We start from the raw sequence: 72089 nt of genomic DNA on the forward strand, positions 1-72089 counted from the left end.
ACAACTTATAAAGGAGTTTATAAGTAAAATAAATTAGAAGTTTGACTTCTAAATTGGAGAATGAATGGAATAAGTAACTTTTAATTTGTGAATGTGTTCCAAGATTAAAAGTTGACTTAAAATAATTAGTTTATGAAAATGATGATTTTCTAAACTATTATTTTGAACTTAGTTAATTAATTCAAGTGTTGAATTAATTTAACACTAGTTGACATTTTAATGTACAAATAATTAAACACTATTGAGTCTTGTAGAGCTCAAATAAAAAAGTGTTATATAATTATTGTTACTAGTGTACTTGAATGAGTTCAAGTTGAATTTAATTAATTGATTAAACTTAAATGGGTTTAGGTTTAATATTTAATTAAAATAAGTTCAAAACATTTAAATATATATATTTATATATGTATATATATATTTTGGGCGTGTATATATATATATATATATATATATATGATATATATATATATGTTTGTGTGTGATGGAATTTGAAGAGTTGGATGATAGTTTACAATTTTCCATGCATGACTTGAACTTTTCCATGCATGGCTTAATTATGCCTAATTAATCCTTCTCCATTATAATTACATACACACATTCACATATTCCACTAATGAAATCCTAGAAGTGGCCGAAACCCTCTCCAAGAATTCTCCAATTTTTCTTTCAATTTTTAAGGAAGAAAGAAAAGGATATCTCAATGCAAAATTTTCTAAATATTCTAGTGCATATTTAGAGCGGATCTAGATCATATATTCGTGGACCTAATTCGGAGGCTCGAAGTGTTGAATCCATTTTGAGCAAGGAGTGCTCTTGGAAGCTTGTAGATTGAGTCTACCCCTTTCAAGAGCCTAGTTGTTTATCAACTTGGTTGGAGCCATAAATCAATCTTTGAGATTGATAGGTAAAATTCTAAACACCCTATGGTTGTTTGAGTTTTTGAATACTACACAAGTGCTCGGATTTCTTTTGTTAAAAAATTTTATATTTCCGCTGCGTTTCCAGGCACGAGTTAACCGATCCCCTTCAGTGGTATCAGAGCCTAGGTTACTCTTTTGTGTAGTATTTGTTGGATATTATGTTGAGGTCAATTTCTAACCGCATGAGAAAATCAAGATTTATCAATTTTGGGCTGTTTTTATAAATATTTGTTTTTATGGTTTCGGGCAGCCCATAGGCTCCCCGAAGGTGTCCTAGGGGCAGCCGTGGGCTGCCCCATATTTTTAATAAAAAAAAAAAAAAATATTTGGCCGGAATCCAGCGACGGACTTTCGGTGACGACTATGACGACTTGAGTTTTTCAAAAGGTGTTTTGGAATATCATGTGTCATAGGCCCTAAATTGTTAAATATATTATAGTTGATTTTTATGAAAAATTAAAATTTATAATATGTGATTTTTCTCATAAAATAAATAGTTAAAGTGTGACTTTGATTATTTATAGTAAATTGTGATTTACAAGAAATTCATTTATAAATAAATTAATTTGAAAGTAAACAAAGGTGTTTGTTTATTTTGTTAATTTATTTTATAATTGTGGTGGTTAGTGATTGGACCAAGATATATAATATTTGATCAATTGATTATTGAGATAATTAATTGATGGTGTATGATATGTGATATTGTGCATGAAGGATGATTAAAAGCCCAAGACCAATTTGTTAGGTGTATGCTAGGATATTTTGTGTTGAATGGTTGTAATAATTATCAAATTATAAAGTGGGCTTGGTTTATGACCCGTTCCCACCCCATGAGATGTATCCCTATTTGCCATGGATATTTTCATGTAAAATATTTGATAGCGGAAGTTCAAGATTGGAAGATGGTGGGCCATGATGAATTATGAAGATCCAAGACATGTAAATATTGGAAGCTTATGTAATTGTTGCATTTGCATCCCATGCATTCCCTAGGAATTGGACCTAGGCCCGTGTTTGGCTCACACGGGCCAAATAGTTTTTGGGGCGATTGATCATCCTTATTAATTAGTATGTGCGTTATTATTTTATAATAACAAAGTTGCATGAATCCGACAAACATACGATCAAACATGGCGATCTTTAAAATTAATGATGAGACCTTTTTTCAAAATTAAAAACCCTCATTTTGAATTAGATTCAAAATTTATATCAAGCCTGAAAAGGGGAATTATAAATGTGTTTATAATTTCCATGTCTTCCATCGACAATGGATGCATGACGAACGCTACCCGTATTCAATACTCGGCTCATATTATTGGGGGGTTTTGGATGCCGGAAAGCTGTGACATCCATTGACATGGTGATGTGAACTACGTGGAACTCCCATGACTTCGGCTCATATTATTGGGAGAACTCATGGCGACCGTCCATTAAGGTTCGATATCGATGGGTAAGGCTTGACACGTAAAGATGAACGACGTCATTTTATTGGGTCCTAATCAAGCGTGAGACAAAATTTTACGTAAGGGTTGCATGGAGATGCAATTGGAAACTACCTTTTAGAAATTATGATTGGCTGATATTATTCGGGATCGTAATTGGCTAATTGGACCTTATGTGCCTACTGAGGAAAGGAGTTTCCCATTTTTTACTAGAGGGTAGTAAAAATGTCAAAAACAGTGGGAGTAAATATTTATAAAGTTAAAGTCCACACTTTATATCTTATTGAATATTTTAAAATAGTCATTGACATTTATCTGTTATTATTTTTCAGTACAAGTTTTGACAATGTCATCAATTCGCAATCCGCTATCTACTATACTCGACAAACATTTACTGACCGGTCCAAATTACCTCGATTGGCTAAGAAATTTGAAAATCGTCTTGAACTCGGAGAGGATTGCATACACACTTGATGAGTCGCCCCCTGATATGGCTCCGACTGATTGTAGCCCTGAGGAGCTACAGACTTACAAGGATTGGTGTGACCATGACTTGAAAGCCAAGTGTTATATGCAGGCTTCTATGAATGATGAGCTTCAGCGACGTTTTGAGAGTGCAAAGCATGCTGCTGACATTCATTTGCATCTCAAAGAAATATTTTGTGAACAAACACGCCCATTTCGACATGCGATTGTCAAGGAGCTAATCACTTTGCGCATGCGAGATGGGGCTTCGGTCCATGAGCATGGTCTGAAGTTGATTGGGCTCGTGGAGAAACTCGTTAGCATGGATCTTGTGCTACCAACTGAGTTGACCACAGACGTGTTGCTCTTGTCACTGCCTAGCTCATTTGATCCTTTTGTGGTGAATTTCAACATGAACAGGTTAGATCCAACCCTTGAGGAGTTGGTTAACATGCTTGTTACGTTTGAATCCACAATCAAGAAAGAGAAGCCGGTTCTTTATGTGGGATCTTCATCTGGTTCAAAGAATAGACCACATGGGAAGGAAAAGAAGTGTTCCTTCCATGCTCCCAAAAAGAACGTGCCCTTGAAGAGGCAAGCTCCGAGTCCCGTTGTGGTAGCCACACCAGTTAAGGCTAACAAGACTAATGACGTCTGTCATCACTGTAAGAAACTTGGACATTGGAAACGTAATTGCAAGGAATATCTTGACCAGAATGGTTCTGGAAAAGGTATGTTCTACATTGAAGTAAACATTTCACTTAACTTTTCTTCTTGGGTATTGGATACCGGTTGTGGCTCACATCTCTGTAATGATTTGCAGGTGATGGCAAGAAGTAGAAGACTCAGAGATGGTGAGACCTTCTTGAGGATGGGCAATGGGGCAAGAGTTGCAGCCAAAGCTATTGGAGATGTTTACTTATTGTTGGACAATGATTTTAAATTATGTTTGAGAGATGTTTTGTTTGTACCAGATTTGGTGAAAAACATTGTTTCCATTTCTATGCTTGATAAAGATGGATATTCTTGTTTATTTGGCAAAGGTGTTTGCAATATTTACAAGAATGAATGTTTAATTGGTACAGGACAATTGGAAAATGATCTCTATAATTTAAAATTAAAAGATATTCCTATGTATAATGTCCAAGAGATATCAACAACATCCAAAAGAAAACAAGATACTCTAAATCCAGCACACTTATGGCATGCTCGATTAGGTCATATATCTTTTAAAAGGATGAACAAGCTAGTGGGAGAAGGCATGTTTGATATGTCTGATATTAATTCTCTTACTACTTGTGAACCCTGTCTAAAAGGAAAGATGACCAAAATTCCCTTTAAGGGCCATGTGGAGCGAGCCAAGGGACTGTTGGATTTGATCCATACAGATGTGTGTGGTCCACTTAGCATCACCACTAAGCACGGACATTCTTACTTCATTACCTTTACCGATGACTTCTCTAGGTATGGGTATGTGTATTTGATGAAATACAAATCTGAAGCTTTTGAAAAGTTCAAAGAATTCAGAAATGAAGTAGAAAAACAATTGGGACGAAGCATCAAGGCACTTCGATCGGATCGAGGTGGTGAGTACTTGAGTACTGAATTCCAAGAGTATCTTAGGGAGAATGGGATTCTCTCACAGTGTACTCCTCCTGGTACACCTCAGTTGAATGGTGTTTCAGAATGTCGTAATCGAACTTTGATGGACATGGTTCGGTCTATGATGGGGTTCACGGAGTTGCCGCCATCCTTTTGGGGATATGCACTTGAGACAGCGGCACTGTTGTTGAACAATGTCCATTCAAAGGCAGTTGATAAGACACCATATGAGATATGGATGGGAAAATCTCCAAAGTATTCTTATCTAAGAATATGGGGATGCCCTGCTTATGTGAAGCAGATAGTGGGAGATAAATTGGATGCTCGATCCATTTTATGCTACTTCGTGGGATATCCAAGGAATTCGGTTAGATATTATTTCTATCATCCCAAAGAAACAAAGGTGTTTGTTTCTAGGAATGCAACCTTCTTGGAGAAGGAATTTCTATTGGATAGAAAATGGGAGATGATAGAACTCGAAGAAGTTCGAGAAACACCCACGATTGTGGAACCCACACCCGAACAGCCAAGAGAGGAGATACAAGCTCCTAGAAGATCCGAGAGGATCTCAAGGCCACCTATGAGGTATGGTCTGCTTCTTGAAGAGGGCCAAGATGATCCTGACCATGGATGTGATCCAAGGACCTTCAAGGAAGCATTGTCTGATGCCGATTCATCCAAGTGGCTTGAAGCTATGGAATCTGAGATGAATTTCATGTATTTGAACCAAGTGTGGAATCTTGTGGATCCACCTGAAGGAATTGTTCCTATAGGGTGTAAATGGATTTACAAGAGGAAGCTTGGGACGGATGGGAAGGTTCTGACCTTCAAGGCTCGATTGGTGGCAAAAGGTTATACTCAAAGGCAAGGAGTTGACTTTGAAGAAACTTTTTCTCCAGTCGCAATGTTCAAGTCCATAAGGATATTGCTTGCCATTGCCGCATGGTATGACTATGAAATATGGCAGATGGATGTGAAGACAGCTTTTCTTAATGGGGATATTAAGGAAAAAATTTACATGTCTCAACCTGAAGGGTTCACATCTATCGGAAGTGAGCATAAAGTATGCAAACTTCAGAGATCTATCTATGGTCTCAAACAGGCATCTAGGAGCTGGAACCTCAGATTTGATGGTACAATCAAAGAGTTTGGGTTTACTAAGAATCCTGAGGAACCATGTGTGTATAAGAAGGTCAGTGGGAGTACTGTGACATTCCTGGTACTTTATGTTGATGACATTCTACTCATTGGGAATGATGTAGGAATGTTGCAATCAACTAAAGTATGGTTATCGAGTAAGTTCTCGATGAAGGACTTGGGTGAAGCATCTTTTGTATTGGGAATACAAATCTATCGGGATAGATCGAAAAGATTGCTTGGTCTCACCCAGTCCACATACATTGATACCATCGTGAAGAGGTTCTCGATGGATGAGTCTAAGAGAGGACATCTACCAATGTGTCATGGCGTGTCTCTATCCAAATCCATGTCTCCCAAGAATGATGCAGAAATAGAGACGATGACACGCATTCCATATGCATCTGCAATTGGTAGTATCATGTATGCGATGATATCTACACGTCCTGACGTGGCTTTTGCACTTAGTGTTACAAGTAGATATCAATCGAACCCTGGTCTTCCACACTGGAAAGCTGTGAAAGACATTCTCAAGTATTTGAGAAAGACTAAGAATATGTTCTTGGTTTATGGGGGTGGAGAACTAAAATTGGAAGGCTATACCGACTCTAGCTTCCAAAGCGATGTTGATGATTCGAAGTCAACTTCCGGTTTTATATTCATGCTCAATGGTGCTGCTGTTTGTTGGAAGAGTTCCAAGCAAAATAGCACTGCGGATTCAACCACTGAGGCAGAATATATTGCTGCATCCGATGCTGCAAAGGAAGCTGTTTGGATTAGGAATTTCGTCCAAGAGTTGGGCGTTATTCCTAATGGAGTTGATCCAGTCCCGGTGTACTGTGACAACACTGGTGCCGTTGCTCAGGCAAAAGAACCAAGGTCTCATCAGAAATCCAAACATGTACTGAGAAAATACCACATCATCCGGGAAATTGTGGAACGAGGAGATGTCTTGTTAGACAGAGTCGCCTCCGCAGATAATGTTGCTGATCCACTAACTAAGCCTTTACCAGGACCATTGTTCAAAAAGCATCACAAATCAATGGGTTTGAAGAATATGGGTAGTTGGCTCTAGTGCAAGTGGGAGATTGTTAGAGTAGGTGCCCGTCGAGCCAATGTGTTGGCCGATGGTCCTTGAGAGAACTCTTGTATGACAATCTTTATTTTAATAATATTTGACATTATTTAATTTGGCACATCTTTATCTTTATACCCATGCAAGCTGCATAGATAAAGCCCTTCAATATACAAATAGTAGAAAGAATATGAGATGGTCATGTGATGACTATCATGAAACTCATATTTGGAATACTGTATATTCTAAACTGTTCCTAGTCGATTCAGCCGCCATAAAGAAGGATAAAGGCCGCTCGAGCTTGAGACTAGTATTTGCGATGTGAGTACCATGTTTCATTGGTAGGGGACATGGAGATGTCCAAGCATGCAAATAGGTGCTCCTTGTAGAGTGCACTGAACAACCCTCCCTAAAGGATTTTCCAAGTGGTTCTCACTTATCGAGTGGAGAAGTCCTAGTTTATGGTTGTACACCATTAGTCCTTATAACCCGGGACAACATGGAGACTCTATATGCTAGTGCTTCACTTTGACTTGTTTACCGACTCATCTGGGGTCATCAGGTGGCAATGTTGGGTGTTGTGACGAAACATATAGGAGTCAATGCATTGTAGTCGGGGATTCACCGCTTACCTACGGGTATGGATATCCTATGTTATATCATGCATACGTAGCTTGAAATCTCTGATCAGAGTAAGTGTAATTAAGAAAGGAGTTTCTTGAATTACATTTTTGATGCAACTACGGCATGACACATAGTTATTGATTCAATGACAACTCTCGATAAACCAATGGTTGTCGAATCGGTCGGGATATATGAGTTGAAGGGACCGTACTGTATGCTAACCATAATTGATTGGTTCTTGCAGGCACTATCATTTGATACCTAGGGAGTCATGTAAGCGATGCTTCTAGACGTTTACATGACTGGTTGGGTACTATCAGACTTGAGTTTTCTGACGTTCTTATTATCAATGTGTTGATCAATAAGAATGGAGCTATATATAGGGTATGCTCATATAAGGGACTTGTTGATCCCGAATCACATGGAGATGTGAACCCACTGCTAGTTGTATCAGTGAACCATTGAGGCTCACACAAGTACTAGCTTTCTAGATCCCATTGAGATTAAAATAAGTTCAATGTGTTGAACAACTTATAAAGGAGTTTATAAGTAAAATAAATTAGAAGTTTGACTTCTAAATTGGAGAATGAATGGAATAAGTAACTTTTAATTTGTGAATGTGTTCCAAGATTAAAAGTTGACTTAAAATAATTAGTTTATGAAAATGGTGATTTTCTAAACTATTATTTTGAACTTAGTTAATTAATTCAAGTATTGAATTAATTTAACACTAGTTGACATTTTAATGTACAAATAATTAAACACTATTGAGTCTTGTAGAGCTCAAATAAAAAAGTGTTATATAATTATTGTTACTAGTGTACTTGAATGAGTTCAAGTTGAATTTAATTAATTGATTAAACTTAAATGGGTTTAGGTTTAATATTTAATTAAAATAAGTTCAAAACATTTAAATATATATATTTATATATGTATATATATATTTTGGGCGTGTATATATATATATATATATATATATATGATATATATATATATATATGATATATATATATATATATGTTTGTGTGTGATGGAATTTGAAGAGTTGGATGATAGTTTACAATTTTCCATGCATGACTTGCACTTTTCCATGCATGGCTTAATTGTGCCTAATTAATCCTTCTCCATTATAATTACATACACACATTCACATATTCCACTAATGAAATCCTAGAAGTGGCCGAAACCCTCTCCAAGAATTCTCCAATTTTTCTTTCAATTTTTAAGGAAGAAAGAAAAGGATATCTCAATGCAAAATTTTCTAAATATTCTAGTACATATTTAGAGCGAATCTAGATCGTCTAGTCGTGGACCTAATTCGGAGGCTCGAAGTGTTGAATCCATTTTGAGCAAGGAGTGCTTTTGGAAGCTTGTAGATTGAGTCTACCCCTTTCAAGAGCCTAGTTGTTTATCAACTTGGTTGGAGCCATAAATCAATCTTTGAGATTGATAGGTAAAATTCTAAACACCCTATGGTTGTTTGAGTTTTTAAATACTACACAAGTGCTCGGATTTCTTTTGTTAAAAAATTTTATATTTCCGCTGCGTTTCCGAGCACGAGTTAACCGATTCCCTTCATCAGAGTGATTAGTGCAAGCAATATAATTTAAGCGTTAATATAGCGGATAATTTCAAATTACAACAAATCCAATCGGCAGAATACAACCGATGATAGAAACAGTGTATAATACTTATACAGCCAAATCGAAATTAGGGTATCAAAATCCCTAACAAACTACCTCTACACGATAGCAACCTCAACCCTGCTGGGAACCACCCGGACCGTCTAGCCTCAGACCTGACCCGCCACAAGATGTCCAAAAACACGAAACATAAAGGGCGTGAGCGACTACGCTCAATACGGAAGAAATGATATAAATACAAATATGAGCATGCACATGACTTTAAAACCAGGGTTAAATCACTTTCTCAGGGCGCTTGGAATACACATTACCGGGCTAAGAGAGCGACTCCGCGTGGTACTCGTATATTCCAAAGACATGAATCCATAAGGAGTAACTCATCACCGATGGAAACTGTCGTGACTCACATCATACCTGATGCAGTATCCGTAAAATATATGCATGTGCTAAAACAGTAAAAGCATAGTCAATACAGCACATACATCATGCATCACACATATATGCATAAATATCATGCCGGCTATCTCGGTCAGTACTTACGTACCTCTAACACTGCAGGTCAATTCCTAGCTCCGCTGACCTAGACTCCAAGCCTACTAGTCCAGCTACTGCTACTACAATGAAATTACCCATGCATCAATCATAAAGCTCTAAAAGCCTTAACTAAGCTAATGCATACTCCTAAATATTTTTAGGAAGCCAAAGTTATACCTGCGTACGTCGTTAGCCCTTTGCTGATGATAGCCTCAAAACTAGGCCACAGCTCCGCGGCGACGCCTAGATCACTAAGCCACTTCCGGATTCCCCGTAGGATGCCTAGATCTCCCTAGATCTGAGTTAGAAGGCTTAGGAATCGAGAGAGAAGAGAGGGAATTGGTGCGAGAAAATGAATTCTCGGACCCTCTATTTATAGGCGATGTTCAGAGCCTCCGAACCCGGTTCGGACCGTCCGAACTCGATCAGAACCTCCGATCCCTCCTTCGGAGAGTTCGATTGCTCAATATTACGTCAGCCATGATGTCACCTTGCTGACGTAAGTTATGACGTGTGCCCTGGTCCAGATCGGAGTGTCCGATCTTGCCGACGGAGCGTCCGATCTCGATCGGAGCCTCCGATCCTGGCTCGGAGCTTCCGATCCACTTCGGATCGTCCGAACTCCTCTTCGAACCGTCTGATCCTGCTGAACCAATTCAACTAATTTGAGTGCCCTGGATTCATTTCTGAAGTCCGTTGTCCTAACAGGAACTTACTTAATCATATTTTACTTAATCTAGACATGATCATGTGATTAAATACTCATTAATCACTTAATTAGAAATGCGGGTTACTACACAAATATTAACGGATTAATCTTTCGTAATTCTAATCAAATTTGAATGCATTAAATATTTGTGAAAATTCAGTTTACACCCAAACCGCACACTGAAACCGAATTTTATTTCTACTCGGTTTTACCATGTGTTGATTATCAAAGTGATCGAAATCAATACCTCCTCTGTCGATTTGGAATCGATTAACATGCAAGCAAACAGTTGATCAGACTATTCACAAGACAAATATAAATATGACAATCAATAAAATAAAATCAAGTCTGAAAAATCACAAACAAACATCCAAGTTTTCTACATGAATTTGTTCGGCCCAATCACGCCGTCTTGGTTGAAAACAAACTACTCAATAATTGAAACTAGAATTAAAACAAAAATAAGAAAGAAAGAAAAATTCTGATGACGATGGAGCAAATCTCCAATCTCCAAGCCTAGCCGCCTCTCGCCTCTTGTCTGCGTTCTCTGCATGTTGGAACGCCTCTATGCGGTCTTAAAACCCTCTTTCATATGTATTTGAAAGCTCATCAAATAAAGTCCGAAAAATCAGAAATTTAATATTTCGAAAATTCCTTTTTTTAAAAAATTTCGCACAGCAGCGCCTAGGAACCGAAACTAGCGCCTAGGCGCTGAAATTCTCATCCTAGGGCACGCTCGAGCAAAGAAAATCGTGCTCGAGCGCGTCCCTTTCTGCCCAGATTTTATTTTTCACAGAGGCGCCGGAAACTGGCGCCTGGGCGCCTGATTTTTCTTCCTAGCGGCAGTTTTCTTCAAAAAATCATATCTCGAGTTCTAGCCGTCCGATAATGTTGAAATTTGGACAGCAGCTTCAAAACATCTTAAAATGAATTCTGAACAGTGAAGATTGGATTTGAATCTATATAAAATTAAATTTGATTTTTCGACCAAAGGTGCTCCGTAATTCACTCTTCAACAATTCATTTGTCCGAAGTGTCAGAGGCCGCATTCGTGCCAGTGTCTGGTTGGGTCGAATGTTTGCTATCATTGCAAGGAGCCGGGGCATATGTCTGCTAGCTGTCCGAGGAAGAGGAAGAGGAACACCACTGGGAGGTTGTTTGTTATGCAGGCCGAGGAGGCAGACCCAGATACCTTCTTGTTCACTAGTATATCCTATATCTTGTCTTTAAAAATTTTTGATTTATCTGTTGGTTATCCAATGCATGTTATTGGGTTATCTATCTGCATGAATAGTGTAAGAATTATGTTTTCTTGGGATTAGAAGTAAGTCGTTATTAGTAAATTATCTTTGGGTAACTTAAGTTTTGGTATGTAATGATTTGGATTTTCTTCATGCAAGGAGAATTCTAGTCGGAGCAACTCCACGTTTGCGTTGCTAGATTCAGGAGCCACGCATTCGTTTATCTCCCTGGAGTTTATCAGATAGATAGGTATCACACCTGAGGTTTTTACCATAGGGTATGATGTCACCATGCCGTCTGGGCAGATTCTTACTACCACTAGCATCATCAGAGGTTTGGAGTTAGAGCTACAGGGACACTCCATCAGGGCTGATCTAGTAGTTTTGCCAATGACTGGGTTTGATTTGATTTTGGGTATGGACTGGCTGACAGTTAATGGAGCTTTGATTGATTTCCGTTGGAGGATAATATCAGTGAAACCTTCTGAGGGCAACTCGTTTATTTTCTTTGCATCTCAGAGCAACAGTTTCAAATATTATCTCCTTTGTTCGTGCGAGGAAATTATTGCGACGAGGTTGCCAGGGGTTTCTGGCCAGTGTTGTTACATCGTTAGAACCGGATAGTAGATCTTTATCAGATATAGATGTTGTTCGTGATTTTCAAGATGTCTTTTCGGATGACATTCCAGGAATTCCACCAGTGGGAGAGGTGGAATTCAGTATTGAGTTGATGCCCGATACTGTGCCTATCTCTAAGGCACCGTACCAACTTGCTCCTACCAAGATGAAAGAGTTGAAGGAGCAGATTCATGAATTATTGGAGAAAGGCTTTATTCGCCATAGCTTTTCTTCTTGGGGAGCGCCAGTATTATTCGTGAAGAAGAAGGATGGCAGCATGAGATTGTGTATTAACTACCGAGAGCTCAACAGGGTTACAGTGAAGAATAAGTATCCACTGCCGAGGATAGAGGATGTTAGAACCTAATGGGGGGGGGGGGGGAGAATTAGGTTCTATTGGCAGGGATATTTGAATTGAATTGTAGTTGATATATTTTATTCGGCACTTGGGAGAGGGAATTATATACTTAAGTGTTCTTGGCTATTAATTGATTGAAATTCATGAAGATTAATTAATTAGGATTGATTTTTGTTGAAACCAGGTAAAATCTATACTTCTAGACCATTTTTCTCTGATTGATTATTTCTGAAAGTTGTGTGTGTGCTATAAAATCATCTGTTTATTTTATTTTTCTCCAAGATTCTCAAAGTTTGATTTTCTAGATAAAGTTTAGACTATTTTAATTACAAGTATTAAATATTTTCAATTTACTCTCTATGGGATCGATTCTTGATTTTATCACTATATTAAAACTTGACACTCGTACACTTGCGAGGAATTTTCACAACAATAGTCAATGCACAACCGCATAGACCCATCTTTCTTCTTCACAAAGAGAACAGGAGCTCCCCAAGGAGATGCACTAGGACGAATGTACCCCTTGTCCAAAAGATCCTGTAACTGATTCTTCAACTCACGCATTTCTGACGGAGCAAGACGATACGGTGCTCGAGAAATAGGCGAAGTACCCGGCATCAACTCTATACCAAACTCGACTTTCCTAGCAGGAGGAAAACCCAGAATCTCATCAGAAAATACATCTGAGAATTCATTCACAACCGGAATACTCTCTATCCCAACGCTCTCAGCGGATATATCAACTGCATAGATGAACCACCTTCCCCGCCAGACTCTAGAGCTCGACAGTCTCTCAACGCTGATACCAATGGCATTCGGGGTCACGCTCCCTAACCATAGAAAAACCAGCTATCACTCCCATCCAGATGAAAGCGTACTAATCTCTGATAGCATTCCACTGAAGCTCGATGGGTAGTCAACATTTCAATCTACGACCTCTGCTAAACGGTAGCCTGAGAACCCGATCCTGAACCTGAACCTGAACCGCCTCCCCCAGCTAATGGACAATCCCTCCGGAGATGACCAACCTCTCCACATCGAAAACATGCTCCAGAAGCTCTACGACATTTGTCAGATGGATGGTTCTTCCCACAATGGTCGCATTTCTCCTTCTTCCCAAAACGAACAACACCACCAGAACCAGAGAAAGAAGAAGCAGATCCGGACTTCTTAAAAGACTAAGCACGGGGACCCAAAGAACTCGCAGGACTAGACTGAGAGAAAGACCTGTTATGCCGAATGTTATCCTCCGCCTGGTGACAACGGCTCACCAAACCCTCATAGGTCATATCATCACCAACCGCCACACGGTCATGAATCTACGGGTTAAGACCCTGAAGGAACAGATTTTACTTCATCTCAGAGCTGTCAGCAATCTCGGGGCAATAGGATAACAGATCAAAGAACTTCTGCTGATACTCGTCAATCGTCATAGATCCCTAGCGTAAACTCAATAACTCACCCGTCTTTGCCTGACGGAGTGCAGGAGGAAAGTACAGCTTCTGAAAAGCTGTGCGGAACTCGGCCCAAGTAGAAACTCCTCTCGCCGCAATGAACAGTGCAGAAGTGAATCTCCCCCACTTACGGGCTCGTCCATCCAGAAGATAACCAAGATTCTTCATCTTCTGTTCCTCAGTACAATGGAATGTCTGAAAACAAGTCTCCATGCGATCTAGCCAGTTCTCCGCATCCTCCGGAGTCTCGCCTCCAACCAAGGGTTTAGGACCCATCTGCAAGAACCGACGCACACTGAAACAGTTCTCTTCATGATGATGATGATGGTGTTCCCAACGATGCTCCCGATTGCCATCGCCCCAGTGTCCTCCTCCACTACCATGGCTAATCTGATCATCACGATCTGCCATCTACAAAATTAACCTTACGGTTACCTTATGCAGAATCTAAATCCCATGAATACTATGCATGCTCTCATACCATAAATGTAGTGACCCTTACCGAGATCGCCTACTAAACAAAACTTAGGCATGCAATTTACTTAATTAAACAGTAAGCAGAACTAAGCTGCGGAAACCATAAATTTAATACAATCCCAAGAAAAGGAATCTGCAAATACCCAAATAATTATACAACCAAATCGAATACTGTATCAACCCAATACAATAAAATAACACCCTAGGCGAAGCTCCAGCTGGCCATCCACTGCCTAGCTTCTCTTGGATCCACCCGCCTCATCCAATCGCAAACCTGTCCCATGGAATAGGGTGTCCAGATACACAAAGTACGAGACGTGAGCATAAAATGCTCAGCACGAGAGTATGAGTATACATGAATGCAAGTGTACCGCCTACTGACTAGAGGTCAAGAATCAGATAACAAAGACAGATCGGGCCCTGGTATGTAGCACGCTGTGCCGTAGCTTCAGAAGGTGGCTCACATACCGAAAACCAGTGGATACTCCGGACTCAAATCGATGGAAGTCCATCCACTAACAGGATAGGGTAAAACCCTACTAACAAACATCTCAAAAAAGATAGCTCAAGATGCAAATGCATGAAACATATAATCATGTCATATAAATCATGCAGTCACATAATACATGCATACTCAGTCAGGATATCTTGAACAGTACGTTCGTACCTCAAATAATAGGCAAGCTATACCAGCTCTAGGTCCACGCCTACAATCCGTACTACACTGCCAAATGATAATAATATTATTATAGTGCTCTAAAAGCCTTAACTAAGCTATTGAATACTCCTAAATATTTTTAGGAAGCAAAAGCTATACATGCGTCCGTCGTCAGCCCGTTGCTGTCGCTTGCCTCAGAACTAGGCCACAGCTCTGCTGTGACACCTGGATCGCTATGCCACTTTCGGATTCCCAATGGGATGCCTAGAATTCCCTAGATCTAAGCTAGAAGACTAAGGAATCAAGAGAAGAGAGGTGAAAGGTGCATCTGAAACTGTGGCTCGGCACCTCTATTTATAAACAACGAATGGAACGTCTGTTCCTCATCGTTGCGTTCGTTTGTCTGGCGAACGTTGCATCCGTTCCCCTTCTTTGCTTCCGATGTCCCATCAAGTGCGTAAGCAATGACGTATTCTGATTGCACGAACGTTGCGTCCGATCCCCGGATGTTGCGTCCGTTCCTCTTGACCCTCCGGACCATTTCTGATCATTTTTGGTCTATTCCCAGACTCCGTTAATCCATTAAGAGTTTCCTTAATCACGTTTAACTTAAAATAACATGATAAATTAGGGTGATTAACACTTAATCACCAATTTCGGGTACGGGCTACTACAACTATTCCCCTGCTTCTTGAACTATTTCCCTTTGGCTCTGAAGTGATCCTTTCTAATACCCCCACTGCTTCCTCCTTCATACCTCGGTGGTTGGTTTTGATACTGCGATGTTGATACTGAGACGGTTGGTTTCGAGACTGTCTTTGCTGCTTAGGTACCATCTGATTTCCTCTCTGTCTCCACAAACCTGCTTCAGCTCCCTTCGCGTGATTCATGGCATCCGCAAAGTTATCGGGCCTAGCAGTGTTTACCAAGGTGAAGATGTCGGGGTTCAAGCCGTTGATGAACTGATCGGCTTTTGCTTCTTCATAGTCGGCAATGTTCGGTGCAAATCTCAGCAAACTGTCAAACTTGGCTACATACTCCTCGATGTTCAAGTTTCCTTGTCTCAGATTGGAAAACTCGACTCCCTTGTCCTTTTGGTACGGAATGGGGAATAACCGCTTATAAAACTCAGTTTTGAAAAAAGACCAAGTAATAACTGTACCTCGATTCTCCATGGCTCTCTTCGTCGTGATCCACCAGTTCTTAGCAACACCACGAAGCTGATGAATGACTAACCTAGTTCGGCGGTCATCTAAATAATCAAGGGAATTGAACAACTGTTCAATTTCGTCCAACCAGCTCTCACAATCAACAGGATTCTCTGTACCTAGCAACAAAGGCGGATTAAACGACTGAAACCTCTTCAGCAAGGTTTCCATAGGCGTTGATGTGGCATCCATTTGATCAGTTTCTTTACTAGCTTGCTCATTCGTAGGAGTAATTGGTGGTGGGTTTCTTTTAATAACTCGACGAGGACCCATCTGATAATCAAAGGTTAGGACACGAGATATCTCAATTGCTACAAATCGGTGCCCTTTCAACCTCTCAGAGTATCAGATACTAGTCGATAACAAAAACAGTTATATCTCAAGTAGTCCATGATTTATCAATTAAATCACATAATCATGTAATTCAAATAATTCTCAAATAATAAAGCATGCTCGAATGGAATTATTTAAAGAATAAATAACTCAATCACATGCGAGGAGCCAATACATGCGGACTCGAACTACCCCGCTCACTCTAGTTCAACCTGTCTCTGATACCACTTAATGTGAGACCTCGGTTCTAAACATCTAATCTCGGATTAAATAATAATTAAGCATACAAGATCCAAGATTAAAAGTAATAATAATAATAATAAATTTAAAAGGTTCCTCGCTCGATCGGTAGAATTCAACCGATCGAGCGAGCCAAAATTTACAAAATTTATGCTCGAATAAAATCTAGCACCGCTCGATCGGTAAGATTCAAGCGATCGAGTGGGCACCCTTTTCTCAAAAATAGAGAACAGCCACAAAGACCACCGCTCGATCGGTCAAATCTTACCGATCGAGCGATTACAGCACATGGCAAAGAAAAACTGCAGAAAATCATGTCAACGCTCAAGTCCATTACATTCAATGCATAACAAGGTACATATTACATGCAACGACAACCTTCAATCCATAATATTTGAATAGTAGAAGCTACAAACAACAAAAAGTTTGAGTTCTAACATGATTCAAATCATAAAATAGATTGACATGCTGATTCGACTTCTAAACCGAGTCCCACTTCTATCTATCACTCTTGACGCTAACCAAGTCTTCGCTGACTTGATCCTGCCCCACCTGTTGCCAAGTACACATACAAAACAAAGCAACAGCCGGATAACTCCGGTGTGAAAGATATTCTCAGTAAAAGCAACATAACAAGTAAAATAACAACAACATGATTTCAAGACAACAACATATTCAATATCAATGTAAATGAAATGCATGTATTTAAAAACGGGATATCAACTCTGATAAACAAGGAATTGCTGCTATGCTTTTGGGATCCCGAGGATGAGATCATGTAAAAACTCACCGAATCTCCCAATCAAGGTGGTGCCACGTATCCCAATCCCCTAGACTTTGGTGTGTGTAGTGACCCGTATCCAGAATTGACGATTAATGAATAATTAAATCATGTAATCATGTTTAGATTAAGTAAAACATGATTAAGGAAATTCTAAATGGGTTAACGGAGTCCAGAAATGGATTTAGAACACTCAAAAATGGTCGGGAAGGTTCCGAGGGTTCGGATCGTTCGGAGGCTCCGAACCGGGTTAGGAGGCTCCGAACTGGATCGGAGGATCCGAACCAAAGATCGGAGGATCCGAACGGGTTTCGGAGGATCCGAACTCGGATCGGAGGCTCCGAAGATAATGCATCATGGGTGACATCATTGATGGGACTTTGGAGGATCCAAAGTCAGGATCGGAGGCTCCGAAGTCACGAACGGGGGATCCGAACCAGTTCGGAGGATCCGAAGTCGAGTTCGGACGGCCCGAACTTCGCCTATAAATAGAGGTCCAAAATTTCATTTTCAACTTGCACCTCTCCTTTTTCTCTCTCAATTCCTAGGCCTTCTAACTCAGATCTAGGGAGTTCTAGGCATCCTATTGGGAATCCAAAAGTGGCATAGCGATCCCGACGTCGAGGATGTGCCTAAGTTTTGAGGCAATTGTCATCAGCGGGCTGACGACGGACGCAGGTATAGCTATGGTCTCCTTAAATTATTTAGGAGTATGCAATAGCTTAATTAAGGCTTTTAGAGCTTAATTATTGATGCATGGGTATTTGCATTGTAGAGCTGATATAGGCTTGGAGCCTAGAGCGGGACTGCTAGGAACTGCCTGTAGAAAGGTACGTAAGTACTGACCGAGATAGCCGGCATGATATATTTGCATGTATGTTGCATGAGTATGTGCTATATGCTTTATCATGTTTTAGCATGTTTTACCGTCTTAGCACATACATGATTTTACGTGTGAATGCATCCGGAGAGATGTGAGTCATTGACAGTCTCCATAGGGAACTATGATCTCATTTTTGGACTCGAGTCAGGTATGACATTTTTCATATGGGGCTTGTATCTTGTTTTGGATTCGGGTCAGGATGGGGTTGGCTCAGCACTGATATGGAGTATACGAGTACCCCGTGGAGTCGCTCTCTAGCAAGTACTGTATATTCTCGGTGCCATGAGCAAGTGTTTTCACTTGAGTTTTAAATCATCTGTGTGCGCATATTTGTATTTATATCATTGCTTTCGTATTGAGCTTAGAGCTCACGTCTAGTCTTTTCTGTGTATCTGGACACCCCATTCGACGGGGCAGGTGTAGGTGCAGGATTGAGCACCAGGAGCTTGGAGTAGTCAGTGACCAGTGAAGACAGTAGGATTAGCTGTAGTTTTTGCCTTTAGGCTATTTATTCGATTTGGTTGTATAAATTGAATTGGTTTAACTGGTTGTATTCTGCCGGTCTATTTTTATTTAAGTCTTCCGCAGCGATTTATTTAATGCATGTCTAATTATGCTCTTAACTCTGATTAGGTAGCGGATCCAGGTAGGGTCGCTACACTTTTTGGTATCAGAGCATATGCATGCAAGAGACTTGGAATATAGTAAAGAGACTTTGGGTTATCCTTATAGGATTGATTAGACCTTGGAAGAAGTGATGATGCGGCAATTAGTTTGCCCAGAGACTATCATCATCCGCTGGATTTTTGAAGATTTGGCTTATGGGATACCAGCAAGTGCGGACAGGAGTGATGGATCATGTCCGAGTTTTCAAGACTTCTACTCAAGTGGATCCTAGTTTTGGATCGAGTACCGGATGCTAGAGGCAGTGGCAGAGGATTGGTGGGGACTTACTTGATGCTTGCATATGTACAGTCATTACCATGATGACACTACTCTGAAGATTCTCCAGTCGTAGTTGGAGAGATTTTCATGCAGAACATAGTTTTGTCGGGATGGTTGTATCGATGCGTTCGGTAGGCACACGGGAAACTTCATGTTCAAAAGCATGATTTGGTTACAAGAAAAAAGCTGACGGTAGAACGTGAGCAAAAGAGGTCGACCGACATGCACTGATGCAGAGCATAGCTGGTTAGCTATCACGTGCCATTTCTTCGGAGTTCTTCGTAGGAGGACATGTAGAGAGACTTGGTCGGGAGTATGCTTGTATCGATGCGTGTGTCGATTAGAAGCTTCGTGCTCATGAAACAAAAACTAGTATGATGATTTAAATACTGTATTGGTGTAGTTGTAAACAGTATTTTAGTTGTAATGAATCATCATACTTTGGTTGTATCATTTCAAGTTCGATTGTACATTTCATTGTATTTTGAATACTGTATGTATTACATGAGATTGTAATAAAGAGAATTGTACATAACTTGAAATAAATGATACATGTTTTATTTATCCAGCAATTCGTGGATGATTGCATGATTGTGCGGAAGTTTGGATTGGGTTTAGTTGATTAGCGTTCAACTATTGCAGCTCATGGGATTTGAGTGGGCCAACTGTAATAGTGTGACATGCGGTTAGTCTATGAGTTTTCCTAGGATTGACCTAGTTATTCAGTGGACTATGTTAGTGTCAACAATGAGTGGACTCATCTAGAGGCATTAGGGATATTGTTCGGTTTAGAACATTTGGGCTTTGTTCTAGGTTGTTTCCTTGAGAACAGTAGGCTGTCTGACCTTTGTTAGGTTGAGGCTTGTGATGATGGGTTTTCATCGGGATACCAGGTCCAGTATATGCTGAGAGTTGTGGACTATGACCAAGACTAGACGTGATGGGGTGCGACCCTATGCCAGTGTTACTCTGGGAGTCTTTGTACTTCAGAGGGTACCTGGGAGACTTTGTGCTTCAGGATTGGCGATGGGAAGGCTGTTCAGTCTAGGGATTTGGTGACAGTCACGACGAGGTATGACCTTGGATTAAGATATCAGGATTGATATCGATGGTTCGATATCGTCTGGCATGCCAGAGATATAGTTTGAATGTTCTGCTATGGGAACCTGTCATGGACGGATTTCTACGAGCGATGACTAAGGGTTGTCATCAGAGTTGTGGTTAGAATTTCCTTGTGATAGGAATTATCCAAGAACTTGGATAGAATGTTGTTCAAAGACTTCGACTCGAATGTGAGGACTACTCCATGATGAATGACTTCATCTGCGAGGGATTATATCAGATGTTGAGGATTGTACATGACTATTTAAGATGTGAGGGAAGCATGACCTATGACCGTGAAACCTTGGTGGTTGTCCAGGTGGGTTATTGAGGTAAGCTACCTTAGTCTTGAATTGTTGCACAATCTTAACAAGGGATATGATCAGGAGAGTGTTCGAAGATTGTGGAAATCTTTGGGATTCTTTAGTTATTCTTCTTGGACTTGACAAGTCGTGGTGTTCATTCTGAATGAACGAGGTAAGGATAGTGAGTCCAGTGGTTGCGCTAAGTACTGTCTGGTATTTTCAGAGATTGAGCGTAGGATTTTCCATGGGATGGAAATGGGCTTAGTTTATCTTGATGTTTGCTTTGGGTGAACAAGACAACGATTAGTAGTGCTAAGGTGGCACGGGATCTGTGCTAGTGACTACTAGTGGTTATTGGCTAACTCTGTCAGAGTTAGGATGATTAAGTTCAGAATACGAAACAGCGGTTAATAGTGCTGAAAAGGCGCAGGACTTGGGCCAAGTAAACTACTTATGTACTGTGATCTGACACCATTTGGAAATGGTTCTTTGTGGCAGCTAAGTCATAGTTATTGACCGAGCCATGTAGGTTGGATGATCAGTGGTGGTCTGATCTGATAAGTGCAAGCTTAAGTAGATCGACGAATTCGATTGGTTGAGCCAATTAGGGTTGATCAGGATGTAGCAATTAAGAAATACTTGGGATTGTATTTTGTCGAGTAATGCTTATGGGATGAGTACTGAATACCATAATCGGAGATTTGAGTTATTTAGTCTCAATGATCGCCAGAGATGAATCTTCTGGGATTGCTGTAATCGGGAACGATTGCAAGTGGACTTGTATGATCAAGTTAGGTGCTAACTTGACAGTGGAGACAAGCAAGGGAGTTGGTAGTTTCCAGTATAGTGCATTCTTGTTAAGAAGGAAGCTGATATTGATCCAATCAATTGCTTAGTGATAGCAATAGGTCAGGAAAGGATCATGTTGTTGTTTCATGTGAGAGTTTTCCATTGAACAACAATAGTGAAGATTGTTGACCGGACATTTCGGTTAAGTGAGGGCATCTATGTATACCGTTGTGTTTGGATCCGACGAGTAGTTGGAAATGCAATGGACATTATCAAGGAAACATCAGTTGTCTGATCTATGTGACATTAGCTGGGATCTAATTCTCGAGATCCAGCAGGTTGTGTCACTAATCTTCCAGCGAGTGATGTGCGATATATGACTGAGATAGTCAAATATCGACTTAGTAGCCAACGAGTTTTGCCTTTGGGGTCGAAGATTTCACAAGATCGTGATGGATCGAGTTTGTACTTTCGAGTCAATGAGTCACATCTATGCAGACTGTTTGTAAAAGATATTGCGTTGTAGCAATAAACGACAATCAGAGACGCATTGTGTGACAAGTTACTTCGAGCACAAGTATTTTCTAGGATTGACTAGGGAATCAACGAATTAGATCGTTCGGTGCTGAGACTGATGCGTTCGGAAAGGGAGCGATTTGACTATTCAGAATTCGTTGGGATTTAGTTCCAGGATCAGTATGTTCAACCTTGGGAGGTTGGTATGAGCTGATGGTATTATCAGAGACTCTGAGTTGAGTTATACTAGGTGCAATGACTGTCGAGTTTCGAGACAGAATAGGAAGCGTTTCCATATGTCTGTGCACTGTGGAATGTCCCAGTCGAGCATATTGGTGGGAGCTTGCCTTAGTCTTGATGAGCGTACAGTGATTGCGAGTATGTATAACTATCAGGAGGATGTCCAACGATTGGGATTCATGGGTGAATAACCTATGTGTGAGGTGATGTAGATCATTAGAGGTGTAATAACTTCTATTGCAATGTATGTGTGACTTCGCAGGCCAATGTCTAGGAGATGACTTAGTGTCATTATTAGTGATCGATGATAGTTTTCATCAAGGCACAGTGTTGAGGTTATACTAAGAAACGTGGACAGCAGAATGTACTAGACATGATGGTTTAAGTTCCCAGTATTCCTTGGGAAGCCGGTTGTGCTTCAGGGAGAGTGGGGAGGGTAACCAGTCTAGGGAACATTGTGAGCAGTTACGTTGAAGTATAGACTTGAGTCCACTGGATTATCTTAAAGCGAGATTCATGTTAGAATGTGTCAGCACAATGTTGGGATTAGTTTTTTCCTGACTAGAGGTGTTGAGCACTGAGAACTTTTGGAACCATTAGATGATTAATTTGATTAGTGATTCGACGATTGTCGTAAGCCAGTCAGGTTATGACTTGGTCTTCTTCAGTATAAGATTTCCTTTGAGACGATAATCTCAATCAAGTGGGTGTTGGTATCTTTCGTGACCAGAGAGATCGTGGTCCAAGTGAAAGATGTATCAGTGTTACGATACGCTAGCGCTAGGTAAGTTCGACTGTCGACCAGTAGCGCAGTAATCTTCAGTGAAAGAATATTAATGCGGTTAAGCATTAATGGAGCTTATAGGGAATTCGACGGGAGTCTGAGTGTGTCGGAGGATATTTCGACCAGACACTCGAGCAAGGATTTTTTGTACGTTCTCGAGGTTTTACCTTAGATTTCGAGGACAAAATCTTCTAAGGGGGGGGAGAATGTAGTGACCCATATCCAGAATTGACGATTAATGAATAATTAAATCGTTTAATCATGTTTAGATTAAGTAAAACGTGATTAAGGAAATTCCAAATGGGTTAACGGAGTCCAGAAATGGATTCAGGACACTCGAAAATGGTCGGGAAGGTTCCGAGGGTTCGGATGGTTCGGAGGCTCCGAACTGGATCGGAGGATCCGAACCAAAGATCGGAGATCCGTACGGGTTCGGAGGATCCGAACTCGGATCGGAGGCTCCGAAGATAATGCGTCATGGGTGACATCATTAATGGGACTTCGGAGGATCCGAAGTCAGGATCAGAGGCTCCGAACAGGAACGGAGGCTCCGAAGTCAGGAACGGGGGATCCGAAGTCGAGTTCGGACGGCCCGAACTTCGCCTATAAATAGAGGTCCAAAATTTCATTTTCAACTCGCACCTCTCCTTTTCCTCTCTCAATTCCTAGGCCTTCTAACTCAGATCTAGGGAGTTCTAGGCATCCTATTGGGAATCCGGAAGTGGCATAACGATCCTGACGTTGAGGCGAAGATGTGCCTAAGTTTTTAGGCAATTGTCATCAGCGGGCTGACGACGGATGCAGGTATAGCTATGGTCTCCTTAAATTATTTATGAGTATGCAATAGCTTAATTAAGGCTTTTAGAGCTTAATTATTGATGCATGGGTATTTGCATTGTAGAGCTGATATAGGCTTGGAACCTAGAGCGGGACTGCTAGGAACTGCCTGTAGAAAGGTATGTAAGTACTGACCGAGATAGCCGGCATGATATATTTGCATGTATGTTTCATGAGTATGTGCTATATGCTTTATCATGTTTTATCATGTTTTACCGTCTTAGCACATACATGATTTTACGTGTGACTGCATCCGGAGAGATGTGAGTCATTGACAGTCTCCATAGGGAATTATGATCTCATTTTTGGACTCGAGTCAGGTATGACAGTTTCCATATGGGGCTTGTATCTTATTTTGGATTCGGGTCAGGATGGGGTTGGCTCAGCCCTGATATGGAGTATACGAGTACCCCGCGGAGTCGCTCTCTAGCCGGTACTGTATATTCTCGGTGCCATGTGCAAGTGTTTTCACTTGAGTTTTAAATCATCTATGTGCACATATTTGTATTTATATCATTGCTTTCGTATTGAGTTTAGAGCTCACGTCCAATCTTTTCTGTGTATCTGGACACCCCATTTGACGGGGCAGGTGTAGGTGCAGGATTGAGCACCAGGAGCTTGGAGTAGTCAGTGACCAGTGAAAACAGCAGGATTAGCTGTAGGTTTTGCCTTTGGGCTATTTATTCGATTTGGTTGTATAAATCGAATTGGTTTAACCGGTTGTATTCTGCCGGTCTGTTTTTATTTAAGTCTTTCGCAGCGATTTATTTAATGCATGTCTAATTATGCTCTTAACTCTAATTAGGTAGCGGATCCGGGTAGGGTCGCTACAGTGTGACTATAAGGAGCATGCTGACACTAGGTGAAATTCTACAACCCAAGCCACTCGCAGTATAGCCCTCAAAACGTCTAAATAAAAAGGGTCGTTGTACCCGCTGAAATCAAAGGTTTGGCTCAAGATGAATGCATAAGGAAAACATAAAACATTAAGTCATATAACAAAAGATCAATCAACAACAAAATACAAGTTCCACATGCTAGAACAAGTATTGATGCAAGTATTGATTTTAAGGGAAAACTCCAGAACCAACTGTCTCGAGTATTCTATCCCACTAAAAGATGACTACTTGTACCTTTCAATGCAAGTAGCTCCAACTCTGGATACGCTACAAAAGAGGTTATATCAAAATCTATATAACATAAACAATAACAACTCTCAAGGTAAACTCTTTACCGCTCTTCGTCCAACTTTTCGACGATCGACTGTTGATAACTCTAGGCTCGAAAAACTCCAAACGAATCTGTTCGGAGGAAAGGAAGATCAACAACGATGATCAAAACTCAATAGCAAAGTTCTACAACTCAAAAACGGTTCAAAATCCCAAAAACTCAAACCGGCGGTATAACGGCTATACACTGATCAAACCGGAAACACAGATAGCAGTACATCATCTCAAAAAACTCAATTCAATGCTAAAACAGCAAAAACAACTCAAACCCTTCAAATCTCAAAACTCAATTTTTGAAATAATCTTCCAAAAATCATAACAATTCCGAACGTCACTCTATTTCAAAACCGACTGAGAATAAACGATAAGAACTCGTTTAAGAACAACATAACCGAAACTCAATCGATTCTAACAACATCAAAAAATAGAAGTGTATCTGATCGAAGAAAAACTTACGATAAAATGAAGCTTTCGCTGTTGTGATCGCTAATCTGCCTTCAGAAATAAATTTCAATGGACGGATCGAGCTCGGACTGAAATCTGAAAGCTTTAATCTCAAATAGGGCGTTAAAAATGGAGGGAGGCGGCTAGGGGAAGGAGGTGAAGTGAGAAGACCAAGTCAACCCAAGCTAGATAATATATATTTGCACTTTAGTCCTTGAAATCTCCAAAATTTGCAAAATAGGCCCTTATCAAAATCAAGTCAGCTCTTGAACTCTGTAATCTCTGATTAACTCAAATAAGCTCAATTAAGATAATTTTGGGGCGTTACAAAATGTGTAGTACGATGTCGGGAGAAATCTCGATTTCCCTACCAACCAAGGGCAATGAGGGGTCCGAAGAAATCCTGGCTTCCTTTCCGACATTGTATACTATAGTCATTGATCGATCAAAATCATAGTCACAATTGAGGATCTAAATTCAAAGGAAAAAGTAAAGGATAATTGAATCATGAATGTTCTTTTTCATTGCATATTGGGATTGTTATACTTCGGGCATGTTATGATATTTTCCTTTCGAGTGAGTCTCATTGTATATTTAGTACTACTTTTAGTATACTGCATCTATTTTTAACCCTTGTTGTATTATATAAATCTTGTTGGGCTTTTAGGCTCACTAGTATGCTTGGTGTAGGTTAGTATGCAGACGAGGCTGCGGGGCAGGATTTCCAGGGTCCGTAGGTGTTCGGTGGCATGCCCTCAACCGTTGCCGCTCTTTTCTTTTCACATTATGTTATTGTAATAAGTAATCACTGTCGTATGTTGTTTTATTTCTAGTAGCAGGATGTGTTATTCCCTGCAATTATGTTTGGCATGCAAACACTATATATTTTCCTTTCGTCTACCGTCAAACTAGTTACTGTTCATGTATGCCTTGTGCGATGTTTGCCTCGGGTTGAGGTTTATCTTAAACTGCTGTTTGTGTCAGGTGGTTTGCCATTCAAACAAATAGGTCATGCCAAAATTTTTAAAAATTTTTGTATTTTATTTATTTATTTAAAAGTTAGAAGTTAGGGTCGTTTCAATCGAGTGAACTGTGATGCAGGAACGGCACATCCCTCTCACCATGTCAATCTTCCGCAAAAGTTTATTTTAACATTTTATAGTCTTTTATTATGTTACTTGGATTAATGCAAACGTAAAGATTTATTGATCGTCTTTGGGCATGTAAGTATCAAAGTATATGATTTATGGACGTTTGGAAGATCGAATCTTTTTCTCCGGTTCTCGCTCAGTTTTCGGTCTGGTTTATTTCGTATTGTTGGTTGCATCTTAAATTTGTTGTCTGTGACAGGTGGGTCTTTATATAAACAGATAGGTCATGCCGAATTTTTTTTTAAAACATGTATTTTATTTAATCATTAATTATTATTTAGTAGAGGAAAGGGTCGTTTCAGTTTTTATTTTCCTTTCCTGAGCAACAAATAAAATGTATCAATTAAGATTCGATTCCAATATTCCTATTAAAAATTAGTCTCACTGATATATGATAAACTATGTTCTTTTAAAAGCTCTGTTAAAGTTACACACTCTCCCAAGCTATATAATAATTAACAGTGTATTTTCTAATGGTCCTATTCAAAATCCCCTCTCCCCGAACAACGATTTCAAATAAATGTGAAAATTCAATTATTGATCAAGTAATTGAAAAGGCGAACAATTCTAAAAAATACAATTAAATTAAGAGAATTCAATCTAATAAATTAAAAAGTCATAGAAGTTGTATCTACCAAGTTATATCATCATCTAGACTAGAAAATTTAGTTCATGATCAAAATATTGCAAAAACGAATCATGTTCTTAAAACTAAATATCAAATCAAAAGTTTAGAAGATAAGAAATAGAATAACAATGCCAAAGACGCGATGTCGCGTCCGGATGACGCAATCTGGGGCGCTGCTCTTTCGTATTATTAATTTTTCTCTTCAGAATAGACTAAGTGTCTAGGCGCTACTGCAGTCTTCTTTTTGCACAGAATTCTTTAAAAAATCATAACCGAAGTTCTAATCGTCGGATTTAGGTGAAATTTTGACAACATCTTTAAAACAGCCTATAATTCAATTTGAACGTTGGAGATTGGATTCTGATGTCTCTAGCAGCTTCAGTAATTTTGTAAGCTTACAGCTCTGTAATTCATTCTTTTGCCACTTCTCGGTACTTTTCCTTCAATCCTTGCATCTCACAAAAATAACAACACATACGCATAAAATCCACTCGATATATCACAAAAGTCAAATCAAATCATATGTAAATTAAGTGCATAAATTGCACTTATCATTGCATCTCTCAATGTCTGCTGTCGGAATGTTCGAGAAATTAGGAGAACAATTAAACCATGGCGCTTAGCTTGGTAAGGTTTGTTGGGACGAACTAACCGAAGCTTGGTTGGCATATGTATCCCAAGGCAGATTAGGATGAGGAATGATCATCTGTGGTAAGAGGTAGTATGTACAAAATGTGGTTCTTGACGAGAATTTTAGGCAAAGAGAACATGAATTAGAAACTCTGAGCTCCCACACCAAATTAGAGAATACAAAAAAAGAATTGATAAATTATACTCATAAACAATATGCATTTTTTTTCGAAAGTTTATAACTTAAAACTTCAGAGTTAATTGTCATTGACCAACTATGAGATGCATGACATGCTAAGAAGTGTTTTCAAGAAGCGTGTGAGTGGGGATATAAACATACTAGACATACTGTATTGGTTTGCGAAAACATCGTCAACTCGAAACAAACCTCTCAACCAATACGGTGTCTTCCAATGAAAAATCGAAGATAGAAAGTGTTCGATACGACAAACATTTCAACTCTAGTTCAATCTATGAAAATTAGCATTGGGCCAAATTTCATTCATGAGACCACTTCACTTCTATTCTTTCTTTTTGTTCTCAATAATTTACTTGCTTTAGCTACGTAACAATTATAGGTATCAAAATTGGTTGTCTGTCAAGTTGATCCATCCTATCATACAAAATAGGTGTGTTAACTTTGTAATTTTTCAATCAAACAAATGGAAGTACCTGCCCCGCCTAATGGTGGGTTGTGGCAGGTTACGGGTCGGACCACCAAAACCCGTCAAATTATACGCAAGTCCTCCGAATAGACCTGTGCCACCACCTAAAATATAACAATGTGCTATATTACTTTGCCAACAAAATATAAATCTATTATTTTCCCAATATTAGTAATTCGTTCCAATCTGAAAACCAATCCAATCCAATCCAATATATTACAAGATTGGTTCGACATTACGACCCCTGATTCAGAACTAGTACGGAGTACCAAACCAGAACCGATCCAATATGAACCGGTACGATGCCTAGTCATACTGTATCAATATTGAGATTTTGGAAAATCATTTTCAATCGAATTAGTATTTGGATATACTTATAATAAAAATTATTAAAGAAAAAAAAAAAGAACAAGCGACTCAGCTATTTGTAAAAAATTATAATGGACAAATTATGAATTCATCCACAGGCTGTACTCGGTAGTATTTACATCGTCAATGAAATATTAACTCTTACTTTGCATGTAATAACAATAATAGGGGTCTTAATAAATATCCATCGGAATGTATCTTCGGATCCTATGCAGCAAATTACCACTGCAACATAAAACCACCGGAAATTTGTCATACAAGCAGCTAACAGCATTACATGGTATATATGAAATTTTGTCAAATATGCCAGCAGATTATCATATCAAGTTTTCGGTAATATGCGGCTGGTAAGTGCGGCGCCTCAGATGATTCTCTGAATTAGGCTGCTGCAAGAAAATTCTTGTAGGGTCATTAGGATCAACATATCTGCAAACAAAGACAAGAAAATAAAGTATCAGATCAAATACATCCATTCACGTCTCATGGAGAAAAAAAAAATAAAGAAAAGCTTTTAACAAATCATGTGTGGCAGAGCAAGGTCGTTGATAAACATGTATACATACGCATGTCTCATCATCTCCTCAACAGGAGTTTGAGCTGCTTGGAGCGGATCCAACCGAACTTGTGCGGCACTGGCATGCTGATTGTATCGTCTAACAGAAGCGATTAAATTGAAAAAAAGAGGTATAAAAGTCCCACAACCACCTTCCTTGAACAGAATTTTGAAAGAATGGGTCGAATAAAGAGCCCTGTGCTCGTTTTCAGGTACAACCTAAAAATGTTGGGTTATTTTCAGATCGTGCAAGTGAAAGAGCAGATATAAGTAATACACGTTCATCTACATACAGGATCCACAGCACCAGAAATATTGTTGCAATGGAATATTGGCTGGTTAAACTTTTCACCATGAACATAAAGCTGCATTAAGCAATTCCAATAGAAACAACAGTTAGTTGACAGCCATAGATGTCAAATACAAGACCATCGAGAGTGGAAAGAAAATTTACGAGAGGGAAGGTCAAACAAAAGACGTATAATACCACCATCTTGTCACACTGGTATTATAATTAAATTGTTCGGATCAGTGGGCAATTAGTAGCACCAAGCCACAGCCAGAAATTTGACATGAAATTAATAACTTTAAACTTTGTAGGACATACAGAAACAAACCATAGTTTTTGGAACATCCAGCATTAAAATATAGGTGCTCATGGTAAAATTTTAAAGTCACCATCAGCAGCTAAACGCTATCCATACTCTACCAAATGCCTTCAGAGTTCAGGAAAATCCCTTTTACTTTTCAGTTAGATACTAAATAGCATGTTCATGGGTAAACTCAGCAGATTCTGCGGCATTCTTAGCGAATATAAGATTCAGTTAGGACCAAAAAGAAACACTGTAAAGAGATGCTACTCCAATGGAAAGAGCAAATATGTTCATTCACTCATCAATGGCTCAAGGGTTAACACGATGTTGGTCGCCTGGACGATCAATATGTTTTTCCATTTAAAACCACCATTTTCAGTAAAAACAATAATTTCGGCACACTGAGAACAAAGAATCCAAACCTAGACAAGCAACACGTACCAGGGGTATATCAAAGGCAAAAAAATTCCCAATTGGTTTGTTTGCCACAAAGACCATGCGGATGTTTGACAAGTAAACAGTTCCTTTCGTTTTAACATTTCCACCTTGAGCGCTGCAAATCAACACGGCTACCATGATCACTTCAGGAACATAAACACCATTATTCTAGCTACAAAACCCAAATCGGTGAAACCGTGCAAAATTATAGTGCAAGAATAATTTCGCATTTTCTAGTGACGAAGCAGATCATAAACAAGAAGAATAATAACATCTAACTACGCCATTTACAATCAATCCACCAGAATGAAAACAATTTCATTTCAAGTTTCTGATATTCTTCCATAAAAATAGGGCGTGGGCATCATATGAAAAACCAAAAAAAAGGGGGGAAATTGAAAAGATTACCCTGGGATCTTGTCAATCTCGAATTCGACACCATCTCTGGCCAACACGAACATTTCGTGGACAAACGGAACCGGAAGAGCATTCGGACAAAGTTGAGGGTTCAAAGCCATCTCTGTCTCTATAATTCGAATTCTCCAACACAAAGATCTACAATTCCACAATCAATCAAATCGCAGATAAAATCGTTGAGAGAAAAAAAATTCAAGAATCGATCAATAGCAGAGAAACTTGCCTCCCTTTCTTCCAATGGAAACGCCGTAAAGCCGAAGTTTCTGTAAGCTTCTCAATCTCAATGTCTGTTGGACGTGTATTGTAAAACCAGTCAACGCAATCGAATCATAAGATTATTATTGTTAATATTTTTATTTATTTATAAATTTATGAGTTATCTCTTATTTGTACGAAGCAGATCATGACACATAGGACCCTGTATTCCAAAAAATAAAAAGATACAATTTTTTTTTTAACAAATAAAAGCTATTAGTTTTTAAAATAAAAATGGTACGATAGAAAAATAAAACATAAAAAAGTATATTATAAGTATAATATATTAAAATCGTTTAATTAGTTTGATAAGATTGAGATGTTTTAGATAAAATATAAAATTAGGACTCCAAATAGTTTTTTTTTAGTGTACGACTCCAAATAGTTAATATAGAGTGTTTTGCTCTTCTATTATATGTAGTACAAAATTATATTAAAAATAAATTAATTTGAATGTAATATTTTCAATATTGTGTAACATATTTGGTGGGACAATAATATTCACTGATCCAAAGGTTGTGGAGCACTTAGAGTAATCTTTGTCAAATTTAACATAGTATATCTGAGACGTCCTGTATTTTTTGATATTTTTAAGAATTAAGATGTGAAAAAGTGGGAAAATTTTTTCAAATACAGCAATGCAGGACATGAATCACGTTTGAAAATTCAATAAATCATGCTTGAAATTAACATCTATGTAAATAACACTTAAAAATCTCATGACTCAAACGTGCATAAAAGATTCGAAACAAAAGATGCAACTCTACAATCAACGATCAGTTTTTATATGGCACACCAAAACTTCTAGTAACATACAAAACCTGAATCAACAATTAAGATCTTACGCAAGCAGACGAAACACGAGTTCCAATAAAATAAATTAGTGCGAAAAATAATTTTTAAAACATTCATGAAACCAAGAGCCAAATTCTCATAACGTAATAAAAGACATATGTGGGGACCTCGGGTGCTAATCTCATCTTAATGGCAATAAATGATTAATCAACAATTAATCATATAATAAAAAAAAAATATTCAAACCAAATATTTTTTTTTTCAGAACCCCACGCGCGCCTGCGCCCCACTTCAGGCGCGCCCGCGCATAGGTTTCGTACAGAATCTGGTAAAATGATAAACATAACAGTTGTAGATCTTTGTCTTAGCTTTCCAATGCCGCCAACCACACCCTAATCGGAGTTTTCAGTAAAATGTTATGCTCATTCTACCAAGAAGAGTCGGTGCAGAAATTTACAAAAATTATCAAAGGCTACAACAAAGATCAAAGTTGCTAGGGCTATTTCAAATCTGAAAAATTGCATACATAATCTCAATATGTCCGAAGCATAAACACATGAATATCTAGACATAACAATAATCGCATACATGTTTCTAAGGTGCAATACAATAAACTCAATTCTAAGTTTTCTAAGCTCAAACTAAATCAACACCTTCTAACATGCATTTGACTGCAATCTATTCTTAGTCCGAAGTCACCACATGCTAATCTTTCTCAATCTTGAGCTATCCAAGCCACATCTGACTCGCTCATGTACCAAACCTGATGCAATGCACACATACAAACAAAGCAACAGCCGGATAACTCCGGTGAGAATAAATCTCAGTATGAACAACATGCATATACATCAGTTAAACATATGATATCTATATGCCAAATGAATAATAAATCTTCAATCATGTAATAGGAGGTAAAACATGATAGTATGTTCATCTTTAATACCAAGTATATAAACTCATTCAAATCTTGAATGTCATAACATAACATGCTAGCATTTATAAACGCATATTCTAATCTCTAGAAATCTCTAGGTTAATGCATAAATGCAATGCATGTGCCAAGGAATAGGCTATCGAATCTGATATCAATAAATCGTAATTCTGGGATCCCGGGGAAATAAAATCTTTAACTAACCACCGACTCTCCAAATCGAGGTGGCGTCAAATCTCTCAATCCCCTGACGTTGGTTCAACTATAGTGAGTTATCTAGCTCTGGAAATAAATCTATATTTCGTGCCATGAGTCATCTGACTCTGGAAGTAAATCTACATTCCGTGCCACTCAACTACAGTTCTCCAAACGTCATCTGCACTCTAGGCCTTTCAACCCTCTGTACTTTTCAGGCTGGAGTTCAAGATGAATGCAACATAATCTGAATGCATCAAATCATACATAAGCTAAAACAACATCTTGAACACATCAATCATATAATTATATGATCATATAATCACTCAAAGATACCGACAAATCTGTAAGCATCACATGGAATATGTAAGACATGTTCAATACAAAACATAATATAAATCAAAGAAGACAAATAAACATTGACATAAATATTCTGAAAATTCAAAAAGATATCTATCTTAAATAATCTATCCCATTTATGTAAACGTAAACAATAACATATATTAAACATGTATGTATGTGATTTTAGGCAACTCGATAATCAGAAACAACCTCGAGTTATTCTGCCCATCTTATTAATGTCTATTCATACCTTTCGATCTCGATTCAAACTTCTGAACTCGTGCAAATCGTGATCAACCACAAGTTATCAAACTTCTGCTCTTCTTTCCATCTTGCTATTCCAACTCTTGTTGCTTCATTTCTGTTTGCATTCCTAATCTTATTTTCAACTTCAACTTCATCGATTCAACTTCTAAATCTCGAGTCTGAATTGCTTCTTTAAGAATCTGAAATATGGCATAACAATTTATGCAAATCAACTAATGAACTCACATTAATATATGCTTCAACACATCTCAACTTCAAGGCCAAAACTAAGTACAAACTTATCTCATTCTTAGCTTATTCAAATTCTAATTCCCGAGTTGGACGACTCGACTTTGATACCTCATTTCTCAACTGAAACTGAAGTGTTTAACATGTTTAGCAATCTTATCAAATCTGATATTCATTGCTAAGTCCGATCGATAGCTGAAATCGGATTAAAAATCAAATCGGCAGCGTAGCGATTTGAAATCGATAATCCCGCAACGCCACAACATTTATACAATGCTAATCCAATCTCATATTCAAGTTAGTTTCCTGGCTTATACACGTCCAGCTCAACTCTCAAAATCAGAATTATCAAAAATCTTTCAAAAATCCAAAACATGTCCAAACGACGATCTTTTCTCGATCCGTCTTAAATATGCTATCGTCGTATATGCTAGAACACATTTATACAATCAAATCTTAATTCCAAAAACATCATAAAATTCAAACATGATAGAACTTCATAAAACTTACGTCAAAACGTAGCACTCGAAGCCGTGATCGCAAATATACGATCAATCGTAAATTCTACCGGGCGGATTGAATTTAATTGGGACTTGAAATATGAAATTTGCTTCAGACCAATTCTTCCAACCTTGCTCTCGATTTTCTGATTCCATTCTGAATGGTATACACGTGCAATGCACTATATCACATATGTGTCATCCACTTGCCAATGAAATTTCACTTTGGCCCCTACACTTTTGCATAATTGCAAATCAATCCCCGGACAAGCGATTTAATTCAATTTCAATCCTAAATAATTTAAGAATATTAGAATTTAATTCTAAACTCTAAATATTTTCAAATTAAATATTTTTGGATTAAAATTAAATCATTTCGAACCTTATCGCATTTTAGTCCTTGAACTATTCAATATTTGCAAATTGGTCCTTGCTAGAATTTCATCCTCAAATTAAATTCTTGATATTTATCATCTTGGAATTCACATCTTAAATTCCATAAATATCAATTCAAATATTTTTAATCTTTTAATTTAAGAATTTCGGATATTAAAATCTTAAAATCCAAAAAATTCTCAAATTAAATATTTCTGACCCGAAATTAAAATCTCTAATTTCCATACATTCTTAAATTCATCTTTTCTCTCTTATTAAAAATTTAAATCTTAAATCCCGTAATTAAGAAATTAATATTTTCGGGCCTTACAATTCCTCCCCTCTAAGGAATGATTTCGTCCTCGAAATCGCATTCGATCTTACTGCTGATTCTCGTAAGTTGTATAGCTGACTGAAGTAATACTGACTTCAATTCTATGAGCTTTCGATATCTATTCTGATATCTTCTCGTCTATAATATCTTACTCTTCTTTCTGATTGCTTCTGCAATCATATCAATTCTCATAAACATAAATCACTAAGTCAACTTATATCTAAGTTGCTTTTTCTCGTGATCTAACTCTACATCAGTTAGTCTGTCTTGCTTACAATCTTATCGACTTCGGTTGTATCTGAATTGAATGCATATACATATTCTAACTGATATTCTTTAGCCAATGCATATAGATAACAATTCATCTATCGGACAATTCGAAATTGAGTATTAATCAATTAGCTAGATCAAATACTCACAGGGATCAATTCTTACATCTCTTTCTAAACCTATTGATGCTTGAGAAAGAACTTCTTTTCTGATCATTCTGTTCAGGCTTCAAAATCTATATCTGTTGCTCATTTGCTAGCTCTGTTCATGCTGCTCTATTCTTATTATGTTCGAAACAATCTTCACATTCTCTATCGTTTCTTGACTCATATCTGGTCTGATAGCTGATATTTCTATAAGATTGTTTCAATATAAAGAAAATTCTGTGTTTCTGATCAATCAATCATCAAAATATTGTCTTTATATCTATCAAATAGCTGTCACATGAATCATAGTAATCACGTGGCAAATAATCAAGCAACTAGTACCGAATCTAGTACTATAGTTCTGAGCATATCCTCGGAAATCTGGATAATCACATCTGATAGTCCACTAATCAGAGGATGGTATAATGAAATCTCATACAACCAAACACTCAGAACATCTGACAATCAATGCCACAATCTAGAAAACAAATCTAAAGTTTCTATCTTGACAATAGATTTCCATAATTCCTGTAATCTGATCATCTTGCTAAATGCATGACAAGTATCTTTTATGTTTGTATCACATCTAATACAACATATTCATAAATCTATCAAAATCTACTACACTCTAAACCGCAAAATCATGACGATTCGAGTAGATTCAAACTAAAGTCGTTCACAAAGTTGATCTATTTTCAACTCTTATGTAACTAATCTGTTACATAAACCACTTGCGTTCTTCTTTTCTGCTTCTTTTACTGGAATTTTAGTATTGGTACTGTCAATTCTGTCGTATCTGTTTTCAGTTCTTCTTCCAATACTAATTTCCAAGTACTGACTACGTGTAAGTCATACATGTTTAGACAACTAAATGGATATTAAATCTGTTGTCATATGCATCTTTCAGAATCTGATATTCCATATCTAGAATATCTGGCATAATCAAACGATTATTCACCGCAAAAATTCATCTGTTCTGTTCTGCTCTGCTGTCTTATCTCTTATCTTAATCTAGCGTTCTCAATCAATATTCTATTGCTTGATCTTAGATCAATGTTACTTTTATCGTTCCAAACCAATCGAGTTTAGCTTGGATCGCAACAATTCTGATCGTTTAAGTATCTGTCAAGCATAAATATTCAACAAGTACAGATCCGTACCCAAAAAATTAATCAATTATCTAAAACCCATAAATCTTGCTTCTAGTCTGAATCTGAATTTCTATCAGTTACGAGCCAAATACATCAAGATGTTGGAGAACGCGGCGATCAGATCAATCAGAATTGATACCCGGTGCAGCGGAAGTTTAAAAATTTTATATAGAACGATTCCATAATGGGTATCAAAACTTTACGATTAAATTGTGTGTGTAAAAATTAAATAACAATTATAAATTTTTACCTCCAATCTCGAATCGAGATAATGGACACCAACAGATTGCTCTGCTCTTGTTGTATATCCCTGGAACTGATGGACGAACTGTTCTTCAATCAGGTCCACGAACGGATAATTAATCCCTCTGATAGATTGCACTAGAAAATCCATCAGAAGTTTCTATGAAGAGAATTAACGAATTTGATCCGTTAAACCAGACTGTAATTCAAAATTCACAGACTGGATTTTACCGAGCAGAGGGGAAAAGGGGGCGGCCACTTCAGAGAAAAATAATTAGGGTTTTCGAAAGTTTGTGACCTGTTGTGTGTAATTTCTGTACTGCAATAACTTATTTATAATGTAGGCCGCTAACAGCTTAGGGCCCATTAGTCATAAGTTCAAGCCCGACAAGCAAAGCCCGCATGTTCATAAATTAATATAAAATTCATCATGACTCCGATTGATAAACCGATTTCACCAATGTGCACAGAAACCATTTCTGCACCTTTTAAAGTCAAGATAAATTTTTCTGAATCCGAATTCAGTGATTTCCAAAAATGCCCATCCCTATGTCATTTTAGGAAATCTTACTCCTCTACTCTTAAATAAGAAGTCCAACTTCTTTGTTCATTAAATTTAACTCTTTAAATTTAACTATCTCAACGGGGATTAAAAATCCATTACTCTGTGTGACCCTCAATGGTTCAGGGATACAGCTAGCCGTGGGCTCACAACTCCTTGTGACTCGGAACAACAATTTTCGACTTGCCCATCGAATCATGGTAAGAGCACCTAGCAACATCGCCCCATGATTCCCTAGGTATCACTGATAGTGCCTGCAAGAACCAATAGATTTTGGTTAGCGTACAGTACGGTCCCTTCATCAATATATCCCGATCGAATCAACAACCATTGGTAAATCGAGAGTCGTTCGAGATTCGATAACTATGCAATACATCTTGAAGATCAAATAGTGACATCGCATGTGTTACTAAGAAACCATTTCTTAAAACGCATCATGTACTCTGGCCAGAGATTCGTCACACTAATATCTCCTCAGATCGCATAGGATATCCACACTCGCAAGTATGTGGTGAATCCTTGACAACAAAGCATCGACTCCTATATGTGTTGTAACTGTACCCAATCCCGACACCTTATGACCCCAATAGAGTCGGTAAACGAGTCAAAGCACAGTACTAGCATATAGAGTCTCAATGATGTTTCAAGTAGTAAGGACTAATGGTGTACAACCAAAACCGCGGACTTTATCCACTCGATAAGTGATAACCACTTGGAAAGTCCGGATAGGGTAGTTCGATCATTCATCGTATGAATATCCATTTGCATGCTTCGAACATCTCTATGTTCCTTACCAATGAAACGTGGTACTCTGCATCGCAAATGCTAGTCTCAAACTCGAGCGATCCTTATCCTTATTATCGGACGGCTCAATCGACTAGGAACAATTTAGAATACACAGTGACTATAAGATGTGTTTCATGATAGACATCTCCATGTTCTACCACATCTTACATACACTATAGTATATTCAAGGTCTTTATCAAAACAACAATAGTATATCACAATATAACAATATGAAGAAAGATAAAGTCATTGCCATTAATAAAAGTGTAAATTATATTAAACAAAAGATTGTTTATACAAAGAGTCATCAAAGCCCTTAGCCACAAGTTGGCTCACCGGGCACCTACTCTTTCAATCTCCCACTTGCCCTAAAGCCAACTAGTCATACTACGTAGACCCATTGCTTCGCGATGTTTGTCAAATAATGGTCCTGGCAAGGGCTTAGTAAGTGGATCAGCGATATTGTCTGCAGAGGCCACTCTTTCGACAGTGATGTCTCCTCTTTCAACAATCTCCCGGATGATGTGGTATTTCCTCAGTACGTGTTTGGATCTTTGATGAGACCTTGGTTCCTTTGCCTGAGCAACGGCACCCGTGTTGTCACAGTACACCGGGACTGGACCAACAACTTCAGGAATGACGCCCAACTCTTGGACAAAATTCCTCATCCAAACGGCCTCTTTAGCAGCAGCTGATGCTGCAATGTATTCTGCCTCAGTGGTGGAATCCGATGTGGTGTCCTGCTTGGAACTCTTCCAAGAGACAGCACCGCCATTGAGCATGAACACAAATCCAGAGGTTGACTTCGAGTCATCCACGTCACTTTGGAAGCTAGAGTCGGTATAGCCTTCCAATTTTAGTTCTCTTCCTCCATATACCATGAACATATTCTTTGTCCTTCGTAAGTACTTAAGAATGTCCTTCATGGCTTTCTAATGCATTTGACCGGGATTAGCTTGATATCTGCTCGTGACACTCAGAGAAAATGCTACATCCGGTCTGGTAGATATCATCCTATACATGATACTACCTATGGCTGACGCATATGGTACGTGTGTCATTTTCTCTATCTCTTCATCAGTCTTGGGACACATAGACCTGGATAGAGAAACTCCATGACACATAGGTAGATGTCCTCTCTTGGACCCATCCATTGAAAACCGTTTCAATATGGTGTCGATGTAGGTTGATTGAGTGAGTCCTATCATTCTCTTAGATCTATCTCTATAGATCTGTATCCCTAGAATATAGGATGCCTCACCCAAATCCTTCATCGAGAATCTACCTGATAACCATATCTTTGTTGACTGCAACATCCCTACGTCATTCCCAATGAGTAGGATGTCATCAACATAAAGTACTAAGAATGTCACAGCATCCTTAACTACTTTCTTGTACACGCATGGTTCCTCCGGGTTCTTGATGAAACCAAAATCCTTTATTGTTTCATCAAATTTCTGGTTCCAACTTCTTGATGCTTGTTTTAGACCATAAATTGATCTCTGAAGCTTGCATACCTTATGCTCGCTTTCCATGGATGTGAACCACTCAGGCTGCTTTATATAGATTTCTTCCTTAATGTATCCATTAAGAAAAGCAGTCTTCACATCCATTTGCAATATCTCATAGTCATACCAAGCAGCTATGGCAATAAGGATTCTTATGGACTTGAACATTGCAACTGGTGAAAAGGTTTCATCATAGTCAACTCCTTGTCTTTGAGTATAACCTTTCGCCACCAATCGCGCCTTGTAGGTCAATACCTTACCATCAGGCCCAAGCTTTATCTTGTAGATCCATTTACACCCTATTGGAACAATTCCATCGGGAGGATCTACTAAAGACCAAACTTGGTTTGTATGCATCGAATCTATTTCCGACTGCATAGCTTCAAGCCATAAATTTGAATCCGCATCAGAAATTGCATCCTTGAAGTTTCTTGGATCACATCCAACATCGGGTTCATCTTGATCCCCTTCAAGAAGAAGACCATATCGAATAGGAGGTCTAGAAGTCCTCTCGGATCTTCTAGGTACAGGCGTGTCTATCAATGGTTCCTGAGGTGTAGGATCGTTATTTTGTATTTCGGGTTCTTCTCGAATTTCTTCGAGTTCCATCATCTCGCCTTTCTTATCCAATAAGAACTCCTTCTCCAAGAAGGTGGCATTCCTTGAAACAAACACCTTTGTTTCAGCAGGATAATAGAAATAATATCCGATTGAATTCTTCGGATACCCTACAAAATAACATAAGGTGGATCGACTATCCAACTTATCTCCCACTGTCTGCTTCACGTAAGCAGGACATCCCCAAATCCTCAAGTACGAATACTTAGGAGCTTTGCCATTCCATAACTCGTATGGTGTTTTGTCCACTGCTTTAGTGTGGACGTTGTTCAACAACAATACCGCCGTTTCAAGCGCATAGCCCCAAAACGAAGGTGGAAGCTCAGTGAAGCTCATCATGGATCGAACCATGTCCAACAAAGTTCGATTACGACGCTCCGATACACCATTCAGCTGTGGTGTCATAGGAGGAGTCCACTGAGAGAGAATCCCATTCTCTTTCAGATAGTCCAAAAACTCGGTACTCAAGTATTCTCCACCTCGATCCGATCGAAGTGCTTTAATACTTTTACCTAGCTTGTTTTCTACTTCAGCCTTGAATTCTTTGAACTTTTCAAATGCTTCAGACTTATATTTCATTAAATATAAATACCCATACTGTAGTGACCCTTACCCGGATCACCTACTAAACAGAACTTATGCATGCAATTAACTTAATAAAACAGATATCAGAATAAAACTGCGGAAACCATAAACATTATACAATCCCAAGTAAAGGAATCTGTAATTATCCAATAATATACAACCAAATCGAATAGCTGTATAAACCCAAACAACAGTAATAAAACCTAGACGAAGCTCCAGCTGGCCAACCACTGACTAGCCCCTCCTGGATCCACCCTCCTCGTCCAATCGCAAACCTGCCCCATGGAATAGGGTGTCCAGAAAATACAGAGTACGAGACGTGAGCATACAACGCTCAGTACGAGAGTATGAGTATACATGCATGCAAAGTGAACTCCCTATAGACTCGAGGTCAAGGATCAGATAACAGAGATAGACCGGGCCCTGGTATGTAGCACGCTGTGCCGTCGCTTCAGGAGGTGGCTCCCATACCGAGATAACCGTGGATACGCCGGACCCAAATCGATGGAAGTCCAATCCACTAACAGGATAGGGTACAACCCTACTAACAGACATCTCGAAAGAGATACAGCAAGATGCAAATGAATGCAGCATAATATCATGGCATATAAATCATGCAGTCACATAATACATGCATACTCAGTCAGGATATCTCGAACAGTACTTTCGTACCTCAATACAGTGAAAGCTCTACCAACTCTAGGTCCACGCCTATAGTCTGCTCTACACTGCCAAATGATACTACTATCATCAAAGTGCTCTAAAAGCCTTAACTAAGCTATTGCATACTCCTAAATATTTATAGGGAGCAAAAGCTATACCTTCGTCCGTCGTTAGCCCTTTGATGTCGATGCCTCCAGAACTTGGGCACAACTCCGCTACGACTACCGAACGCCTCTCCGACCTCCGGACCAAGCCTAAGAAGACTAGAACAGCTCCAAAAGGACTAAAAAGGAAAGGAGAACTCGGAATTGGCAAATGAAAGTGAAGTCTCGGCCTTCTATTTATAGACAACGATCGGAACTTCCGATCCTTGATCGGAACGTCCGAACCTCGATCGGAACGTCCGATCCTGTCATCGGAGCTTCCGAAGATCCTGATCTGCCACGTGTCAAAATATCACTTGTTGATTTCGGATAGGGGTGATCGGAGCTTCCGGTCCTGATCGGAGCTTCCGATCCAACCACATGTCATGCCTGACGTAATAACATCGGTGCCTCCGATCGCTCATCGGAGCTTCCGATCCTGTTCGGAGCTTCCGATCGTGCTTTCGGAGCTTCCGATCCGTCCGATACCTAATTCAATTAATTAGCATTAATCCTTTAATTACTCAATTAGGGCACGGGCTACTACATTCTCCCCCACTTAAGATATTTTCGTCCTCGAAAACAGATCTTAAGTACCGAATGCAAATACAGAAATCAGAAACATTCTTTATTCAAATCAAACGTTTACAGAGTTTGCAACTGAATACAACTTAAAGAATGAAATCAAAATAACTCAGGATGGTCTTTACGCATCCTGTCCTCAAGCTCCCAAGTAGCTTCCTCAGTGCCTCGGCGCTGCCACTGAACTAAAACCAAAGGAATGACTTTGTTCCGTAAAACCTTATCCTTATAATCAAGGATGCGAAGAGGTTTCTCAACATAAGTCAAATCCTTGTCTACCTGAACCTCAGATCGCTGCAGAATATGAGATTCATCCGCCACATACCGTCGCAACAGAGATACGTGGAACACGTTGTGAATGCTGGATAGATGCGGTGGCAATGCTAGTCGATAAGCCAAATCGCCAATACTCTCCAAGATCTCAAACGGACCGATAAATCTGGGAGACAACTTGCCCTTAAGGCCAAATCTGAGAATCTTGCGGAAAGGTGACACACTCAGAAACACTTTCTCCCCGACCTCGAACTGCAAAGGCCTACGCTTGATATTAGCATAGCTGGCCTGACGATCCTGTGCAGTCTTAATCCGTTTCTTGATCTGATCAACAATGTCTATCGCCTGCTGGATAAACTCTGGTCCTTCAGCCTGTCTCTCCCCCACTTCTTCCCAGAAGAGTGGAGTACGACAACGTCGCCCATACAACGCCTCAAAAGGTGCCATCCCAATACTAGTGTGATAGCTGTTGTTGTAAGCGAACTCGATCAACGGCAAATGATCCTGCCAGGCTGAACCAAAATCCATGACGCACGCTCTAAGCATATCTTCTAACGTACGGATAGTGCGCTCTGACTGACCATCAGTCTCCGGATGATAGGCTGTACTCAAACTGAGAGTAGTACCCATCGCACGCTGAACACTCCCCCAGAATCTAGAAGTAAACCTGGGGTCCCGATCGCTGACAATGCTCACAGGCACTCAATGAAGTCGGACGATCTCCTGAATGTACATCCGTGCCATGCGATCCACAGAGTACTCTCGGCTATAGGCAATGAAATGCGCTGACTTGGTGAGTCGGTCCACCACAACCCAGATAGCATCACAGTTCCTCGGGGATACCGGCAAATGGGTCACAAAGTCCATAGTGATAAACTCCCATTTCCATTCAGGAATAGGCAGACTGTGAAGCAATCCTCCAGGTCGTCGGTTCTCTGCCTTGACCTGTTGACACACCAAACATCTCGAAACAAACTGATAAACACTCCGTTTCATTCCCTTCCACCAGAAACGAGTACGTAGATCCTTGTACATCTTGTTGCTCCCAGGATGAATACTCAACTTAGTGCGATGTGCCTGAGATAAAATCTCCTCTCGCAACTCTTCATCCTGTGGAATCACAAGCCTACCAGACAAACACAGAAAGCCATCTGACTGATAATGAAATCCAGACGAGCTACCCTCATTAGCTAGACGAGCTAAACGCTGGGTCTTCGAATCAGACATCTGAGCATCTCGGATCCGCGAGTACAAAGCTGGCTCAGATAATATCGCAAACATCTGGATACTCTGCATACCTTTCTTATGCTTGAAGGTAAAACCTGAAGTACAACAGTCACTGATCGCACTAGACATCGAACAAGTCTGAAGTGCGGATAGTCGCACCTTGCGACTCAAAGCATCAGCGGTGAGATTAGCAGCTCCCGGATGGTACTTAATCTCGCAATCATAGTCCTTAAGCAAGTCCATCCAACGTCTCTGTCTCATGTTCAATTCTGCCTGAGTGAACAAATACTTGAGACTCTTATGGTCGGTGAAGATCTCAAATTTCTCGCCATAAAGATAATGATGCCAGATCTTCAAAGCGAACACAATGGCTGCCAATTCCAAATCATGGACTGGGTAGTTGTCCTCGTGAAGCTTCAGCTGTCTAGAAGCGTATGCGATCACATGCCCATTCTGAGTCAGGACACAACCTAACCCCTGAAGAGAAGCATCCGTGTAAACTAAATACCCTCCAGATCCTGACGGTAATGCTAACACAGGCGCAGAAGTCAACCGCCGTCGAAGCTCACGGAAATTCTCCTCACACTCGGAGGACCACTCAAAATCCACACCCTTGCGGGTAAGCTGCGTCAACGGTCGAGCTAACTGAGAGAAGTTCAGAATGAAGCGACGATAATACCCTGCTAGACCCAGAAAACTACGGATCTCAGCAACTGTCATCGGACGCGACCAATTAAGTACCGCTTCAATCTTGCTTGGATCAACAGAAATCCCCTCCCTGGATATGATATGGCCAAGAAAGACCACTCTATCCATCCAGAACTCACACTTGCTCAGCTTGGCGTACAATTTCTCATCTCGAAGAGTCTGCAGTACTAACCGCAAGTGAGAAACATGCTCTTCCGTATTACGCGAATAAACCAGGATGTCGTCAATAAAGACCACGACAAACTTGTCCAAATACTCCCTGAAGACACGGTTCATCAGATCCATGAATATAGCCGGCGCATTAGTCAAACCAAATGGCATCACTAGGAACTCGTAATGCCCATAGCGAGTACGGAATGCAGTCTTGGCTACGTCCTGATCACGGACTCTCAACTGATGATACCCAGATCTCAAGTCAATCTTGGAGTAAATTGACGTGCCCTGCAGCTGATCGAACAAGTCATCAATACGAGGCAACGGATACTTGTTCTTCACAGTCACTCGATTCAGCTGCCGATAGTCAATGCACAGCCGCATCGACCCATCCTTCTTCTTCACGAAGAGAACAGGAGCTCCCCAAGGAGATACACTAGGACGAATATACCCCTTGTCTAAAAGGTCCTTTAGCTGATTCTTTAACTCACGCATCTCTGACGGAGCCAGACGATACGGTGCTCTAGAAATAGGCGAAGTACCCGGCATCAACTCTATGCCAAACTCGACTTCCCTAGCAGGAGGAAAACCCGGAATCTCATCAGGAAACACATCTGGAAATTCATCCACAACAGGAATGCTCTCTATCCCAATACTCTCAGCGGACAAATCAACTGCATAGATAAGGTAGCCTTCCCCACCAGACTCTAGAGCTCGACAGGCTTTCAAAGCTGATACCAAAGGCATCGGGGGTCGCGCTCCCTCACCATAGAAAAACCAACTCTCACTCCCTTCCGGATGAAAGCGTACTAATCTCTGATAGCAGTCCACTGAAGCTCGATAGGTAGTCAACACATCTATTCCCAGAATGCAATCAAAGTCGTCCATCGCCAGGACCATGAGATTCGCTAACAGAATGTTCCCTTCAAACTCTAAAGGGCAACCCATCACTAGACGCTTAGCCAAAGCAGATTGGCCCGTCGGAGTAGAAACAGACATCACTACATCTAGTGCAATGCATGGTAACTTATGCCTCTTAACAAAACGTGCAGAAATGAAGGAATGAGATGCACCAGTGTCAATAAGTACAAGAGCAGGTATACCATAAAGCAGAAATGTACCTGCGATGACTTTCTCATTCTCCTCCACAGCCTGATCATGTCTCAGGGCAAACACCTGGCCAGAAGCTCATGGCCTCAAATGAGAACTCCCAGCAGACTGTCCCTGCGACCTCTGCTATACGGTGGCCTGAGAACCCGATCCTGAACCAGATCCAGAACCGACTCCCCCAGACAGTGGACAATCTCTCCGGATATGACCAGTCTCTCCACAACGGAAACAAGATCCAGAAGCTCTACGGCACTTGTCGGATGGATGGTTCTTTCCACAGTGATCACACTTGTCCTTCTTACCGAAACGGACAACACCTCCAGAACCAGAGGAAGAAGAAGATCCAGACTTCTTGAAAGTTTGGGCACGGGGACCCAAAGAACTAGCAGGTCTCGACTGAGAGAAAGACCTGTTCCGCCGAATGCTGTCCTCCGCCTGGTGACAACGGCTCACCAAACCCTCGTAGGACATGTCGTCGCCAACCGCCACACGGTTCATGGATCTCAGGGTTAAGGCCCTGAAGGAACAGATTATACTTCATCTCTGAGCTATCAGCAATCTTGGGGCAATAGGATAGCAGATCAAAGAACCTCTGCTGATACTCATCGATAGACATGGTTCCCTGTCGCAGACTCAGTAGCTCGCCAGCCTTCGACTGTCGGAGTGCAGGAGGAAAATACCGCTTTTGGAAAGCTGTGCGAAACTCGGCCCAGGTGGCCACTCCTCTCGCCGCAACAAAAGGTGCAGAAGTAAACCTCCACCACCTGCGCGCACGCCCATCTAGAAGATAGCCAAGGGTCTCCACCTTCTGCTCATCGGTGCATTGGAAAGTCTGAAAAGTCGTCTCCATGCGGTCTAACCAGTTCTCCGCATCCTCCGGAGACTCACCTCCAACTAAGGGCTTAGGACCCATAGCTAAAAATTGACGCACAGTGAAACGCTCGTCGTCATGATGACGATGACGCCGTTCTCGACGAGGCTCCCGGTCGGCATCACCCCAACGCCCACCAACACTGCCATGAGAACTCTTGTCGTCACGATTTGACATCTACAAAAATACCTCAAGATGAGACTAGATCCCAAGAAATATTTTGCATGCTCTGATACCATAAATGTAGTGACCCTTACCCGGATCACCTACTAAACAGAACTTATGCATGCAATTAACTTAATAAAACAGATATCAGAATAAAACTGCGGAAACCATAAACATTATACAATCCCAAGTAAAGGAATCTGTAATTATCCAATAATATACAACCAAATCGAATAGCTGTATAAACCCAAACAACAGTAATAAAACCTAGACGAAGCTCCAGCTGGCCAACCACTGACTAGCCCCTCCTGGATCCACCCTCCTCGTCCAATCGCAAACCTGCCCCATGGAATAGGGTGTCCAGAAAATACAGAGTACGAGACGTGAGCATACAACGCTCAGTACGAGAGTATGAGTATACATGCATGCAAAGTGAACTCCCTATAGACTCGAGGTCAAGGATCAGATAACAGAGACAGACCGGGCCCTGGTATGTAGCACGCTGTGCCGTCGCTTCAGGAGGTGGCTCCCATACCGAGATAACCGTGGATACGCCGGACCCAAATCGATGGAAGTCCAATCCACTAACAGGATAGGGTACAACCCTACTAACAGACATCTCGAAAGAGATACAGCAAGATGCAAATGAATGCAGCATAATATCATGGCATATAAATCATGCAGTCACATAATACATGCATACTCAGTCAGGATATCTCGAACAGTACTTTCGTACCTCAATACAGTGAAAGCTCTACCAACTCTAGGTCCACGCCTATAGTCTGCTCTACACTGCCAAATGATACTACTATCATCAAAGTGCTCTAAAAGCCTTAACTAAGCTATTGCATACTCCTAAATATTTATAGAGAGCAAAAGCTATACCTTCGTCCGTCGTTAGCCCTTTGATGTCGATGCCTCCAGAACTTGGGCACAACTCCGCTACGACTACCGAACGCCTCTCCGACCTCCGGACCAAGCCTAAGAAGACTAGAACAGCTCCAAAAGGACTAGAAAGGAAAGGAGAACTCGGAATTGGCAAATGAAAGTGAAGTCTCGGCCTTCTATTTATAGACAACGATCGGAACTTCCGATCCTTGATCGGAACGTCCGAACCTCGATCGGAACGTCCGATCCTGTCATCGGAGCTTCCGAAGATCCTGATCTGCCACGTGTCAAAATATCACTTGTTGATTCCGGATAGGGGTGATCGGAGCTTCCGATCCAACCACACGTCATGCCTGACGTAATAACATCGGTGCCTCCGATCGCTCATCGGAGCTTCCGATCCTGTTCGGAGCTTCCGATCGTGCCTTCGGAGCTTCCGATCCGTCCGATACCTAATTCAATTAATTAGCATTAATCCTTTAATTACTCAATTAGGGCACGGGCTACTACACATACCTAGACTAGCGTGCCAAAGGTTTGCCGGGTTTTGGCTATCGATTTTCCTTTTGTTTGTTGTTGTCGGTTTATCAACATAATTTATTGGAACGTCTTTTAGTTTTAAGTTATATAGATCATTTTCAAGTTGTCCATTTCCAATCAAACATTCATTCTTGTAAATATTGCAAATCCCATTCACAAAATTGCAAGAATAACCATCTCTATCAAGCATAGAAACAGAAATAATGTTTTTAATCAAATCCGGAACAAATAAAACATCTCTCAAAAGTAACTTAAAACCGTTCTGCAAAAATAAATAAACATCTCCCACAGCTTTAGCTTCAACTCTGGAACCATTTCCGAGCCTCAGCTGGGTCTCACCCATTCTAAGCCTGCGACTTCTTGTCATCACCTGCAAATCATTGCAAATGTGAGATCCACATCCGGTATCCAATACCCAAGAAGTAGTATTAAGTGAAACATTTATTTCAATATAGAACATACCCTTCGCAGTTCGCAACTTCTCTAGATATTCCTTGCAGTTACGCTTCCAATGACCGGCCTTCTTGCAGTAATGGCAAACATCCTTGGATTTTTCCATGTTTGAAGCCTTTGTCTTGTACTTCTTCTCGGGTTTGATTTTCTTGGGTGGGGCAGAACGTTTCTTACCCTTTGTACTTGGCCCCTTCTTAGCAGAAGAAGAGGAGCCCACCAAGAAAGCCGGTTTATCCTTCTTTAATATGGATTCATATGTCACAAGCATATTGACCATCTCTTCAAGGGAGGCCTCTATCTTGTTCATATTGAAATTCACCACAAATCCGTCAAACAAAGAAGGAAGAGACAGAAGTAGTAAGTCCACGTTGAGTTCATGCTCCAACACCAAATCAAGGGTTACCAACTTCTGTATGAGCCAAATCACTCGTACCCCATGATCACGGACCGAAGTCCCTTCACGCATGCGACACGTCATTAGCTCCTTTACAGTAGCGAACCTTTTAGCCCTCGATTGAGCCCCAAAAAGTTCCTTGAGTTGTACGTGAATGTCAGCAGCATTCACGGTGTCCTCAAATCGCCTCTGGAGTTCATCAGACATCGAGGCTTGCATATAGCATTTGGCCTTGATATCATGGTCCCACCATGTATCAAGTTTGGCTAACTCTTCCGGACTTATGTCAGCTGGTGCTTCCTTCGGAGGAGATTTTTCTAACACGTAGAGCATCTTCTCCGAAGTCAAGACAATCTTCAACTTACGGAACCATTCCGTATAGTTTGCGCCAGTCAATTTATTTTGTTCAAGGATCGAGAAAAGTGGATTACGCGAATTCATCTTTATGAAATACTGAAAAGAAACAGACAAATATCAGTGATTGTTTAAGTAATTTACTAAGACATAAAATAGGCAAAATTTATTTTATGAATCTCACTCCCACTATTTTAACGATTTCACTACCCTCTAGTGAAAACGGGAAACTGTTTTCCTTAGTGAGAACATGGAGTCCAATTGACAAACTATGGTCCCGAATAATATCAGCCAACCATAATTTTCAAAAGGTAGAGCCCAATTGCTTCCAAAGCAACCTCCACGTTTTTACCTCATGTCCAATAAGGGCCCAATAATATGACGCCGTTTATTGTGACATGTCAAGATGACCCATCAATATTAAGTTGTGATGGACGGTCGCCATGTGGATCCCCCAATAATATGAGCCGATCCCATGGGAGTTCCACCCAACTTACAACATGTGTCGATCCAATGTACAACTTTCCGACGAACGGGCCCCCCCAATAATATGAGCCGGACCGTATCCGCGGGTAGCATCTCATACATTGATCGTTGATGGAAGGTAGGAACATTTAAACAAATTTAAATTTCCTTTATATATCTTGATATCAATTTTAAATCATATTTAAAATGAGGGATTTTAATTTTGAAAATTTGTCTCATCATTTTTAAAATTTTGTATGCTTGCCGGATTCACACAATTTTGTCTAAAACATGCATACAACAATAATATCACATATTATATAGGATGATCGATTCCATTTCTAATCGACCCGTTGTTTCCAATCACGAGTCTTAGTCCAATCCTAGGTAATATGCAGTATGCAATGCAATCCTATTACATTGTGCTTCCAATTTACATTTCTTCTGTCTTTATTGTCTGCTGGGCCCACCTCCATCTTCAAATCTTCATCTCCCACTAAATCTAATGTATTTACAATAAATAACAATGACAAGTAGGGGATACATTTTTAAGTGGTGGGAACGGGCCATAAACCAAGCCCACTTTTATTACATATGACAATTCATATTGGGCCATAAACCAGGCCCATTAATAAATCCAACAACAATAAAAACAAATGTAAATTCCTAACATACACCTACAAAATTGGTCATGGCAATCGATCATCCTTATCCAATAACATTTAATTCAAAATTAATTTATTGGATAACATGCAATGGCAATTTAAATTTAAAAGGATAAAATCATATTTCATATATAAAATCTTATTTTACATACAAGATCATATTTTATCTTTTTATCAAATAAAATCATATTTTATCTATAAAATCCAATTTTATACATAAAATCATATTTTATTCAATATATCCATAAAATCATATCTTATCATCAATTGTACCAAAAATAATTAATTTCAAAATTCAATTTAACGGATAAAATATTTAAATTTTCCAAAAATTCAAATTTATCCAAAAATCAATTTTAAAATTTTCGGACTCGAACAATTCGATCCGATGCCTCGTGGACCAATCAAAAACAATTTTCGATCGGACCAAAAATAGAATTTTAACATATTAAAATTTAATTTAAAATTAAAAAATTAATTTTTCCGCGGGCCGCCCGGGACACTCCCGGGCTGCCCGCACCCCAAAAGGCTCGGGCCGGGCAGCCCGGCTGCCCCTAGGGCAGCGACGATCGCTGCCCTGGGCAGCGATCACATCGCTGCCCATGGGCAGCTCCGTGCGCCGCCCTGCGCTGGGCAGCGACCATCGATGCCCGGGTTTTGCCCGAAAAAAAAAAATTTTTATTTAAAAAAAAATTTTGTTTCAAAAACCGAGGCTTAAAAATTTTTGTACAATCGATTAATTTAATCGCTTGATCTGAGCAACCTGGCTTTGATACCACTGTTGGAGAACGCGGCGATCAGATCAATCAGAATTGATACCCGGTGCAGCGGAAGTTTAAAAACTTTATATGGAACGATTCCATAATGGATATCAAAACTTTACGATTAAATTGTGTGTGTAAAAATTAAATAACAATTATAAATTTTTACCTCCAATCTCGAATCGAGATAATGGACACCAACAGATTGCTCTGCTCTTGTTGTATATCCCTGGAACTGATGGACGAACTGTTCTTCAATCAGGTCCACGAACGGATAATTAATCCCTCTGATAGATTGCACTAGAAAATCTATCAGAAGTTTCTACGAAGAGAATTAACGAATTTGATCCGTTAAACCAGACTGTAATTCAAAATTCACAGACTGGATTTTACCGAGCAGAGGGGAAAAGGGGGCGGCCACTTCAGAGAAAAATAATTAGGGTTTTCGAAAATTTGTGACCTGTTGTGTGTAATTTCTGTACTGCAATAACTTATTTATAATGTAGGCCGCTAACAGCTTAGGGCCCATTAGTCATAAGTTCAAGCCCGACAAGCAAAGCCCGCATGTTCATAAATTAATATAAAATTCATCATGACTCCGATTGATAAACCGATTTCACCAATGTGCACAGAAACCATTTCTGCACCTTTTAAAGTCAAGATAAATTTTTCTGAATCCGAATTCAGTGATTTCCAAAAATGCCCATCCCTATGTCATTTTAGGAAATCTTACTCCTCTACTCTTAAATAAGAAGTCCAACTTCTTTGTTCATTAAATTTAACTCTTTAAATTTAACTATCTCAACGGGGATTAAAAATCCATTACTCTGTGTGACCCTCAATGGTTCAGGGATACAGCTAGCCGTGGGCTCACAACTCCTTGTGACTCGGAACAACAATTTCCGACTTACCCATCGAATCATGGTAAGAGCGCCTAAAAACATCGCCCCATGATTCCCTAGGTATCACTGATAGTGCCTGCAAGAACCAATAGATTTTGGTTAGCGTACAGTACGGTCCCTTCATCCATATATCCCAATCGAATCAACAACCATTGGTAAATCGAGAGTCGTTCGAGATTCGATAACTATGCAATACATCTTGAAGATCAAATAGTGACATCGCATGTGTTACTAAGAAACCATTTCTTAAAACACATCATGTACTCTGGCCAGAGATTCGTCACACTAATATCTCCTCAGATCGCATAGGATATCCACACTCGCAAGTATGTGGTGAATCCTTGACAACAAAGCATCGACTCCTATATGTGTTATAACTGTACCCAATCCCGACACCTTATGACCCCAATAGAGTTGGTAAACGAGTCAAAGCACAGTACTAGCATATAGAGTCTCAATGATGTTTCAAGTAGTAAGGACTAATGGTGTACAACCAAAACCGCGGACTTTATCCACTCGATAAGTGATAACCACTTGGAAAGTCCGGATAGGTTAGTTCGATCATTCATCGTATGAATATCCATTTGCATGCTTCGAACATCTCTATGTTCCTTACCAATGAAACGTGGTACTCTGCATCGCAAATGCTAGTCTCAAACTCGAGCGATCCTTATCCTTATTATCGGACGGCTCAATCGACTAGGAACAGTTTAGAATACACAGTGACTATAAGATGTGTTTCATGATAGACATCTCCATGTTCTACCACATCTTACATACACTATAGTATATTCAAGGTCTTTATCAAAACAACAATAGTATATCACAATATAACAGTATGAAGAAAGATAAAGTCATTGCCATTAATAAAAGTGTAAATTATATTAAACAAAAGATTGTTTATACAAAGAGTCATCAAAGCCCTTAGCCACAAGTTGGCTCACCGGGCACCTACTCTTTCACAAGATACACTGAATAAACACATCAAATAATCAATAATTCTCAAATTTCAAATCAAAGGAACTCGCTCAAGGAAATGTCAGTCAAAATCAAATATTCTGAATGACAGCGAGTGAATCAAAGTAGACTCTATCAAAGATTAAAAGTCAATCAACATCAATCGAGGTCAAATAACACAACCTCTGAATCGATATTAAGAAATTCAAGAATCATGATTTCTATGATGTAATAGCTTCAGCAAAATTGAAGAAAAAACTCAACTGTAACTGATTTTTCTTATTCTCTATTGATATGAGTTCATTTATTAATTCTTAATTCTCAGCTGACAATAGTCGAATATACTCTTTTCGACTTAACTTATTGTCATAGAATTAATCATCATTTCGGTACTACATAACTCTTTTCTACTCAATCTGCTAGCTGTTTCTGAAGTTCTTCATTTCAAGTAATGCTCTTCTATACGAGTTGCCATAATACTTTCGTACTAGACACCACTCTATATAGACCTGCATTCATATCGTAGAAAGGTCGGAATATGTCATTGAACTATTTCTGTACATTTTAATCACTGATATATCTGTCAATTCTAGGTTAATTCTATACTAGTTCTGTATATCGACTAGAATTCTTCCAACATTCTTCTACGGTCATCATGATATAACCAATACCGAAATAACAAAATCTAATTTCTGAAACCATATCATAACTTTCTAATCATTTCTATTGCTTAATCAGTGCACGGATTCAATCAGATGTTAACTGATACTCAGTTATTGCATTAATATCTATAATGCATGCTAGCTTAATACCCAAGTCGTATATTATCATATCCAATCTTATTTCCTCAAATCTGCATTTCATCTTCTCAAAGACAAAGACTCAGCAAATACAATTAATAAAGGCTCAACAGATACTTATTATAGCATAACAAATAACGGATTTATGACTGTATGCCATATCACCATATATAAACAGGTTAACTAAAATTACTTCAATTACCTGCAATTTTATTATCAGGTGCAATTTGAGCCAAATAATATGTAATTGCTTATTGTCAATGAGATTATTCTATCTTCGGATTTCTTCTTAATCTGCTTAAGCTAGTTAGGGTATTCTTCTCTTTCTTAAAATACTGACTCTTAAACATGATCATTCTTTGCTGCTGTTGTCACTATCTTTTGCTTCATAGCGATACTGCTATGACATCTGTAGTGGAGGTGATGATAATAGTTTTCTCAATTACATAGGCGTGATTCAAATTCTACTCTGCTTTATACAACCGGTTCGTGATTTCTTTATTCTGTCACTGACTTCAATCAACTTATTCAAGTTGTTATGCTTTTATTCTGCAAATTCTGCTTTTCTATCTTCTCTATCAAACACAGAAAGAAACAATTCTGTTTACTTACCTGCCAAACCATTTCAGTACGTCCTCTTCAACAAGCTCTTCTGTATACTTCACCAACTTCTTGCTAAGCCATGGAGTTGATATAACATCAGGCTGGTTCTATGTTCATCTGAATATTCTTCTCTTGAATAACTGATCCAGCTCGTCAAATCAACCCCTTTCTAGACATAGCATATTCTGTATCTTTCTGAGTTGGTGATTAATGGCTTTGGAGTTGTTCATCTAACATACTCCTCAGGGCAATCATCATATCGATCGGCTCAAAATCTTACCTCAACACTGTTCTATTCTGTCTGAGGTTCTCATGCTATCTGCACAATCTGTCTTATTCGATAACAGAAGCAATATATAATGCAGAGATTATAAAAGACAATTTAGTATACAACATATAATATCATCTTCTGAATAGAACACATACTTGCAAATGCTCATGTTTTTCAAATAATACATGCTTACAACGAATTCACTTATTCTGATGAATTCAATAAATCATGCATACATAACAACATATAAGCATGTAATTCTTATCACAATAAAGCAAGTAGTGTTCAATCAAGCAATCATAGTCGCATATAATTCTGTTAAACAAGTAAAGCATACTCATGCAATACTATCAATGCATGCGACTCAATCTACCCCGCTCAACTTCTATCTTAGTCCAAGACTTTATGCTCTGATACCACCTATTGTGGGGACCTCGGGTGCTAATCTCATCTTAATGGCAATAAATGATTAATCAACAATTAATCATATAATAAAAAAAAAATATTCAAACCAAATTTTTTTTTTCAGAACCCCACGCGCGCCCGCGCATAGGTTTCGGACAGAATCTGGTAAAATTATAAACATAACAGTTGTAGATCTTTGTCTTAGCTTTCCAATGCCGCCAACCGCACCCTAATCGGAGTATTCAGTAAAATGTTATGTTCATTCTACCAAGAAGGGTCGGTGCAGAAATTTACAAAAATTATCAAAGGCTACAACAAAGATCAAAGTTGCTAGGGCTATTTCAAATCTGAAAAATTGCATACATAATCTCAATATGTCCGAAGCATAAACACATGCATATCTAGACATAACAATAATCGCATACATGTTTCTAAGGTGCAATACAATAAACTCAATTCTAAGTTTTCTAAGCTCAAACTAAATCAACACTTTCTAACATGCATTTGACAGCAATCTATTCTTAGTCCGAAGTCACCACATGCTAATCTTTCTCAATCTTGAGCTATCCAAGCCACATCTGACTCGCTCATGTCCCAAACCTGATGCAATGCACACATACAAAGAAAGCAACAGCCAGATAACTCCGGTGAAAATAAATCTCAGTATGAACAACATGCATATACATCAGTTAAACATATGATATCTATATGCCAAATGAATAATAAATCTTCAATCATGTAATAGGAGGTAAAACATGATAGTATGTTCATCTTTTATACCAAGTATATAAACTCATTCAAATCTTGAATGTCATAACATAACATGCTAGCATTTATAAACGCATATTCTAATCTCTAGAAATCTCTAGGTTAATGCATAAATGCAATGCATGTGCCAAGGAATAGGCTATCGAATCTGATATCAATAAATCGTAATTCTGGGATCCCGGGGAAATAAAATCTTTAACTAACCACCGACTCTCCCAATCGAGGTGGCGTCAAATCTCTCAATCCCCTGACGTTGGTTCAACTATAGTGAGTTATCTAGCTCTGGAAATAAATCTATATTCCGTGCCATGAGTCATCTGACTCTGGAAGTAAATCTACATTCCGTGCCACTCAACTACAGTTCTCCAAACGTCATCTGCACTCTAGGCCTTTCAACCCTCTGTACTTTTCAGGCTGGAGTTCAAGATGAATGCAACATAATCTGAATGCATCAAATCATACATAAGCTAAAACAACATCTTGAACAGATCAATCATATAATCATATGATCATATAATCACTCAAAGATACCGACAAATCTGTAAGCATCACATGGAATATGTAAGACATGTTCAATACAAAACATAATATAAATCAAAGAAGACAAATAAGCATTGACATAAATATTTTGAAAATTCAAAAAGATATCTATCTTGAATAATCTATCCCATTTATGTAAACGTAAACAATAACATATATTAAACATGTATGTATGTGATTTTAGGCAACTCGATAATCAGAAACAACCTCGAGTTATTCTGCCCATCTTATTAATGTCTATTCATACCTTTCGATCTCGATTCAAACTTCTGAACTCGTGCAAATCGTGATCAACCACAAGTTATCAAACTTCTGCTCTTCTTTCCATCTTGCTATTCCAACTCTTGTTGCTTCATTTCTGTTTGCATTCCTAATCTTATTTTCAACTTCAACTTCATCGATTCAACTTCTAAATCTCGAGTCTGAATCGCTTCTTTAAGAATCTGAAATATGGCATAACAATTTATGCAAATCAAATAATGAACTCACATTAACATATGCTTCAACACATCTCAACTTCAAGGCCAAAACTAAGTACAAACTTATCTCATTCTTAGCTTATTCAAATTCTAATTCCTGAGTTGGACGACTCGACTTTGATACCTCATTTCTCAATTGAAACTGAAGTGTTTAACATGTTTAGCAATCTTATCAAATCTGATATTCATTGCTAAGTCCGATCGATAGCTGAAATCGGATTAAAAATCAAATCGGCAGCATAGCGATTTGAAATCGATAATCCCGCAACGCCACAACATTTATACAATGCTAATCCAATCTCATATTCAAGTTAGTTTCCTGGCTTATACACGTCCAGCTCAACTCTCAAAATCAGAATTATCAAAAATCTTTCAAAAATCCAAAACATGTACAAACGACGATCTTTTCTCGATCCGTCTTAAATATGCTATCGTCGTATATGCTAGAACATATTTATACAATCAAATCTTAATTCCAAAAACATCATAAAATTCAAACATGGTAGAACTTCATAAAACTTACGTCAAAACGTAGCACTCGAAGCCGTGATCGCAAATATACGATCAATCGTAAATTCTACCGGGCGGATTGAATTTAATTGGGACTTGAAATATGAAATTTGCTTCAGACCAATTCTTCCAACCTTGCTCTCGATTTTCTGATTCCATTCTGAATGGTATACACGTGCAATGCACTATATCACATATGTGTCATCCACTTGCCAATGAAATTGCACTTTGGCCCCTACACTTTTGCATAATTGCAAATCAATCCCCGGACAAGCGATTTAATTCAATTTTAATCCTAAATAATTTAAGAATATTAGAATTTAATTATAAACTCTAAATATTTTCAAATTAAATATTTTTGGATTAAAATTAAATCATTTCGAACCTTATCGCATTTTAGTCCTTGAACTATTCAATATTTGCAAATTGGTCCTTGCTAGAATTTCATCCTCAAATTAAATTCTTGATATTTATCATCTTGGAATTCACATCTTAAATTCCATAAATATCAATTCAAATATTTTTAATCTTTTAATTTAAGAATTTCGGATATTAAAATCTTAAAATCCGAAAAATTCTCAAATTAAATATTTCTGACCCGAAATTAAAATCTCTAATTTCCATACATTCTTAAATTCATCTTTTCTCTCTTATTCGGAATTTAAATCTTAAATCCCGTAATTAAGAACTTAATATTTTCGGGTCTTACAACATAACAGGTTGAAAACTCAAAAACATTAAAACTTATCGTCATGAGACTTTCATGGAATGTAGTAGCCCGACTCATAATTAAGTTAATTAACTGCCTAAATATTATTAAGGGCTCCTACATGAGTTTAAGGAGTTGAAATATGGATTTGGATTGATCTGAAATAGTTCCAAGGGCCTCAAGTTGGTGGATAGTTCGGAAACTCCGAAGAGTAGTTCGGAACCACCGAACCAATTCGGAAACATTGTTGCAATTCGGAGGCAGAGGGTGAGTTCGGAAGCTCGATCGGAAGATCCGGTCGCTTTTCGATAAAAAATTATGAGATTTCTGACTGGTGAGTTGACTTGACATAGATCGAAATCTTCGAACCCCAGTTCAGAAGATCTGAACTCCATCGGCAACAGTGTGCTGTCCAATCAGGGACAGGCGTTCGATGGATAGAGATCGGAAGCTCCGAAGTCCGATCGAAAGGTCCGATCGTTGCCTATAAATAGGAGCTTGAGATAGCCATTTCCTCACACCTCACTCACTTCTCTTTCTTGACTTGTAGCTCGGTTCTATTTTAGACGTCGGTTCAAAGGTTGGACGATAGAAAGGTGCTACCGAGATTGTAACGCCCCGTTTTTATCTTAAATGAGTTTATTTGAGTTAATCGGAGATTACAAAGTTCTCGAGCCGATTTGATTTTGATCATGGTCCTTTTTGCAAATTTTGGAAATTTCAGGGACTAAAACGCAATTATTGATTTTAATATATTATCTACAACTTGATTGGCTTGGGAGTAGTCTTCTTCACCTCCCTTCATCTCTCCCAACCGTGTACCACCATTAAAGGCGCCCCAAAGCCTTTTCCAAGCTTCTAGATTTCAGTCCAAGCTCGATCCAGCCGTTGGAAATTATTTCTGAAGGCAGATTAGTGATCACTGCAGTGAGAGCTCCGTTATACCGTAAGTATTTCTCCGATCGGATATGTTTTGTTTTTCGGAGGTTGTTAGAATCGATCTAGATTCTAGTATGTTGTTCTTGGCAGAGTTTTGATCGTTTATTATCTATCGGTTTTGAATTAGAGCGACGTTCGGATTTGTTGTGATTTTTGGAAGCCATTTTCGAAAATAATAATTTTGAGATTTGTTGGGATTTCCTTGTTAAGGTTGTATTAGCATTGTTATTAGTTGTTATCGCTATTGAACTGCTGTCTGCATTGTCGGTTTGTTCAGTTATAGCCGTTATGCCGTCGGTTTGAGTTTTGGAGATTTCGAACCGTTTTTGTATTGATTGAAGCTTTGGCTTGTGAGTGATCATAGTTGTTGATCAACTCTTGTCTTCGTACAGATTCGTTGGAGTTTGTTGAGCCCCGTGTTAGCAGCATTGTTCGTCAAGAGTTGGACGAAGATCGGTAAAGAGTTTTCCTTGAGTCGTCGTTTGTTGTTTAGGTTGTATAGATGTTGATACAATCTTTTGTTGTAGCTTTCCAGAGATTGGAACTACTTTCCTTGAAAGGTAAAAGCAGTCATCGTAGCGGGATAGCATACTCGGGACTGTTGGTTCTCGAGTTTCCCTTTCAAATCACATATTGCATCAATACTTGTTCTAGCATGTGGAACTTGTATTTTGGTTGTTATTTGAGTTGTTTATGTGGCTTATGTTTATGTTTTGATATGCATTCATCTTGAGCCAATCTTGTTTCTAGCGGGCAGAACCGCCCCTTTTTGTTTAGACGTTTGGGAACTATGATTGAGTGGCCTAGGTCGTAGTCGTTTCGCCTGGTGCTAGCATACTCATTATAGTTGCTCAAAGTCTAGAGGAGTGAGATACGTGGCACCACCTCGATTGGGAGAGTCGGTGAGTCGTTACGTGATCTCATCCTCGGGATCCCAAAAGCACAGCAGCAATCCCTCGTTTATCAGATTTGATATCCCGGTTTAAAGACATGCATCTCATTACGTTGTTATTGATTTCGTCGTTGTCTTGAAAGCATGTTTATTGTTGTATTACTTGTTATGTTGCTTTTACTGGGATTATCATTCTCACCGGTTATCCGGCTGTTGCTTTGTTTTGTATGTGTACTTGGCAACAGGTGGGGCAGGACCAAGTCAGCGAAGGCCTGGTTAACATCAAGAGGGAGAGCTAGTAGTGAGACTCGGTTTAGAAGTCGTGTCAGCATGTCTACCTAGTATATGTTAGAACATGTTTAGTTATCGAACTTCGTTTTTATGTTGTATTGATTATGCGAGCCTTGTCGACATGTTATCATCACATATTCTATATTTGGAGCGGTTGTATAACTCCAGTACTTCATGCATTAATTGGAGAGTTTGGGATTGTAATGCATGATTATATTTTGTTGATATCGGACTCAAGTTTCTAACATGAAATTTTGCTGTTTTTGGCTCTGTTTCTGTCGCCGCTCGATCGGCAATATGTTGCGGATCGAGCGAGGGCTGGTTTTCTTGGGTAGAACCTTTTAAGTTTTTGGCTCGCTCGATCGGTAAGATCTTACCGATCGAGCGAGGCACTATTTCAAAAAAAAAATCTTTATTACTTTTAACCTTTGGTTATTGTATGTCTTATTGTTGTTTAATTCCGAGATTAGTTGTTTGGAACCGAGGTCTCACAGAGACCGTAGCAAAGTTGTGCCTAGGTTTTGAGACCATTGCATCAAAGGGCTAACGACGGACGCATGTATAAATTTAGACTATGAATAGCTTCTACGAGTAGCTATTAGTTTAGTTAAAGTTTTTAGTAGACAATAAGTGTAGTAGCCCGTACCCTAATTAAGTAATCAAAGGATTAATGCTAATTAAATAAATTGATTATCGGACGGATCGGAAGCTCTGAAGGCACGATCGGAAGCTCCGAACAGGATCGAAAGCTCCGATGAGCGATCGGAGGCACCGATGATATTATGTCAGGCATGACGTGTGGTTAGATCAAAAGCTCCGATCAGGATCGGAAGCTCCGATCACCCCTATCCAGATTCAACAAGTGATATTTTGACACGTGGTAGATCAGGATCTTCGGAAGCTCCGATGGCAGGATCGGACGTTCCGATCGGGGTTCGGACGTTCCGATCAAGGATTGGAAGTTCTGATCGTTGTCTATAAATAGAAGGCCAAGGCTTCACTTTCATTTGTCAATTCCGAGTTTTCCTTTCCATTCTAGTCCTTTTGGAGCTGTTCTAGTCTTCTTAGGCTTGGCCCGGAGGTTGGCGAGACATTCGGGAGTCGTAGGGGAGTTGTGCCCAAGTTCTGGAGGCATCGACATCAAAGGGCTAACGACGGACGAAGGTATAGCTTTTGCTTCCTATAAATATTTAGGAGTATGCAATAGCTTAGTTAAAGTTTTTAGAGCGCTTTAATGATAGTAGTATCATTTGGCAGTGTAGAGCAAACTATAGGCATGGACCTAGAGTTGGTAGAGCTTGCAATGATTTGAGGTACGGAAGTACTGTTCGAGATATCCTGACTGAGTATGCATGTATTATGTTACTGCATGGTTTACATGTCATTGATTTATGCTGCATTCATTTGCATCTTGCTGTATCTCTTTCGAGATGTCTGTTAGTAGGGTTGTACCCTATCCTGTTAGTGGATGGACTTCCATCGATTTGGGTCCGGCGTATCCACGGTTATCTCGGTATGGGAGCCACCTCCTGAAGCGACGGCACAGCGTGCTACATACCAGGGCCCAGTCTGTCTCTGTTATCTGATCCTTGACCTCGAGTTTATAGGGAGTTCACTTTGCATGCATGTATACTCATACTCTCGTACTGAGCATTTTATGCTCACGTCTCGTACTCTGTGTTTCTGGACACCCTATTCCATGGGGCAGGTTTGCGATTGGACGAGGAGGGTGGATCCAGGAGGGGCTAGTCAGTGGTTGACCAGCTGGAGCTTCGTCTAGGTTTTTATTACTGTTATTTGGGTTGATACAGCTATTCGATTTGGTTGTATATTATTTGGATAAATTACAGATTCCTTTACTTGGGATTGTATAATGTTTATGGTTTCCGCAGTTTTATTCTGATATCTGTTTAATTAAGTTAATTGCATGCCTAAGTTCTGTTTAGTAGGTGATCCGGGTAAGGGTCACTACATTTATGGTATCAGAGCATGCAAAAGAATTCTTGGGATTTAGTCTCATCATGAGGTATTTTTGTAGATGGCAAATCGTGATGACCAGAGTTCTCATGGCAGTATTGGTGGGCGTTGGGGTGATGCCGACCGGGAGCCTCGTCGAGAACGGCGTCATCGTCATCATGACGATGAGCGTTTCACTGTGCGTCGATTCTTAGCTATGGGTCCTAAGCCCTTAGTTGGAGGTGAGTCTCCGGAGGATGCGGAGAACTGGTTAGACCGTATGGAGACGACTTTTCAGATTTTTCATTGCACCGAGGAGCAGAAGATGGAGACCCTTGGCTATCTTCTGGATGGACGTGCGCGCAGGTGGTGGAGGTTTACTTTTGCACCTTTTGTTGCGGCGAGAGGAGTGGCCACCTGGGCCGAGTTCCGCACAGCTTTCCAAAAGTGGTATTTTCCTCCTGCACTCCGTCAGTCGAAGGCAGGCGAGCTACTGAGTCTGCGACAGGGAGCCATGTCTATTGATGAGTATCAGCAGAGGTTCTTTGATCTGCTATCCTATTGCCCCGAGGTTGCTGATAGCTCAGAGATGAAGTATAATCTGTTCCTTCAGGGCCTTAACCCTGAGATCCATGACCGTGTGGCGGTTGGCGACGACATGTCCTACGAGTGTTTGGTGAGCCGTTGTCACCAGGCGGAGGACAGCATTCGGCGGAACATGTCTTTCCCTCAGTCGAGGCCTGCTAGTTCTTTGGGTCCCCGTGCCCAAACTTTCAAGAAGTTTGGATCTACTTCTTCTTCCTCTGGCTCTGCTGGTGTTGTCCGTTACGGTAAGAAGGACAAGTGTGATCACTGTGGGAAGAACCATCCATCCGACAAGTGCCGTAGAGCTTCTGGAGCTTGTTTCCGTTGTGGAGAGACTGGTCATATCCGGAGAGATTGTCCACTATCTGGGGGAGGTGGTTCTGGATCTGGTTCAGGATCTGGTTCTCAGGCCACCATACAGCAGAGGTCGCAGAGACAGCCTGCTGGGAGTTCTCATTTGAGGCCACGAGCTTCTGGCCAGGTTTTTGCCCTGAGACATGATCCGGCAGTGGAGGAGAATGAGAAAGTCATCGCAGGTACATTTCTACTTTATGGTATACCTGCTCTTGTACTTATTGACACTGGTGCATCTCATTCCTTCATTTCTGCACGTTTTGTTAAGAGGCATAAGTTACCATGCATTGCACTAGACGTAGTGATGTCTATTTCTACTCCGACGGGCCAATCTGCTTTGGCTAAGCGTCTAGTGATGGGTTTCCCTTTAGAGTTCGAAGGGAACATTCTGTTAGCGAATCTCATGGTCCTGGCGATGGATGACTTTGATTGCATTTTGGGAATAGATATGTTGACTACCTGTTACGCCTTAAACGCATACAAATCTCGTGTTATGAGATTAATGTTTTTAATGCATTAACAAATCTCATATTATTATGTTTTGATGATTACAAAACTCGGTTAATTGTTACTAACCATTTAAAGTGAGACTTTGCAGATTAGATCATATTAACAATCAAATTCTTGGAAGTTACTTTGAAGTTGTAAAAGAAATGGACAAGGACAAGCCAATATTATAAAGCAGAAACTTGCAAAATTCACCGGGCACTTTCCGGTCATCCAAATCAGATCTCCAAAAATGAAAATCAAGATCAGGATGTTCTCAAGCTTCTCTCCAAATTTCATAGCAATCCAACGGCTGGATATGGAGATATGAGTTTTTTAACAAAGCTGCACAGTACTTACTTCTGCAAGGAATGAACTATGAAGACTCAACTTCAGAAAATAACTAGGAATGCTTCGGTTATTAAAATCCGATCTCCACCGATCACATGGATTTCTATGATGTTTTAAAGTTTGTATCCAAATTTCAAATCAATCCAACGGCTGGATATGGAATTATGATTTTTGCAAATATGTTGAACAGTAGCTATTTCTGCAAGGAGCTAACTGCTGAAGTATCGGATTCAGAAGACTACTGGAATCGATGGAGGCATCCAAATCCAATCTCCACCAATCAAGATCAATATCAAGATGTTACAAAGATTGTGTGTTAATTTCAGGCCAATCCAACAGATGGATTGTGACATTCGAATTTTTGAAAAATAATGCTCAGAACAAAAGCGAGAACGTGATTTTGCGACTTCCGAGATTTACTGGAAATGTTTGACTTGTTAGAATCAAATCTCCACCGTTCAGATTGAAGATCCAGATGTTTTAAAGCTTCAGTTTAAATTTCAGATCAATCCAACGGTTAGATTAGATTATATGATTTTTCCACAAAAGCTGCTCAGTGCTGGAAAAAGAAGGCAGCGGCGCCTACACTTTGTCTCTACTCCTTGGCTTCCCAATAAACGCTCCAAGCACACAAATTCAAATTCAAATCTTTGCCAACTATAAATAGAGGCTTGCCAAGACCATTTAGAGACATCCCAACTCATCTCTTCTCTCCTTTGCAAGCAATTTCTCACTATCAAAGTGTTTGTATGATATATTTGAGAGTGTTTGTAAAAAATAGTTTGTGAGTTGGTTGTGCTATTGTTGTAAACACTTGAGTGTGAAGCCAAGTGTGTTGTGCTATCGTTGTAAGCACTTGAGTGTGAAGCCAAGTGTTGTGTTGAGGCTATCCTTGGAGCCCTTAAGGCCAAGAGTGTTGAGTTGTATCGGCGCGGTGATCGTGTCAAGTTGTAAGGCTATCCTTGGAGCCATCAAGGCCAAGACGTTCGAAGTGCTAGTGGATCCTTGGTTAATCGACTTAACCAAGAAGGGGAGACGTAGACGATTTATCGTCGAACTTCCATAAACATCTCTTATCCCTTTTACTGCTTTATTTACATTACGTATTTATTTACCGCACTTATTTATTTGATTGCTTAAGTCTTTCGCTTGCGTACTTGCATAATCACTTTAAATTGCTAAAGTTGCCAATAGAACCTAAATCCCCCCCCATTAGGTTCTAACAAGTGGTATCAGAGCCATTTGAAAATACTTTTCAAATCCTTTTTATGGCAAACCTAGCGAGTGATTATGCTCAAGGGCAATCTACTAATCGTCCTCCTCTTTTTAATGGCATAAACTATGGGTATTGGAAAAATCGTATGTCCCTATATATCCAATCCGTAGACTATGACCTATGGAAAGTGACGGTGAAAGGTCCCTATACACCTATGAAAATAGTTGATGGGGTTGAAATTCCTAAGGGAATGGATGACTTTTCAAAAGAGGACATGAAATTAATTTTGCAAAATGCTAAAGCTATGAATATCTTGCTTTGTTCCTTAGATATGAACGAGTACAACCGGATATCGATGTGCTCATCTGCTAAAGAGATATGGGACAAGCTAGAGATATGTCACGAAGGCACCAACCAAGTGAAAGAAACAAAGATCGACTTACTCCAACTCAAATACGAAACATTTGAGATGGAATCTAACGAAGATGTTGACACCATGTTCCGAAGGCTTACTCAAATCATCAATGAGTTAGCACAATTGGGAGAACAATATCCTACCAAGCAAGTTTGGAGGAGAGCTCTTCGTGCCCTACCAAAAGAATGGGATGCAAAGAGAACCGCCATCATCGAATCCAACAAAGGGGACACTGCCGCCTATGATCTTGATCAACTACATGGGACCCTAAAAACCCATGAGTTAGAAGTGCCACAAGAAAAGAATCAAAGAAAGAAGATGTCAAGCACAAAGGGATAGCCTTGACTACACAAGTCGAAGAAGATGATGATGATGACATGGCTCTCTTCGCAAGAAAATTCAAGAAATTCATGCGAGGAAACAAATTCAAAAAGGACAAGAAACCTGAGAAAGAAGTGACCTACTACAACTGTCAACAACAAGGTCACTACGCCAATGAATGCCCACTCAAGAAGAAAGTGGACAAAGGAAAGAAGAAAGCCCTACTAGCTACCTGGAGTGATAGCGACGACGACGACGAGGAAGCAAACTTCTGCTTAATGGCTAAAAGTGATGACATCGTCTCTGACGACGATGACGAGGTACCTACTTACGATGAACTCTTACATGCTTATAAAGATATGTTTGATATGGTTAAGGTTCTTAGAAAAGAGAATAGAAATCTTAAAAAGGAATTAGAAACTAAGGAGCATGATAACCTTAGACTTAAGGATGACTTAGATCACTTAGAAAAATCTTTCGATAAATTCAATGTGAGTAGCAATAAATTGAACAACCTACTTAGCATGCAGAAATGTAGCTTTGATAAGGGAGGAATAGGCTATGGTAAAAAGTCTATAGACTTTGCTAGTCTAATAGCTAAAGCTAAAATGAGATCAACCCCTACTTGTTCTTATTGTTGCAAATCTGGTCATGTTAGACATAAATGCAGATCATTGAAATATCAATATGTTCAAAAGAGCTATATGAAATGGAGGCCTAAGAGTACTTAACAACTCATTAGTCGGCATTATGAGATCAAAATCTAAGGGAGATCAATATAGACCGGCTTAAAAATGCCTTGACTTGCGGCTGGTCTCCCTGTTGAACGTTGCTCTGTCCAAGGAAATAGGTTTTTAAAGTGGCCATATGCCCTACCTACTACTGGGAGCACTCTTGGAAAGTGGCGATGATGTTGCTATGAGAGACTGAACTCTTAGAAGTCTATTTTGTATCTCTCTTTTCTAACATTGTGGACCCAAAAGAACTAAAGGGTACCAAAATCAATTATTTTCAGGGAAACAAGAAAAATGCTCTCCCTAGCATATGGTATCTAGACAGTAGATGTTCTAGACATATGACGGGGAACAAGGATCTTCTTCAATCAATCAAACCAAAGGAGAAGGGGACTGTCACCTTTGGAGACAACAGCAAAGGAGTAATTGAAGGCATCGGCTCAATAGGTATATCTAATTCTTGTCTAATTGATGATGTACTCCTAGTGAAAGGACTTAAGCATAATCTACTAAGCATAAGTCAATTGTGCGATAGAGGTTATGAAGTCAAATTCACTCCCCAACACTGCACTGTATCATTTATTAGTGACAAATCCATAAATTTCAAAGGATATAGAAGTGAGAACGTTTACAAGGTCTCTTTAAATAATTTATCTTTATCAAATATAAAAAGCCTTGTATCCGTGAATGTTGATGACAACATTCTTTGGCATAGACGATTGGGTCATGTTGGTCCTAGTACCATCGAAAAACTTTTAAAACTTGACTTAGTCGTTGGTATGCCAAAACTTGATTTGAAACTTGATTCTGTTTGTGATGCGTGTCAATTTGGCAAACATACAAGGGAATATTTTAAAAGCAAAAATTTTGTATCCACTTCTATGCCCCTTGAACTTCTCCACCTAGATCTATGTGGTCCCTCGAGGAACGCTAGTTTAGGAGGAAAGCTTTATGCGTTTGTCATTGTAGATGATTTTTCACGTTACACGTGGACATTGTTTTTAGCTCACAAAAATGATGCCTTTGAGTATTTTAAAACTTTTGCTAAACGAGTTGAGAATGAGAAAAATCTTTCAATAAAACAGATCCGTAGTGACCACGGAACTGAATTTCAAAATGAGAATTTTTCAAACTTTTGTATAGAAAAAGGCATCGGTCACAATTTTTCTTGTCCTAGGACTCCTCAACAAAACGGGGTCGTTGAGAGGAAAAATAGGACACTAGTAGAGATTGCAAGGACCATGTTATGTGAGCATTCTCTACCAAAATATTTTTGGGCTGAAGCAATGAACACTGCCTGTTACATCATCAATCGCGTATCAATAAGGCCAATTCTCAAGAAAACTCCATACGAGTTATGGAGGGAGAGAAAGCCTAACATTTCATTCTTTCGGGCTTTTGGTTCTAAGTGCTTCATTCACAACAATGGTAAGGACAACCTTGGCAAATTTGATGCCAAATCCGATAAAGGTATTTTTCTTGGGTATTCTACTACAAGTAAGGCTTATAGAGTATTCAATAAGCGCACCTTACTTGTTGAAGAATCAATGCATGTTATATTTGATGAATCTTTGTTAAATATTTCTCGCACTAACAATGATGATATAGAAATACTTGAAGAAGAGATGGTTTCCTCAAGCTTAAATGATATAGATGCTACAGTTGAGGAAACATCACTTCCTAAGGAATGGACACATCACAAAGATCATCCTAAAGATCTGATAATTGGAAGTCCATCAAAGGGAGTATCTACTCGCTCTTCTCTCAATAATATTTGTAATCATCTTGCTTTTGTTTCTCATGTTGAGCCAAAATGTGTTGATGATGCTTTACTTGATGATTCCTGAATTATTGCTATGCAAGATGAGTTAAATGAATTTAAACGCAATAATGTTTGGGATCTTGTTTCTAGGCCGCATGATAGACCTGTGATAGGTACTAAATGGGTGTTTAGAAATAAACTTGATGAGCATGGCACCATCACTAGAAACAAGGCTAGGCTCGTAGCTAAAGGATATAGTCAAGAAGAAGGCATTGATTATGATGAGACTTATGCTCCTGTTGCCCGTCTTGAATCCATTCGTATGTTACTTGCTTTTGCATGCTCTAGAAATTTTAAATTATTTCAGATGGATGTTAAAAGTGCTTTCTTGAATGGTGATTTGAAAGAAGAGGTCTATATTGAACAACCTGATGGCTTTGTTGATAATTTGTTATCTGATCACGTATATAGACTCAACAAAGCTTTGTATGGATTGAAACAAGCTCCTCGAGCTTGGTATGAAAAACTCTCTTCTTTCCTTATTACCAATGGCTTTACTAGAGGAATTGTTGATATTACTTTGTTTACCAAACATGACAAAGATGATTTATTAATTGTGCAAATTTATGTTGATGACATAATTTTTGGTTCTACTAATGAAACTCTTTGTCAAGAATTCTCTAAGTTGATGCAGGAACACTTCGAGATGAGTATGATGGGGGGAACTTAACTATTTCCTCGGATTACAAATCAAACAGTGCAAGGATGGGTTCTTTGTGAACCAAAGCAAATACATCAAGGAGATTCTAAAGAAGTTTGGAATGGAGAACACAAAATCATCATCCACACCGATGAGCACAACAATCAGACTCGACAAGGATGAAAATGGTAAAACTGTAGATCAATCTTCCTTTCGTAGTATGATTGGCTCCTTATTATATGCTACTGCTAGTAGACCGGACATTATGTTTAGTGTTTGCTTGTGTGCACGATTTCAATCATGTCCAAAGGAATCACATTTGTTCGCCTTAAAACGCATTTTCAAATATCTTTCAAATACTCCAAATCTCGGCTTGTGGTATTCGAAAAATTCTTTCTTTGATTTAAAAGCTTATTGCGATGCCGACTTTGGTGGATATAAGGTGGACCGAAAAAGCACTAGTGGAACCTGTTTCTTTTTAGGAAACTGTTTGGTTTCTTGGTTTTCCAAAAAGCAAAACTGTGTTGCGTTATCAACGACCGAAGCCGAATATATGGCTGCCGGTAGTTGTTGTGCGCAAATTCTTTGGATGAAGCATCAATTGCTCGACTATGGCGTCTCTTTTTCAAAAATCCCTATTTTCTGTGACAACACTAGCGCCATATGTCTTACAAAGAATCCGATTCAACATTCGCGCACCAAACATATTGACATTCGTCATCATTTTATTCGTGACCACATCGAACGAAATGAAGTTGAACTTCAATATGTTGACACTAAAAATCAAATTGCCGATATTTTTACAAAACCACTAGATGAAAATACTTTTATTCGTTTGCGTGGTGAACTTGGCATGATTGAGTTGTAATCACTTGTGGACATAAATAAATTTAATGTCATATTAAGGGGGAGCTTAATATAAAATTTGAGCAACTTAATTTTGGATAATACAAATTAATTGTATTTATTCAAAGTTATAAAGCTCACATTTTATGTGAAATTTATGTGTTGCTTTTTAGAAATCATATTTAATTATCATGTTTTGCATTTATTTTTCCAGTCTTTTTGATTATCACAAAAAGGGGGAGAATTAGTTTGGTTAAATACTTTAACTAAGAGGGAGAGTTAGTTTGCTTAAATGCATAGAGAATAGAATAAAATTGGTTATTTGATAAACATTCTCTTCTTAGCTAATTGTTTAATTTAGGGGGAGTTTTATTCATGCAATTATATTGTGCAAATTTAAATTATTTATTTAATATTATACATTTATTTCTCCTATTTAACCAAGTTTTGTGATCATCAAAAAGGGGGAGATTGTTACGCCTTAAACGCATACAAATCTCGTGTTATGAGATTAATGTTTTTAATGCATTAACAAATCTCATATTATTATGTTTTGATGATTACAAAACTCGGTTAATTGTTACTAACCATTTAAAGTGAGACTTTGCAGATTAGATCATATTAACAATCAAATTCTTGGAAGTTACTTTGAAGTTGTAAAAGAAATGGACAAGGACAAGCCAATATTATAAAGCAGAAACTTGCAAAATTCACCGGGCACTTTCCGGTCATCCAAATCAGATCTCCAACAATGAAAATCAAGATCAGGATGTTCTCAAGCTTCTCTCCAAATTTCATAGCAATCCAACGGCTGGATATGGAGATATGAGTTTTTTAACAAAGCTGCACAGTACTTACTTCTGCAAGGAATGAACTATGAAGACTCAACTTCAGAAAATAACTGGGAATGCTTCGGTTATTAAAATCCGATCTCCACCGATCACATGGATTTCTATGATGTTTTAAAGTTTGTATCCAAATTTCAAATCAATCCAACGGCTGGATATGGAGTTATGATTTTTGCAAATATGTTGAACAGTAGCTATTTCTGCAAGGAGCTAACTGCTGAAGTATCGGATTCAGAAGACTACTGGAATCGATGGAGGCATCCAAATCCAATCTCCACCAATCACGATCAATATCAGGATGTTACAAAGATTGTGTGTTAATTTCAGGCCAATCCAACGGATGGATTGTGAGATTCAAATTTTTGAAAAATAATGCTCAGAACAAAAGCGAGAACGTGATTTTGCGACTTCCGAGATTTACTGGAAATGTTTGACTCGTTAGAATCAAATCTCCACCGTTCAGATTGAAGATCCAGATGTTTTAAAGCTTCAGTTTAAATTTCAGATCAATCCAACGGTTAGATTAGATTATATGATTTTTCCACAAAAGCTGCTCAGTGCTGGAAAAAGAAGGCAGCGGCGCCTACACTTTGTCTCTACTCCTTGGCTTCCCAATAAACGCTCCAAGCACACAAATTCAAATTCAAATCTTTGCCAACTATAAATAGAGGCTTGCCAAGACCATTTAGAGACATCCCAACTCATCTCTTCTCTCCTTTGCAAGCAATTTCTCACTATCAAAGTGTTTGTGTGATATATTTGAGAGTGTTTGTAAAAAATAGTTTGTGAGTTGGTTGTGCTATTGTTGTAAACACTTGAGTGTGAAGCCAAGTGTGTTGTGCTATCGTTGTAAGCACTTGAGTGTGAAGCCAAGTGTTGTGTTGAGGCTATCCTTGGAGCCCTTAAG

General features: G+C 39.2%; 1 protein-coding gene across 1 annotated transcript; it reads right to left on the reverse strand.

Annotated features, from left to right (window-relative positions):
- Nucleotides 1–29090: 29090 nt before the first annotated feature.
- Nucleotides 29091–31349, reverse strand: LOC140883839 (UPF0664 stress-induced protein C29B12.11c). The gene is made up of 6 exons (XM_073290434.1): nucleotides 31260–31349; nucleotides 31028–31174; nucleotides 30623–30734; nucleotides 29882–29953; nucleotides 29599–29807; nucleotides 29091–29461 (listed from the first exon to the last, which is right to left on the reverse strand). The coding sequence occupies exons 2-6, from the start codon at nucleotides 31135–31137 to the stop codon at nucleotides 29353–29355; spliced, it is 612 nt and encodes a 203-aa protein (XP_073146535.1). The 5' UTR covers nucleotides 31138–31174; nucleotides 31260–31349; the 3' UTR covers nucleotides 29091–29352.
- Between the last annotated feature and the right edge of the window lie 40740 nt (nucleotides 31350–72089).

This window comes from Henckelia pumila, chromosome 2 (genome assembly GCF_033568475.1).
Source record: "Henckelia pumila isolate YLH828 chromosome 2, ASM3356847v2, whole genome shotgun sequence".
Taxonomy (NCBI): domain Eukaryota; kingdom Viridiplantae; phylum Streptophyta; class Magnoliopsida; order Lamiales; family Gesneriaceae; genus Henckelia; species Henckelia pumila.

Coding starts and splice junctions, on each gene's coding strand:
- LOC140883839 (XM_073290434.1), bottom strand. CDS start 31,137: ATGGCTTTGAACCCTCAACTTTGTCCGAATGCTCTTCCGGTTCCGTTT. Junction 29,954..30,622: donor TTGCCTTTGATATACCCCTG/GTACGTGTTGCT, acceptor TGCTTAATGCAG/CTTTATGTTCATGGTGAAAA. Junction 29,808..29,881: donor TTTCTGGTGCTGTGGATCCT/GTATGTAGATGA, acceptor CAACATTTTTAG/GTTGTACCTGAAAACGAGCA.